This window comes from Alligator mississippiensis, chromosome 1, assembly GCF_030867095.1.
Source record: "Alligator mississippiensis isolate rAllMis1 chromosome 1, rAllMis1, whole genome shotgun sequence".
Lineage (NCBI taxonomy): Eukaryota > Metazoa > Chordata > Crocodylia > Alligatoridae > Alligator > Alligator mississippiensis.
In genome coordinates this window covers 280,958,215-281,030,303 of record NC_081824.1, presented here as the reverse complement: position 1 = coordinate 281,030,303, position 72,089 = coordinate 280,958,215, and positions in this window count along the sequence as shown.

The following is a 72,089-nucleotide window of genomic DNA, read 5'->3' as shown; positions in this document are numbered from 1 at the left end:
GGTTGGCCTTGCTTGCTGCCACCACATGCAGATCTAGCAACTAGCACACTCCAGAGACTCTCAGGAGTTAAGGACAGGACTTCTGGTCCCAAGATGGTGACCAGGGGACAGGGCACCTGTCAAGGGGTGGGGCTACTCTTGTGGCCCTCTACAGGGAGGTTAGTATGATTAGTGAAATAACCATTAAGAAGGGAAGATTATTAACACCTGTGAAGTAAAGAACACTAGGTCATTAACAGGCCACTGACTCCCTTAGCTGCCTAAATAATAATACCAGAGCTGCATTATGCTACCCTGCCTCTGCCTGCAGCACTTCTGACTTAAGGGATGGGGGAGCAGTTTCCTGAATTTTACATGTGACTATATGCTCACCCTAACTTTAGCTACTGTTTCCATTGCTTTTACATGATTTGAGTTTTCAAAATTAGAATTTGCACGAATTGTTTTGTTTCCAGATACAGTATTATAAAGCAACCTGCATACTCAGCAGACCAGAGAGTATGACCTTGTATGCATTGTGGGCCCTAATATGTTCTCAGGGAGGTACATGGGAAAATATTGCCACTTTGCCAATTTGCTGCAAATGAATGGCCTGTAGTAATGGCAAACTGCAAAAGCACTGTGCTTTTCTTACAAATAGTAGCTAGTGCAAACTTTTTTTTTTCTTTTAGGGTGAAGTTACATGTTAAGCTTAGGCCATACTAAGGACAGTTGAACTGCAAGCATCTGCACACTAAAGCTTGTTAACTCATGCTAAGTGCTGGCTGAGTGTCACAGTTGCACTACTTCAGTTGAGGGTTAACTTTGGGCTGTACTACCTAGCTCATGTTAGGGTAACTTTAATCTGCTTCATGAAGGTAAAGTGAGCAATTTGCAATCTTCCAGCATCTATGGCTGCACCAGTCCCAGCCATGCTGCCCCACCCAGACCTGGGATAGAGCCCAGGTATCCTGATCCCTAATCATGTCCCTGCTCACCAGCCCTCAAGTCAGAGCCATGCAGTCAAGAAATGATATTATTCCTTAGCATGCAACTGTTCACAGCATTTTTCTAATTTTAACACTACTTAACACTTCACATACTTAGTACAGTCTAAATTTAATCTGTAATTTCACCCTTGGTGAAATGGATATGTTCACCTTTATCTATACAAGAGACACTTCCACATTTTGCCCAGAGCATGGAACACATTCACAGGCTGACTCTCACCTTTTGGGATGTGTTTTGGGATTGGCCAAAGAGCCTTAATAATTCCATCCAAAGTGTCAGAAATTACAGGAAATGGGAGAGTCACTGTGTTCTCTGCTTTGACATGAAGATATGTGAATTATCTAGGGGGATTTGAAACACCTAGATTAGATGAAGGGAGGAGAGTCGATGGCCATTTTTACATGTGCTCCAGGACACAGCACTGGGCACTTTAATTAGCAAGCTACACTAATTAAAAGCGCACGCACATCATGTGTATCAGTGTCACAGCATGACCCTGTGCTGAAAAAATGGTGGTGGGAAGCTTTGAACTAAAACTTATTGGATGTGTTGTATTTCAAGTTGCCCTGCTGCCATTTTGTCAGAGCGGAGGTGCTGGTACATGTGACATGCAAGCCTGCTGAAGTGCATCAATTTCTGTGCTCCAGCAGACTTGATTAATCGAGTCTGCTCCAACATGCTGGAAGAATTTTGGAGCAGGCTTCCCACATGCATATAGGAGCCCAATGTGCTAATAAAAGTGTCTTGGTACGCGTGCTTAATTCACACACAATTTTCCACATAGCACGATTGGGTCTGCCAAAGTACCTAAGTTGGACTTGAGGGTATAGATTCAATTTCTATAATATGGAAAAGGGTATTTGCTTTCTGTTTTCATGGTTGCTGGTTTGCTGCCTAAACCAGAGTAAATGTTTGGAATCTTTGCAGTGTCTACCACCCAGTTACTAGATGCTGAACGATGTAACCATTGCATCATTCCAATAGGTTTCAGAAAACGGCAGTAAAGCTGGGCTGTGCCTTGCATACAGGAAATCAGATCACACAGTGTCCAGGGATTCATATCTGAATGGCTTAAATTCAACCTGGTGTAGTGTCTTGTGTTTTTCTTGCTTTTTTTAAAATGACCTAGGTACTATTTTATTTCTGTTCTGCCTTTTGGATCAATGCTTAGATCTTCATATGGCAGGTAGTGATGTAAGAATAGATTTTTTTTTTTTTTTTTTGCTGTCCTTAGTCTACAAATCATGACTGGAGCTAGTCAAAATCCTTTTTTTCTCCTTCCTTTTTAGATTAAAAAACAATTTTAATACTACCCAAAATTCCGAATACAAGACTGATACCTAGAAAAGGAAATGTAATGTGCAGTTTATTTTTGACATCATGAGTATCTGAGAGTGTAACCTACTTTGTGTTGTCTTTCTATGTGACTTAACTCTGTTTCATTAGAATAAGAGAAAAATACATAATACAAAAATAAAATTTAAATTTCAAGATTAACTTCAAACAAGACTTTTTACTGCACCATGAGGTGATCCCATCTGTTCTGTACTACATCAAACTTTATTTTTGCTTCTGTTCACAAATTCCAGCAGGAAATATCTTGTTGTCTTTGTGAAAATTCAAATAATTTCCATTTTCAATTACTATTGAGTGCGCAAAACAGTGATGTAAAGGGCATGAGTCATCATTGGATAATCTTTTATAATTTTGTTTGATGTGACATAACATCAGCTTAATAGTCTGGCTTTGAGCATCACATCATGTTCAGTGATAGGCCATTAATGTTACATCAGTCTTTCTTGTTATCTGTGATCAATGCACGGTACCTTTTCTGCTGTAAGTGATCTGCCTTAGCCTTCAATACCAAATAATTATACTGTGCTTCAGAAGTGATGAGTGAAATCGTGTGATAAGGAAAAGCAAAAATGTGATGTAAATGTTAAACATGTTGCTGCAGTAAGAAATGTGGAAAACTCTCACTAAGGCTAGCTACAGACATTCAAAAAGCCCAAGGCAGAATCAATCTAAATTTTATGTGCTTTTCTGTAAGCAGCATAGTTTAGATCAGTAGTAAACAGAACACACACATGCTTTGGTAGGAGGGGGGCACAAATCTTAGACCACCTTCCACCATTTTTAAACAAGTCTGTGCGCTGAACTGTTCTGTTAATGGGTATAGATCAGTTTCCAATAATTTATACTGGTAACAGTGTAATGTCTGTACTTCCATCTAAAACTATATATTATAAAGAAGCCATATCTTTTTTTAATGGTCAATTTGGAGAATGGGGCTTGAGTAGAGACAGGGCTGAAGCCTGAAACAGCTTCCCTGTCAAACTTCTGGGTCTGGGGTATGTCTGTAGAAAGACATAGATGAACAGGGTGTCCATGTTCTCAACCTCAGTAGGACATGCTGCATCTATGAGAGAGATTTCTATTCTTTGTCTATTCTATTCTTTAGATTTCTATTCTGTGAGAGAGAAACTATTTTTTGCCAGCAAAACAAGCATAAGTTAAATGTCCCAGTCTCTTCATCTCAAGTTCTTTCCTTTTATTTCTAGAGGCCCCTGAGACACTGTGACCTTGGAGGTCCTGTCCAGTGTATTTCTATTTTGCTGCAGCAGATCAGACAAACCAGATATCATTGGCTGAGCAAAGAAGTTATCTCATCAAACAAAGATGTATGTTAACCTGGCCTGATTTGTTTGATAAACTGATGGGGAATTTTGTGGTTGTTTTTGTAGGGTGTTTTTTTGTTTTGTTTTTGTTTTTATCCCATTTATCTTTGTCTCTGTCTCTTTCCTGATATCTTACAAGCTTTGAAGGGTAAAACCTAATGATCATCAGACTTTGAGATGAGTTTTCTCTAGAAAGAGGAAGTCTGTAAGGTAATAGTCGGTGAATTCTGTATGGACCCACCCCCCTTCCCCAGTTTCTGAGCTGTAGAAGACATGGGTATGTTAAAGCTCCCAGCTTGAGAGACTGGCTATACTTAAGGCTGTAGATTAGTGATTCTTTTTTTTTCAACCAGGGTGCTCTGGCACTTGGGGTGCCTTGAAATCCTTTTAGGGGTGCCATATGGTACAACACACAAAGAAAGATTACTAAAAATAAATTAATAGATTACATATAGGAATCTACAGTGTTAAAACTATTCTGACCTGTTATGAGCTTCCTAAGCTGTTTACAACAGCAGCATTTTTCTATTATTTTCCTGTAGTCAAAAAGACAAGTGAAAACTAAAAGCTGGCACTTTCTGAGGGGTGGGGTCGAGAACCGCTACTGTAGAAAATGGTTAAAAACCACTACTGTAGAAACTTATGCTTTCAGTTCTTAGGGTTCACTTTGTTTCATCCTAGTAATTAACTAAGAAAGTCACTGTCACACAGGGTGGCCATTGATCCTGTTTTATACCAAACTGTCCTGTTTTTTAAACCCTTTGTCCTCTGTCCATTTCTAAATGAGGAATAGACTGCAAAAAATCCTGTTAGACAAAAAGTTCCAGTGGAAATGCATGTCAATCACTTATCCTCATGAGTCTATTGGCTGTGCCTAGAAGTAGAGTGGTTCATAGCCAGGAGGAGCAGGGTTCTGAGCCAGCCAGGGAAGGAGGGAGGGAAGTGGCCTTGTAGTGGTTCTACCCCTTGCTCCTGATTGGCCAAGGGGCCTGGTGCATTGCTGATTTGGAAAGGAGACAGCAGCAGCCCCAACCCTCACCACTGATTGGCTGAGAGGGCCAGTGGCTCCCCCATCCCCCACCAAGGGGATGTCCTGTATTCTGAGGGTGGGTCAGTGGCCACCCTACTGTCACATAATGGAAGGACCTGTAGGCAAAGATTATAATACCTCTGCTCTGGATTAGCCAGAAGGGAATGTATACATTTGCATATTTTCCCAAGTACCTATTGGGAATCAAACAAAAGGACAGGATCTGTTGATTTAATTTCCAGGAGTGATATGCTCCTCTGTAGGAAGAAACATTCTTGAAATCCTTCTTTTTGTTTACTTGCTTGTATATGTTCCTTTATTTTTTTTAAACAGCAACATACTTTTATAGTAGTTGTCTTTTAATTTTTATGTTTCTAATTTCTTTCCTATAAAAATATTCCAGTTCAAATCAATGCAGGAGGAGAGGATTATCTGAACAGTAGGGTATACCACACTGGAGTCTGTTAAACCATTCTAATATGAATTAACCTGGGATAGATTTTGCATGTGTTATGGGTATGGACACTTGGGTTTAAACTGCATTTAAACTTGTCTAAATGTACAAATGTTTTAATATGATTCAATGCTACCTGGAACAGTTTAAAAGTGTATCTGAAAAACCTAGTATGCTTTTTGAACTGATGCAATGTTACACGTAGATGCCAAGTATACCATGATACAGGCGTGTTTGGTCTTCCAGGCATCCCATACTGCATCATTCCTCCATCCCTCCCCATCCTGGTACATAAATAGGATGTGTCCTATCTATGTGTACATAGATACCAGTGTCCATCCTGGTACATAGATAGAATTCTATTTTTTCTCCCTTCTCCTGGCACTTCTTATCAATAAAATCCTTTGCACTGCTTATTCAATGAAGGGCACTACTCTAATAAGCTATGCCTGTGTCCCCTAGTCAATCTTGCCCCTTCATGATGCTCATACAGTCCAAACACTCCCTCCTCTCACCTCAGTCAGGCAAGCACACTGCAGACTTCCTTCCATTGTAGGCTACTGAAATTTATTGAACCAATGATTAGTAGTGAAGGAAAAATGCACTCCCCGTCTGCAGGTCACAGGTGCCCTAGAGTTCTGAAAGCATGCATGCAAGCCTTTCCTTCCCCTGTGCTTGCTTACTGGAAAGTAGGCTGAATTGGATGATTACTCCTACTCCCTGGTGTCATAGTCCTGCCAGTTTGCAGAATTCATAGGCAAGTATGGGCTGGAAGGGACCTCAAATCCATCTAGTTCAGCCCCCTGCTCCAGGCATAATAATCCCTAACTAACTCATCCCAGCCAAGGATCTGTCCAACTTGCTATTCAAAATTCCCAGGGAAGGCAATTCTGTAGTTTCTCTAGGTACCTTGTTACAATGGCAAAAGAGGGAAAGGGGCCAGGAGGCTTCCATGGCTGACCAGAGAAATCCAGGGCAGCCTAAGGGCCAAAAGGGGAGCACATAAAAAGTGGAAACAGGGTGAGATCACTAAAGATGAATATACCTCCTCTGCTCGTGCTTGTAGGGAGGCAGTTAGGCGGGCCAAAGCTACCATGGAGCTGAGGATGGCAACCCAAGTAAAGGACAACAAGAAATTGTTTTTTAGATACATAGGGAGTAAAAGGAAGGCCCAGGGAGGAATAGGACCCCTGCTAAATGGGCAGAAGCAATTGGTGACAGATAGAGGGGACAAGGCTGAACTCCTCAACGAGTTCTTTGCCTCAGTGTTCCTAAGCGAGGGGCACGACAAGTCTCTCACTGGGGTTGTAGAGAGGCAGCAGCAAGGCGCCAGACTTCCATGCGTAGATCCTGAGGTGGTGCAGAGTCACTTGGAAGAACTGGATGCCTTTAAGTCGGCAGGCCCGGATGGGCTCCATCTGAGGGTGCTGAAGGCACTGGCCGACGTCATTGCAGAGCCACTGGCGGGAATATTCGAATGCTCGTGGCGCACGGGCCAAGTCCCGGAGGACTGGAAAAGGGCTAACGTGGTCCCCATTTTCAAAAAGGGGAGGAAGGAGGACCCGGGCAACTATAGGCCGGTCAGTCTCACCTCCATCCTTGGTAAAGTATTTGAAAAAATTATCAAGGCTCACATTTGTGAGAGCCCGGCAGGACAAATTATGCTGAGGGGAAACCAGCATGGGTTTGTGGCGGGCAGATCGTGCCTGACCAACCTAGTCTCTTTCTATGACCAGGTTACGAAACGCCTGGACACAGGAGGAGGGGTGGATGTCGTATACCTGGACTTCAGGAAGGCCTTCGATACGGTATCCCACCCCATACTGGTGAACAAATTAAGAGGCTGTGATGTGGATGACTGCACAGTCCGGTGGGTGGCAAATTGGCTAGAGGGTCGCACCCAAAAAGTCGTGGTAGATGGGTCGGTCTCGACCTGGAAGGGTGTGGGCAGTGGGGTCCCGCAGGGTTCGGTCCTTGGACCGATACTCTTTAATGTCTTCATCAGCGACTTGGACGTGGGAGTGAAATGTACTCTGTCCAAGTTTGCAGATGACACAAAGCTATGGGGAGAAGTGGACACGCCGGAGGGCAGGGAACAGCTGCAGGCAGACCTGGATAGGCTGGACAAGTGGGCAGAAAACAACAGGATGCAGTTCAACAAGGAGAAATGCAAAGTGCTGCACCTAGGGAGGAAAAATGTCCAGCACACCTACAGCCTAGGGAATGACCTGCTGGGTGGCACGGAGGTGGAAAGGGATCTTGGAGTCCTAGTGGACTCCAAGTTGAACATGAGCCGGCAGTGTGACGAAGCCATCAGAAAAGCCAATGGCACTTTATCGTGCATCAGCAGATGCATGACAAATAGGTCCAGGGAGGTGATACTTCCCCTCTATAGGGCGTTGGTCAGACCGCAGTTGGAGTACTGCGTGCAATTCTGGGCGCCACACTTCAAGAAGGATGCGGATAACCTGGAGAGGGTACAGCGAAGGGCAACTCATATGGTCAAGGGCGTGCAGACCAAGCCCTACGAGGAGAGACTAGAGAAACTGGACCTTTTCAGCCTCCGCAAGAGAAGGTTGAGAGGCGACCTTGTGGCTGCCTATAAGTTCATCACGGGGGCACAGAAGGGAATTGGTGAGGATTTATTCACCAAGGCGCCCCCGGGGGTTACAAGAAACAATGGCCACAAGCTAGCAGAGAGCAGATTTAGACTGGACATTAGGAAGAACTTCTTCACAGTTCGAGTGGCCAAGGTCTGGAACGGGCTCCCAAGGGAGGTGGTGCTCTCCCCTACCCTGGGGGTCTTCAAGAGGAGGTTAGACGAGTATCTAGCTGGGGTCATTTAGACCCAGCACTCTTTCCTGCTTATGCAGGGAGTCGGACTTGATGATCTATTGAGGTCCCTTCCGACCCTAACATCTATGAATCTATGAATCTATGAATGCTCAACTATGATTATAGTGAGAAAGTTCCTCCTAATCTCCAGCCTAAATTTTCTCTGCTGCATCTTGAGATCACAGAGACAAGCTCATCTCCATCCTCTCTTGTAATCATCCTTCAGATATGTGAAGACTGTTAATAAATCCCCTTTTAGGTAGGGTTATTTAGTCTGGGGGAGGGAAGACTTCTTTCAATCTGCCCTCATAAGTACAGACCATTAGAATTTGTAATGGAAATGCACTGCATGGCGGCTTCTTTAATCTTACAGTTTCATCACCTGCTCACGGATCCCCTCGTGACTGATTGGTGGAGGGGCCCACCCCTTGCCGCTGGTCAATGGGTAGGCAAAAACTGTGGTTTTAAATATACTACAGATTTTGCCTCCTGCTGCTGATTGGTGGAGGGGCCCTGGCAACCCCACCACTAGCTGCTGACCAGACAGGAGGCAAAACTGTGGCATATTTAAAACTGTAGTTTTCACCTCCCGGCCATCAGGAGCAAGCAGCAGGACTGATGGAGCCCTTCCACCAATCAGCATGCATCAGAGGGGCATGTGGGGGAAACTGTAAGATGAAAGGAGCTGCTGCACAGTTCAGTTCTGGTGTGAATTTGTGATCTTACTCATAAGTCGTGCTTCCCAGTCCCTTAATCACTTTTATTACCCTGCACTGAACTCCTTTCAGTCTGTTCACATCCTTTTCAACATGTGGGGCCCAAAACTGAGCACAATACTCCAGGTGAGGCCTCACCAGTGTAGAGCAGAAAAATTGCTTCCCTTAATTTAAAAGTGCTGTTCCTGTTAATACAGCCCAGGATGCTGTTGGCTTTTTTGCAACAAGAGCACACTGTTGACTTGTATTCAGTTTACGGTCTACTGAAACCCTCAGGTCCTTCTCTGCAGTTTAGCAGACTAGCCAGACTTTCTGAAATCTGTATTTATGCATGCATTTATACCATGCAAAGTACCCTTTTCACTTGCCCTTGTTGAATCTTATATGACCTATTGTAGATCCTATTCCCCAGTCTTTCCAGGTCATTCTGGATCCTAGCTCTACTCTCCCGAGTGTCTTCCATTCCATCCAACTTAGTGTCATTCGCTAAGTGTACAGTCAGTCCCATCATCCAGTTTATTAATGAAGATGTTGAATAATACCAGACCCTGAACAGACCTACTCAGGAAACCTACTTAATACCTTTTTCCCAACTAAACATTGAGCCATGGATGACTACTCATTGAACACAATGATCCAACCAGTTATTATCCATCTTATAGCATTTTGATCTAGTCTGTATTTCTTTAGCCTGTTAATGGGAATGTTGGGGGAGATGAAATCAAAAGCCTTGCTAAAATCAAGTTATTGTATCTACGTCTACTACTCCCCTTATCCACAGATCCTGTAACCCTATCATAGATGGAAATCAGGTTGATCAGTCATGACTTGTTCTTGATGAATCTCCGCTGTCTGTTCCTCACCATCACCTTGTTCTCCTCTAAGTGCTTCATAATAGATTTCTTGAGAACCTGCTCCATGATCTTGCCAGCTATCAAGATCAGACAGACTGATCTATAGTTACTCCCTGACTCTTCTCCTCCCTTTTTTAAAAGATGGACGCTATATTTATGAACTATATTCCCAATCAGTGACACTTGAGAACACTTTAATTGTTACTTGTGCCTGGACCCTGACTTTTTACAGCACATGTAGTGTTGCTCAGTGTGACTTAGACAACCATGAAGAAGAGAGTACCTTTGTGTTCCTGATAGCCTCAATATAGAAAGGTTTTTTTAACAAAATCTGGGCCTTTAATTTGTTTTTTGGTTAAGGGATGCTGCTGTTATGAGTAAAAATTCAAAAGAAATGTTCAAAAATCTTTTATAAGCAGCATGACAACTCAAGCCAACATCAATGGGAGTGCAACCACAAACATATTGCTGACTGGTAGCTACAGGGAGATCAAAAACAGCGTTTCAGGAGCATGTTTTATCCAAAGTCATCTCAAAGGCCTTCTTTGCCTATGATTCAGTCCTCCTCTGCTCTGTATCCTTTGTGATAAAGGAAAGGGCTCAGGGGAGACATGACCCTTATTTGTACATAGTGAAGAAGACTGTACCTAAGGATAGATCCAATGCTCATTAATGTCCAAAGGAAAGGCTACCATTAACTTCAATAAGATCTCAATGGGTGTGTCTAAGTGTGCCATTAGTGCACAGAAATAAACTGTGGAATTTATTGCTCCACAGTTTATTGCACCCAAGAACCTGCTGGATGTACCATTTACACATGCATCTGGACTGCATCACAATGAACCAGGTCTCAGCAGCGCGAGCTGGCAGGGGGCTTGGCAGGGATCAGCCTGCTAGCCTGGGGCTGCTGTGATAGGGCTCAGTGTGCTGCAGAGGGGGCTGGGTGAGGCATGAGGGTGCTTCAGCGTGAGGCTAGCCAGCAGGCAGCCCTTGCACTGAAGCACCCTCATGCTCTAGCCAGCTCTCTCAGCATCTATACATGCGCTGTTTAGCATGAAAAAACTCCACAGCAGGGTAGTACTTGTATTTACAGTTTGCAGAATGTCATCGTGCTTTCTTTGCCATGTAACAAGAGGAATTGGAGTTCCTTTATTTGTAAGAAGTATATTATTGAAAAGTATACAATGCAAATATTGCTGATCCCCAAATACATATATTCACATGAAACTATTGGAAAAAATCCAGTCTGAATGATTAATACTACATAATGCTGAATGTGTCCAATTATTTGTTTTAATTTATCACAAAAGTACTGCATTTAGTAATAAGCAAAACAAAGAAGAAACAGAGAGAGAAATCCAGGACGCACAAATGAAAAAACTAAACAATCTGTCTCCATAGTTCTTAGGAGTATAAAGAAAGATATAGAACCCTTAAGAAGGAAGACAGGAATAATATATTATTCCTATGACATACAGTCCATTTATATATATAAATGGACTGTAAGTCCAGTGCAGAGGTCATCATAAAGTAACAATCATATCTAGAGTAAGCATTGCCTATGTCATCTTTATTAAAATTGTCAGAAGAAAGCAGAGGCCATCTATAGAGTCAATATATCAGAACTCAAGAATTATCTCACTCTTTTTCTCTTTCAAAACACAAGCTTCTGTACAGTTTGTGTATATAACTTTGACAGTTCTGAGAACAGAGCAGATAAGAAAATCGGATTTCCATCCAGCAGTAAATATCCAACACTTTTTTTATCCTGAGTCATAGCAAAATATTAAGAGAGAAGTAAAGTATGGGAATTACTGGTAAAATAAAGAGTTCCAAAAAATGTATTTACAATAATAATTCCTATGAAATTGTAACATCCTTCAGTGACTCAAGTACATAGACATGTCAATCTAACCTAAAATAAAGCACTTCAGTTTTTTGTATAGATTTTCCTGGTTGAAAATTCCACCAAAATCAATCTCTTTCATACTGAACATACTAGTTTAGACAAAACTTAACTTCTGTTTAACAGTACTACTCTGTAATTCACCTCCTAAACCAGTGGTCTCCAACCTCTTTAATTAGAAGATCACCTTTTGGCATTTAAAAGCAACCCAAGATCTACCGTGCGCCATGCAACCCCGTTCCCCACCACCCAGCAGGTAAGTCTGTGGGGAGGGAGGGGGCAGGGGTAGATAGAGGCAGAGGGAGAAAACATTATTTGGAGGTGCACCTCCCCAGCAGATTAATCCCACCCATCCTGGGCCCCCACTCAATTTACCCCTTCTCCTGCCTCTGCAGCACTGTCCCTCCCCGTGGGGGCCTCGATCTAGCCCTTGCCCCTTCCCTCCTTCCCCCCCCCCATGGACTGACCTGCTGGCCTGGGGCACATGTGTACATGCACGTGGGCACTCAGTCCCCCACCCCAGCCTCAGATCGACTCCAAGAAGCTCTGAGATCTGAGGTTGGTGATAAGTGTCCTAAACCCTCTCTGTCCAAAAGTGACTGAAACAGAAAATGAAGGATACCTAAAAATATTTATCTGACAGAACCTGAAATTTTTGTGAGGTTTGTTTAGTAAAAGTAATTTTTTTTTTTTCATAATCTTAGTTTCATAGTAGCTAGGGTCAGGAGGGACCTGAACAGATCATCTAGCCTGACCCCCTGCCACAGGCAGGAATGAATGCTGGGTTCACAAGACAAGTTTGCTCTTTTTTTTTTTTTATTTCCAATATCAATAGATTTCATTGACTAAATTGAAGGAGGATACCAAATATATGAAGGTTTAGGTCTCAAATGAAGGATGTTTAAGAGGTGCAGTTTGACTCCATTTGGTAGCCACAATGTAATAACAGAAAAGAGAAGCCAGTGTTTCAACTTTACTTCCTAACAGACAATTGGGACTACTAGCAGATCTTAAAGAATTTCTGAAGATACAGCATATGTCTTAGTGCTGTATACAGATATTTGATCTTGCAGGTCTTTCTTATCTTTTCTGGACAAAACTAAGCCAAGAATAAAGTGCTGCTATTTCACTTGATCCATCATTACTACTTCTAGCTTGACCTCAATCAGTAGCCTTTTCACATATCTCCTCTTGTGACAATTTTTCTTTCTTCTCTGTACACCTATATGTTGTTGCTTAGCTCTGCACATAATAGTTTCCAAAAAGCATTTACTTTATGCCAATGCATGAAACGAAGCATAATGCTGCATTTAAAATCAGAATCTAGGATAGATACCAAGACATGTTTTAAACTGTCAAATATTTTGGCAAACTCTATATCTAATTTAGTACTCAATAGCTTTATATTGGCTAAGAAATGCTCTGTTTCCCTCAGTGATTGCTGAGCAGTCATTCTGTGGCAGTTCTGAAGTTAGTTGGACAGCCATGATTATTTGGTTCATGCAAACTGATCTAGCACTTGAATCATATCAGTTTTACTCTGAAATAATAAGTACTGAGGGAGGTAGATAAATAGGTTAGTCTGAAGTTAGGCAGGATGGCATGCACCTTATAACTAATTCAGAGAGTTTTCATTGGCTACAATCTGCTTTGTCAGATGCTGTCAGAACCTCAGATGAGTTCCTGATTTGGAAGTAAGTTGACACTCCCATGACTTTAAGTAAAAATTAACACTTGGGCTATGTCTTTATCACACTGGATGGTATTAGAGAATACTTCCATGTGAAGATGCCGCGCTGACTTGTTCCCCATCTGTACATGTCAAAAAAAAAGTTATGAAGTTGCTCTTGCAGCATACCTCAAATTGAAGCTGAAGAATGACATTAGATAGGCAATTATATGACATTTCTTTGATAGTCATCATGCAGAGTGGATGGACACTACTACAATGGTGATCACTAGTACATGTGATATGATATAGATGTGCCCATAGATCCAGTTTTTAATGGATCAAATTATTTTAAATGTTAAATAGGCCTTTAGGATGCTGTAATGATGAATATGAAGGATGGACATCACCACAAGCAAGGATCCTGGCAGTAATGCAGAATGACAACATGTACAGTTAATCAAAATATTTAAATAAGCTATTAAATTCATTGCCATCGTATCAATAGCAGACCATGTAAGAGGGAGAAGTCACAAAGTGAACTCTTGGTGGATGACAGAGTTTAGAATAGCTTTGTGTTTAAGTCGGGCAATAGTCAGATTCAGGAGACCTACGTAATTTTCTGCAGACTTTTGTTATGACCTCAGATAAATTTTAGTTAATCCATCTCTACCCTGGCTCCATTTTTTTTTTCTTTAATGGAGATAATAGTACCTATTTTCTATCTGTGGCCAATCTTGTATTTTTCTACAGTAAGCTCTTTCAGGTAGAAACTATTTCTTACTTTTCCGCGTAGCACAAGGGGGTCTTCATCCTGGTTTAGAAGCTGATTGGACAGCATTTCCCAAACTTTTTGGCTTTGCACACCATGGCCACTCATTATGCTTCTTTACTCAGCCACCAGCCTCTCTGAGAGGCAGGGGGTAGAGGAGGAACGCACCTCCTGGCCTGGCACTGGTGCCAGGCTGGAGGGTGCAGTCCCCCCACCCTGTGCCCCCTCATCTCTCAGAGAGGCTGGCGGCTGGCAAGGGGGTGGGGCTGAGACTCTCCCAGCCTGAATTGATGGGCTGCAGATTGTGGGAGAAGCCCTCCTCCAGCAGTTGGCAAAGGGGTAGGGCTGGGGCAATTGCTCACCAGGCTGTGAAGAGATGAAAACACTATGTAGCCCCCAGCTTGGGGGGGGGGGGGAGGGTGCTGGTGCCAGTGCTGGTGCCCAGCTGGGGGTGCATTTCCCTTCCCCCCACATCTGGGGTGATCCCAGCCTGGGTTGCTGGGCTGCAGAGAAAACAAAAAAGCCCCACTGTGGGGGCTTTCCTACCCCTCATGCTATGTACACCTGGGCTAGGGGAATCTGGGGTTCATTCCCCTGACAGACCTGGACAGGAACCAGGCCAGGGAGCAGAGGCTTTACTGCCTCAGCTTTGTGACAACTGGGGGTGGGGCAGGTCCTGCTCCACCGGAGCAGACAGCACAGCCCAGGGCTTCAAAGTGTCCTGGGATGCTGGGGACTGTGAGGTAACTTAAGTTGGGAGGGGATCAGGGAAAGAAATTCCATAAAGTAGTTTACCCTAAATCAGTTAAGTCTGACACTACATTCATCCAGGTTTATCTTAAACCAGGTTCAGCCATTTTGAAATCAGTTTATGTGTGCTGAACTTCTGTTATGTTAACTGTTTATGTTCTGTTAGGTTTAAACCAGTTTCCAATCACTTAAACTGGTTTATGTGTAACTTCAGTCCCTAGCCCTAGTGAGTATCTGAATGGGACTTGCCTAGTAGTTTTGGTAGCTTTTTCTTTCTTCTTAATCATTGCCAGTTTGTCTTATTTTATCTTTGCTGGTGCATTACATACTGAATCATCACAGCTGAGAACATTAGAGTGGAGCTGTCTCTCCTTGTAAATATCATCTGCAAATTAATCAAAGTCTCTTCTTTCCTATCTAAAATAGGAAACCGTCTGCTTCTTTTTCCCAGTGGAGTTGGCTGGTAATTAGTCTTCTGACATGTCTGTCAGTGGGATATCATCAGCCATTGGGAAATCTTGCCAAACTCCTCAGCATGCCAGATAGCATGCCACAAACAGCACTTGCTATTATGTATTTGTCTTGAATGTTGAAAAATGGCAATATTTATGGTATTCATATTTGACTATTCAGTGTTTGCACATCTCTAAATAAATTGTCTCTAGTCTGATTATTTGCCTGTCTGCTGTTTTCCCACAATATAAATTGGATGGGATGCACAGGGACAGTGTCTATAAATCATATACCATATCTTTTGTACAGATAAATGCATTTTTCCTAGACCGTCCAGATATAAGCTTATGACATAAGCTTACTCAGGTATCAGCAACAATATAGCCACACTATTGGAGTGCTCAACCTGGCCTAATTGGCCTTGGTGAGAGGGCAGGTATTTCAGCCCAAGTAGAGTACAGGACTACCAAAGCTGTATAATTCCAGAATCCAAACTAGGCCATTCAGAACTAACTCCAGTATCTTTGCATCAAACTGAATTGTGCTCTTTAGACATATTCTTTCCCCTCCTAATTTGTAGCCCTCCAAACTCAGACTGATTTTTCAGATCAGAGATTAAATCAGTAGTTCTCAACCTTTTTGCACTCAGGGCACCCCGCACTGGACTCAAGATACCTTCATAACTTTTGTGAATTGAGGGACTGAATTTCAAAAAATAAATTATATATTGCAATGCTTTCTCCTTGCATAGGGCCAGGAAGGAATGGGGAAGGAGCGGTGGGCAGGGAGTTGTGAGAGGTGGGGGATCTGGCCAGGCAGGGACAAGCTTGAGCCTCTCTTCCTATTTTTATATCTGCTCACCTCGTGGCACCCTTCAAACAAGCTCACAGTTCCCTTCTTGAGAATTACTGATCTAAGTTTTTTCTCATGCCTGTGTATTGTCATGAGTGCTCAAGATCTGTCTGGTCACACTGGGCCCTCAGTTGTACCTGGGGAACATTATTGTCTTCAAATTGCACACTCAATTATATCTCTGTAACCTTTTTCGCCTTTTTCATCTCTTACAGAGTTGCCCAGAAATAACTAATTGTCAGCAGCAGGGTTTGATATAGGTAAAGACCACATTTGGCTGTTAATGTAAGCTTGACTTGATCCCAGGATGACTTGGCAGGGCTGACATCTATAAAAGCAAAACAGACCATCATGAATTTAGTAACTTTCAGATCAAATTTGCTAATACACAATACAAAATCTTGAAGTCAATGGGGCTTGTCATGGGTATGAAGTATCCCTGTTGTAGTTTTTGAGCCTTTCACGCTATAGTGATGAATACTAAAGACAACTCTAAAATAGATGCTGCTGGAATAAATAAATGGAAGTGAATGCATGTCAACATAAATGAATAAATCAGGAGGATGTTTGTTATTGATATAATTTAATGTATAAATGTAGTACCTACTACAAATGAAACAGAATTCCATTGTATAATTATGTTTTGATGGACTCCTTCCTTCCTTCCCATGACAAGGTATTTTCCAGAGTTTCACTTAAGATGAATTTTAATGCCCACAGCTTCCCCATTTGATCCCCAAAGAAAAGACATGTTGGATTGTCTATTTGGCACATTTACCAGGGACTTTCCCTCTGTCTTTGCTTCCTTTTTCTCTTCTATCAGTACCACAAAACAATAATGGATTTCTCAGTGGACTTCCCTATCACCTTCATCTCTCCTGCTTATTCACTGGAGTTGTTAAAATTGAAAGGCTTGGGAGGTAAACTGGGCCTGATAGACTCACCAAATGCAGAATTTCAGAACACCATGGTGAAAAATAAGGAGATGTCTGTGCTATAGTGGTGGTACTGCCAGCCATTTCCCTCGCTGGCTTTTGACTGTGTTGCTGTGATGGCCCTGCCACCACTTTGCCTCTCTGTGATGGCCCATGATGCAGTCACTTCATCATCTGTTTTTTTTCAGAGCTCTCTGAATAGCCTGTAAAAAGACTCTAAGGGTGGAAACAGATATCAACTTTGTGCTGACACACCCTTATGGCACTGGAAAGTGAAAGTGAATGGTAGCAGAAAGTAGCAATAAACTGAGCTGTTTTATTGTGGCAGATATCTATGGGTATGTCCCTATGAGCATGCACGTGCAGGGGTGCGTGTTCCCTGGGAACATACAAATATGTGCCACTGCTATTTGTTTCTGGGCATGCCCCTACATACACTCTCTGGCATGCAGCATATTGCCCTGGGTAGGAGAGGGGAGGCTGAGGCCAGCACCTGGACTGGCCCCAGAAGCCTTACCTGGGATCCTGGGGGCCTCCAGAGGCAACAGCAGCAGCAATCCAGTTATTCGGAGCCTGGCCAGCAGACAGAGCATGGCCCTGGCTGGCCAGGCTCCCATTCTACATCCTATATTTCCGCCCCCTCCCGGTGCAGTCTCCCCTGGGTGCCCTCCACTCTTGTCACGTAATCACTCCTGTGTTCTCTCCCACTGCATACCCACTCCCATGCAGCGTGAGCCACACCAGCCTATGGTAGCCAGTACTCAAATCTAAGACAAGGCTCCCCTCCTTATATTGATGGGGGAGGAGGGAGGGGGCTTCATCTTTGATTCAAGTAAATACGGTACTTTAGCTGGTACAGTGTTCATGCTTGATATATGTACACACACATTATTTTATTGACCGCACTTTAAACTGTGATAGATTTATCCTTTCAAGTTACTCTGTAAGTAATAAATAACAGGATTTCCAATGAAATATCTTTCACTGGTACTGCTGGGAGAGCAAGAAAAAGCAACATATAAAATCTTGGCATCAGGAGCCGAACAGTTGTGAAATGAAGCCAAATTAGCCAGGCAAAATAGCTATAGAAAGGGGCCTCTTCATATTTTTTTGTGGTAGGTAAGGGATTAGCAGACTGCTCCTATCCTGGAGCTTCTAATTTTTCCTATAGTTACAAGCATTAGTGATGTTCATCACTTCAAGAAACTGGATACTTATTCCCATTTCCAAAATACACTACTAAATTTCTCTGGAGGCACTGCTCAAGAGAGATCCATTTCTGGAATAACAGTTCACCATAAGGGACAACTGGTATTTAACAGCAGCCTGAATCTGAATAATTTTTTTAAAATATCTGTTAGTGTTTAATTTACTCCTCCAAATTCCTAACATGCAACTTTTCATTCCATCCAGGAAGAGCACGCAGCAACTGCTGCAGCGTCCTTAGCCTGACAAAGGGTTTTTGAACCCGAAAGCTTGCTTAATAACTATTCTCCAACCATTTGGGTTGGTCTAATAAAAGATATCAAATTCACCCAAGGAACCTTGTCTGCCTAACTTGCAACTTGAAATTTATCAAAATGTGTTTCTGTACTAGATGTTATATGAACTCTAGTTGTACAGGGCCAGTGCTACTGGTCTTGTATTTCAAATATTCTTTTGCAGGCCTATTTAGTGTAAATTATATCTCAAAATACTAAAATGTATTACAAATATAAAATTATTACAAGAGAGGAGGAAATTAAGGGGTGCCATGCTTGCAGAAGAAAAACTTAAATTAATCAATCAATTTACTATATATTAAAGAACAGCTTGTCCAGTCTTGACTAGCATTTAAGGAGGTATAAAGTAAGCTAGCGTACATAATATAATATCCCACTTGAACTTTTTAGTTTAGATATAATAATGGAACTAAACTTAGTACATGTTTCCCTCGCTTTATGCAAGTTCTCTATGTGCAAATTCGCTCTTATGCAATGACCCTTTTTATACCAAGAATTCATTAAATGCAAGGTAAATTTGCTTTTATGTGATCGGTGTGGTGGAAGCCTGCAGTCAGCTGCTTTGTGAGGTGCATTGTGGGAGTGACGCACACCAAAATATAGTCTCTTGTTTGAATCTGTGCTCCTTGCTCGTTATCTGCAACATGTGTTTCTTTAGTTGTCATCCCCATTATGGCTTCTAAGCATCCCACTAGCTTATCTCCCCTACCCCTCTCCCTGGTCCATCAATGAAGTGCAAGAGAACTTCACTAACACTGGGGACAAAACTAGAGACCCTTCACCACCCTCTCTTCACACCAATTAAATATTCACCACCATCCTCTGCTTGTGCGTACTGTCTACTGTTTGTGAGTACCAAAATATTCTTGTAAAAGTGGTAGAAATCAGTCTGGGGGTCAGTGCAGTTGAGGTCTTGGAGCATATCCCTATTTGTTACATTTTAAAGTGGGTTTTCTTTATGCAAATTTGAGTAATGCACCATTTCCAGGAATGCATGTACAGCATAAAGCGAGGGAAACCTATGTAGGGAACTGTTTTGTGAATAAGCTGTATCTCTTGATGTCTCTGTACCTCTCATTTCACTGTTTCTTTTCCTCCTCTGATTTCACTGATCTTTTCCTCCTCTCCTTTTTCAGGCAATCAGGCCATGTTAGAACCTGATCAGATATCCGTTCACAAAAAGGCTATCAAACAGCTCAGTGGTGAATGATGGCATTACAACATCAGAGGCAGCACAACTCCTTTTACCCCTACCTTGTGTATCTACCTTTCTGCCACTAAGTGAACCATTGGTTGGTAAGTGGTGGGACTGTGGCATTTTCTTATTTTCTGACTTTCTCCTCCCTTTCCTTTCTTGTACACAATTCATTTGCCTATTTTCATATGAGAGCCCCTTTGTACAGGTACCTATAGTGTGGTTTCATACAGACAAAAGGCTACTGACACACACATTTATTTGCCAATGCTTAGACAAGCAGATAGTGGGAAAAGATTACTACAAAATATTCCTAGATTGCAACTCCTTGAATTGTTTCATGCTTCACTTTTACTGATCTTAATGAAATTGTATCGTAAATAATGAAGTTGATGATTAAATGTTCAAAAGGTGAAGGCACAGACTGTCTAGTCTATACAAAATATCTTTAGATATCAAGTAGGACTGACATCAAATAAAGGAGGGTCTTGACCCATCTATGGAGTTTATTATTGTTTGTAATGATTTTAGGTATGGACTTCTGTGCTTGTGTGTTTCTGTATATGACAGGTCCCCAAGTTGCACTGTTTTTTTCTGTTTTACAAATAGTATGTAGCAGTAGCACAGGAATGCAGCCGGGAGTCTGGGGCACAGGGCAGCTGTGACTTTCTGGCTGCTGCCGAATTGTACTCATGCAGCTGCCAGCAGGAGCTCCTATTTTTTTATCCCTTCCCCTACCCAAACCAAATCAGCACCTGGGTCAGTTACCCCATTTGTTCCACCCTAGCTATGCCAGTGGTATGTTGTTAGAACCTGATATATAATGTTTAGATCAAGAACCTGATATATAATTTTTAAGCAGCAGAATAAAAGTTTTATTTTGTTTCACTTCTCTGTCAGTAAAGAAATGCTACATCAGTTTAATTCAAAGTACCTAGTAACATTAGCTGATGTCCGTATGCTAACAGTAGTGACAGTATAAAAGTTAATAAATAACATTCTGCAACTGCATAATGTTTTCCATAGGAAAAGATCAAATCTATTTACTAACTTTACATAAATATCTCAACATCTTTGTTGCTTGCCTCTCAGAAGGATAAATTACTGGTAGCCCACACTGAGCTCTACAGCTAGCACTAGACCATTTCTAGTACCCAAGCTAGCTCATTTAAAGCTACCATGGGTATCTCTATTTCATTCTGTAGTACTGACATGCCCTTCAACAGAGCAAGAACACAGAGCCCAGGTGTCTTGGCTAAATAAATTGCCAATATATAGATTAGGCAGTAGGGCTGTGTGAAGCTTCAGTCCCTGATTTGATTCGACCTGGTTCGGTGGTTGAATCTCTGAATCCAAATTGAATCAGAGGACACTTTGAATCAATTCGGAGGGTTCCGATTCAATTCAGAGAGATTAAAGAGATTCGGAAAGATTTGAAGATTTGGACATAGACACAGCTTTAAATGAGTTTTCTACTTACCTCTAGGTAGCAGGGGCTTATGTATGCTGTGATGCTGGGGTGCATATAGCGTCCCACAGAAGCACAGGAGGCTCCCCAGTGTGCTTGGCAGCAGACCTGGAAGTGGACCAGAAGCACTTCCAGTCTACTTCTGGGTCTGCTGGGGAGTGTGCAGGGGGGCCCCCTATGCCCCCTGGCTTGGTGACTGGTGCCTCCTGGGTAGGGGGGGCACCTGGGGTCTCCCTGTAGACAATCACTGAGCCAGGGAGGCAGATGGGGGGAGGGGGGGATAGCCCAGGCACGCTCCCCAACAGTTCCAGAAGTGGACCAGAAGTACTTCCGGTCCACTTCTGGGTTTGCCACCAAGCACGTGGAGGGCCCCCAGTACTCCTGTGGGACTCTCCACCCACCCCAGCATCAAAGCATTCATGAGCCATGCCTGCTACCTCAAGGTATGTAGAAAAAACTTTTAAAGCTGTGTTTATGTCTGAATTGCTGATTCTCCAAATCAGTATCGAATCTTCAGATTCTGATTCAAATCAGGGACAGTGATCAGAATCAACGAATCGAATCACTGTCCCTGATTCAGGCCGAATCCAAATTGAATAGGGCCCACTTCACACATCCTTATTAGGCGGCTCTCTTCTTTCAATTTTCCCAACCACCAGTTAGTAATTCAGTTATTTTGCTGCCTCACCAATTCTCTCAACAATTAACATAGTACAAGAAATATAATAGTCATTCTTGTGATGTATTTAATGTGGTGTACTTATTCCTTCCTGTAGTTTACTGATGTTCCTTATAGTGGTTCATAAGGATCTTCAGATATTTCCTTGGTCCTTACTTTCTATCTTAGAGCTGACATATATGATGCAGTTACATCTGCTTGAAGAAAGAAAGGTCTGTCTCAGTGTCTGGATATTTGTTTTCATCCTAAAGCTGGGTAAAAAGTCAAAATCTTGAAACTTTTTATGAACTCTGGAAAGTTCTGGAAAAGTTTTGATTTGGGAAATATTGAAATGTTTGGATCGGAAATTTCTGGTAAAAAATACAAAAATGAAGGTTTGGCCCCATTCCCAAAGAGACATGTTTCATTTTAGGTTGGTATAAAATTGAGCCACACTTGCCTAAACCACTGCAGTGTCTCACGGGACTTGTAGTGCAGGAGTGTCAGATCCTTATACCATATGGGCCAGGCTTCTTGTCTGGACCACATATCTCTTTTGATGTGCCATCATCATGGGTACTAATGCACTGCAGCAGGTATAGGAAACACAAGTATATCACTGAAAATAGTCTATCCTAGAAACCCAGACTGCAAGGTACAGTGAGTGTATGAACTGCAATGTTTGTGATACATTATGGCATCATGGATTGTGTTAAAGCATTTGACTAAATCATGTATTCATACCAAAAATACAACAAACGTTATTTTGAAATACTTATGGAAAATATATTTAAAGCTTTTTTCAGAATCCTGATAGAACTTACCTGCAGTAAGTCTTGCTCCTGTTCCTTGTATATGCTATAAATATCTCTGAGCATTTATGTATCTCAGTTATATAATGGCAGCTTTCTTCCTATTCCATATGTGTATATCATTAGTGCTGCTATGGAAGGTCTATCCAGAACTTCTCTGACATATCTGTCATGCCTGTAACCTGATTTCCATATAGAGGCGTCACTGGACAGGCATAGCAGGAGTCAGTATTTAACAGATCAGAAAATGAAGACGACAGAAATTTATGTTTATGGAATCAGGATTAAGTTTCACAGGTGCCAAGGCATAGAAATTCATAGAAACTTCATGGCCAGCAGCCATGGAAATTGAATTTCTGCTGAATAGTGTGTTAAGTGATCATTGTTACTGAAGCAGACTCACTGAGAACCACCTTGTCATATTTTAGACTGTCAAAACTGTTCTGTGCATGCTTTTGACAAAAAGATAAATGTCTTATGTCAGGTCCCTTGTCTGGAGAGATGTTGTCTGATTATATTCTTAATATGCGTCTTTTTTTATATAGCTTCCTTTAAAAGGATGCAAAGATAATTTCTTCAAATACAAGTTGACATTTTGTGGCAAAGGTTGATGCACCTGTGATGAGTGAACGAAGGGGATCTAAATATGAATGACTAATTATCATGAAGCGTGAAAACACTGGTTTCCTTTCATGACTGAAATGGCTTCGTTCTTTTCAGAATAATCTGTTGGGAAAATAATTAGCATAAAAGAGAAGGAGTTTTGATAAGTAACTTTGATGTTTATAATTATAGTAATTTTGCACAATTTATGTCTCTCATTTGTACTCATGTTTTATTTCACAGTTTTCTCTTTCAATCATAAAAGCTTATATTAAACTTTAGATTAAAGCTACTTAGCTTTAGACAGCCTCCCTAAGCAAAACTGTCTTTGTATGATAACAGTAGAGTTAACACAAATTTCTTGTTAGAATGATTTCTTTCCATCTCTCTGCATTTGTCTACTCTCTCATAATAAATTGAATAAATTAGTTAGACTCTGCATCAGAAAGTGTCTAAATGTATCAAATTTAACAAAATAAAGTAAAACTGTGTTTTGATCTATTTGTGTACTGCTCAATATTTTTTACATTAATTTCTACCAAAATGCAACTGGGTACAGAAATGATCAGATTGCTATCCTGAGAGATCAACCTGTCAGTTCACAACAGCAAGAAAGAATTTTTCTGTCTAAATTTCCTAAATATGTGAGAATAGAATCTACTTGAATTCGAAATAGCTCTCTGCCCACAGATTCCTGGAGGATAAATCATTGAAAATTGAAGTAAAAAAGGACCTCACGAGGTCATCTAATCCAACTCCCTGCTCAAAGCAGGACCACCCCCAATTATATAATCCCAGACAAGGTTTGTCTAGCCAGGCTTTAAAATCCTTCAAGGCTGGGGATTTGACAACCTCTCTGGGTAGCCTGTTACAGTGCTTTACTATCCTGCTTGTGAGAGAGTTATTTTCCTAATATATAACATTAACTTCCCTTGTTGCAACTTGAGACCATTGCTCCTTGTTCTGTCATCTGCCACCACTGAGAACAGTCTAGCTTCATCCTCTCTGGAATCATCCTTCATCTATTAAATCTCCCCTCAGTCTTCTCTTCCCCAGACTAAATAAGCCCAGTTCCCTCAGCTTTTCCTCACAAGTCATGTTCCCCAGCCCCCTAACCATTTTCATTACCCCCCACTGGACTCTCTCCAATTTCTCCACATCCTTTCTGTAGTGGGGGGAAGAGGAGGCAAAACTGGACACAATACTCCAGATGTGGCCTCACCAGTACAGAATAGAGGGAAAGAATCACTTCCCTCGATCTGCTGGCAATGCTCCTACTAATGAAACCCAGTACGCCATTAGCCTTCTTTGCAAGAAGGGCACACTGTTGGCTCATATTTGCCTTACTCTCCACTGTAACCCCCAGTCCTTTTCTGCAGAGCTGCTGCTTAGCCAGTTGGTCCCCAGCCTGCAACGGTGCATGGGATTTTTCCATTTTAAGTGCAGGACTTTTCACTTGTCCTTGTTGAACCTCATGAGCTTTCTTTTGGTCCAATCCTCCAATTTGTCAAGGTCTCTCTGAATCATAGCCCTGCCTTCCAAAATATCTAGTACTCCCCTCAGCTTGGTGTCAAAGTTGCTGGGGGTGCACTCTATCCCATCTCCCAGATCACTGATGAAGATATTGAAAAAAAACAGCCCCAGAACCAACCCCAGGGGCACTACACTTGATACCAGCTGCCAACTAGACATTGAGCCAATGATTATTGCCCTCTAAGCCTGACAATCCAGTCACTTTTCTATCTATTTTGCAGTCCATTCATCTAACTCAGACTTCCTTAGCTTGCTTGTGAGAATGTTGTGGGAGACCGTATCAAAAGACTTGCTAAAGTCAAGTCTCACCACATCCACAGAGCCAGTCATCATATCCTAGAAGGCAATCCAGTAGGTCAGGCATGACTTACTCTTGGTGAATCCAAGCTGACTGTTCCTAATCACGTTTTTCTCCTCCAGTATTTAGAAATGGATTCCTTGAGGATGTGCTCCATGACTTTTCCAGGGACTGAGGTGAGGCAGACTGGTTTGTAGTTCTCTGGATCCTCCTTCCCTTTTTTAAATATGGGCACTCAATTTAACCTTATCTCCCAAAAGTCATGATACTCACATGCACTGTGATTTTCTTTTTATGTTCATGGGGAGATATTTCATTTTGGAATGGGTCAAGGAGGACTAAATCCAGCAGAAGACACTCAGAAGATGGAGATGACTGTGATATTTTTTTCCATAGATTCCCTAGAGAAGTAGGGCAAAGGTATGACACAATAAGGAAAACAAACAGATCACCTGAAGATTACTTCTAGGAGGAAAGTTTGGAGTTATTCAACTATTAGGAGGTATTCATGGAAGATGGACTCTTCACAATAGATGAACTCCACCTGAGTACATGGGGAAATGTTTTCGGAATCAAGACTGCCAGGACCAATAAGAACAACTTTAAGAAATGAGGGAAGAAAATTGAGAGACTTCTGTAATCTTCATCCTTGGTTAAAATATTAACATTTTGTAAACAAGTATAAAGGAATATCAGGGAGTATCAAGAAGTTTACTGCAAAGCTGCCTAATTAGCTCTACAGTAAAAGTCTTAGTGTCTACATGTGCAGAGCTTTTAGGCAGGAGTAAACTAATAAACTCCACAGCAGGGTTGTACTTTATAAATAAAAGTACTACCCTACTGTGGATTTTTTAACTCTGCAGCAGTACATGTCTAAATGCTGACCTAGCTGGGACACAAGGGTGTTTCAGTGCATGGGCACCATTCATGCCCCAGCCAGCCCGTCCACAGCACATGGAGCCAGGCTGGAACACACCCAGGATGGCAGGCTGACTTCTCCATCCTGACTCAACATGCTGTGGTCACAGGTGCATGTGTAAATGGTGTGCTTGGGAGCAACATACTCTGGTATGATAAGCACCAGAGTTTATTGGTGCACTGTAATTGCATGTGTAGATGCACCCAAGGAGTTGGCAAAAAAAGAGAATAATAACACTGATGAAAACAATAGTCAGGTAGGCAACACAGTTAACAGGAGGAATGCATTTGATCTGGCTACGAAAGTGGACGTGGTCAATGGGAAACAACAAAGATGACTGTACAAGAAGTAGTAAGTACAGTCAAGTAGATTTATACATTAATGATATGTTGGGGTGTAAAAAATATATATAACATTGATTAAGCCAAGTCTTTTGGGCTCCAAGTCACTTTGGGGAAAGATGGTAAAAGATGTTTTACTGGGGTACGGCTGGGAGCTTTGTTTAGAGTATGAAGAGTAGCTTTTCATATAGATAAAGATCTCTGTGTTATTATTAGACAGATAAATACTACCAGGTATTGTGTAATTGTGGAAGATCTTGATTTGGATTAGAAAACAAATGCTACAAATAATGTGGGTCCCCAATTTTTTGGAATAATTGCTAGAAGACTTCTTCCACCACATAATTACTGAACCAATGAGAGGTGGTGCTGTTTTAGACCTGGTTTTGTAGGTGGTGAGGATAATCTAGAATAAATGGTCATAGAAAATAACCTTGCCTCAGGTGGCAATGAGTTCAGTCAGTTTGAATTCAATAAGAGAATAAACAATAGGGGTCTGGAACTAAGGGTTTTGAGTTTTTCCCAACTTTGAGAAACTAGGAGAACTAGTTAGTGAATTGCCTTGTTGAGGAGCTCAAGAACTTAAACGTAAGTATTATTTTTTCACGTTTTGTCTTGAAGGAATTAATTCTGGAACTTTTCTGTTAAAGCAGGGAAGCAACTTGTATGAATGGGTTCCAGACCTGATCTAATGGGCAGTCATATCATTAGTATACTTTAAGCAAGAAGTGTAGGAATAAACATGACAATTGGCAAAAGTCATGTTAGGATGAAACTAGGAAATAAAAGTAGAGGAAACAGCAAAAAATTCTTCAGACATATAAACAAAAAGAATTGGGGTGTGGGGGAAGGAGGGGAAATAAAATCAGCTGCTATGAAATGACCCTGGAGTTAAGATTTTAAAATAATCTAACCATTGCCTAAAACCTAAGGGTTTGTCTACACCAGGGATGTGCAATTATCTGGACTGAAGGGCCACTTACAGAGTTTTGGTGAGCAGTTGCGGCCCAGGGGGAGGGGGTGCTGACCCAGCATGGCAGAGGGTTGTTCTAGCAGTGGGTGTAGGACAGATGAGCCAGACCCAGGGCTTATGGCAGTGGCACTGGCAGCAGCAACTGAAAGGAGCCACTGCTGCTGGGGCCACTGGAAAGCTGAATCTGGCTGCTGTGCTGTCCTAGCCCTGCTGTGCAGCTGGGGATGGTGGGACCAGCCACACATGCCACAGCTAGGGTGACCATCATAAAGAACATTCCAGTTTTCTACTACTCTGTCCTCTGTCCTCTATTGATATGAAACCTAACACCTTTATGTCCTCTGTTTTTCTCTTCAAGAGATATGCCAGTGGTATGTTTTCTCTTCAAGAGAAAAGTAGAAGACATAAAGGCATGAATGCCGTGTGCCTCCAGAGTCTGGGGGGATCATGGCAACCGCCTGCATGTGGAGGTGGTGGTGGCAATGGCAGGGGTGTGGCAGCAGCAAGCAGGGAGCTCCCACAGGTGGCTGTGGTGGTGTCAGCAGTGGGGAGGGGGCCGAGCGCTGACCAACGGTTGGCAAACACCTGTAGATGCTGCAGGCAGCATCAGTAGCGGCCAGCAGCAATCAGAAACCACCCGCAGACGCTGCTGGCAGTGTCAGCAGCGCGGAGAGGGGGCGAGTGATGACTATCTGCAGGCACTGTCAGCAGCATCAGCAGTGCTTTTTGCAGGGGGTGCACCATCAAGCTCAGGGGCTGCACGTGCTCATATTTATACTGTAGTCTGTTATTACCCCTGGTCCCTTTCATTCACGGTGCTGGTCAGTTTGGCATTGCAAAGCCTTTTTGGGGGTGGGGAGTTTGTCCCCAGGTGAAGCACTTTACATTTCTTGACGTTGAACTTCATTTGATTCCGATCTGCCCAACTTGCTAGCTTGTCTAGGCTTACCTGTATCTGCAACCTACCTTCAAGTGACCACACTTCCCCATAACTCAGTGTCATCCATGAACTTGGCCAGTAAGCATTTCACCCCTGCATCCAAATCATTGATAAAGATGTTGAAAAGCACTGGACCAAGCACTGACCCCTAAGGGACACCACTGGCCACCTCTCATGAAGATGACACAGATCCGTTCATTAGAACTGTCTGGGTCCTACCCTGCAACCAGCTCCCTACCCATCTGTCTGTCTCACGGTTAAGCCCACAGTCCTCCAATTTTCTCATGAGAACATCATGGGATACTAGATCAAAAGATTTTTGGAAACCACGATCTCGCACCTATGTTGCTGTAGTGATGTGCTCCCTTGCTATAGTGCATCACTACAGCAATGTAACAGCTAAAAATAACCTAAAGGAAGTACTGAATGATGGTGCAGTAACAATGGTGCCATGGGGGTATGTGTAGACATGCCCACTGTCTACACACTGGAGACCAAGAACTTGAGAGGAGCTACTAACTGTGGTCATTGAAACTATTTACTAGTGTACTTCCAAGTTTGAAACGTGTCTTCAGGCAAGGGTGGGTGGGATGTGCTTGGGATCAGTCTAGCTAGAACATAGGATCATAGGAAAGTGGAGCTGGAAGAGACCTCATGAAATCATCTAGTCCAGTTATCTGTTCAAGGCAGGAACATCCCTGATTAAACCATCCCAGATGAGTGTCTGCTGATCTCCTCTTGAAAATTTCCAGGGATGGAGATTCAACAACTTCTTCTCTAGGTATCCTGTTCCAATACTAAACCACGTGTAGTTAGAAAGTTCCTTCTAATCTCCAACCTAAATTTCTTCTGCTGCAGCTTGAGGCTGTTGCTCCTAGTTCTTTCTGTCCCTTATGCCACAAAGAAAAGCCCATTTCCATATTCTGTACAAAAACATTTGAGATATTTGATGACTGTGATCAATACCTCCATCAGTCTTCTCTTCACCAAACTAAATAATCCTAGTTTTTTTTCAGCCTTTCTATATAAGTCATGATTCCCAGTTCTATAATAATTTTTGTTGCTTTCTACAGGACTTTTTCCAACCTGTCCACATCCTTCTTAAAATATGGGTCCCAAAACTGAACACAGTACTACAGGTGAGGCCTCACTAGTGCTAAATAGAATGGAAGAATCATTTACCTTGATTTGCAAGTGGCACTCCTGCTTATATAACCCAGTATACTGTTGGCGTTTTCTGCATCATGATCATCTTGTTGGCTTATTCAGCTGATGGTCTAATGTAACCCCCAGGTTCTTCTTTGTGATACTGGAGCCTAGCTAATATTTCCCTTGTCTGCATTTGTGCATCCAATTATTTCATTGCAAGCACAGGACTTTGCACTTATTGTTGAGTTTCATCTGGTTGATTTGCAGACCATTTTTCTGGTCTATGTTGGTCATTCTGGATCCTATCCCTACCTTCCAAAGTGTGTGTCAGTCCACCCAACTTGATGTTATCTAAAAATGTGTTAAGCATGCACTTGGTCCCATCATCAGAATCATTAATGAAGAAATTAAGCACTACCGAACCAAGGACAGACCCCCCTGGGAACTGCTTCTGCTGCAGAGATACGTGACAAACTCTGACATGGATTCTGTTAGCTTCACCTTTGACATACACTCTGGGGTACGCTCTCACACTTTCTAAAGTGTTCTTAAGGCCCAAACCCATCTCCCTGCTCTCTGCTGCTTGACCACTGAGAACAGACTGAGATTCACCAAGAGGCCAACTCCTTTGCCAGGGTGTCTCAGCTTTGCCAGTCTCACACAGGCCTTGCCAGCAGTTAGTACAGGAGATTTTGTCAGTTTAAGAACCCATCTCCCTATCTAGCATGCACTCAGAAATCACAGCTCCCCTTCTCCAGAGAAAAGTCCTGCCTATTTGGTTGAATGTTTCAAAATCATTCTTACCACAGGCAGTAAATTAATAAAGATAACAACAGTGTTTTAAAAATCAAGAGAAAACATAAGAATCACTAACCATCTGTTGAGACACAGATGGATATATAAAAATGAACAAACAAAAAACTATAAGATCTATGATTTGTTGCTACCCCTGGATGTTATCCCTAAGAATGCAATTTGCACTTCTGAGCAAGCCAAAGTCTCTGCTAAACTGTCAGCTTGCACTGCTCTTCTAAATCACTGGGAGACTAAAGTAGCCAATGCCCAGGAACCTTTCAATACAGGCCGACTGCCATGGCCCCATTTAAATACTCATTTTTATCTACCCATCTGTACACTTCCATTGCATTCTTGGGAAACGTATGCTATGCATATAACTTTGTGCCTCCAGTGGTCATCTGGTTAACAGATCAGATGTGATTCCTGATCCAATTACAAGTAGAAAAGGCTTACATCCTTTTAGTTTAATTCAATATCCCCAAATATTACATATCAGACAGGGAGTTCCCTGACTGTGAGAAATGTCCTTATTTGAATAGCTTGTTCCAAGTGTTATTCTTGCTATAGACTTTTCCTTTTAAAATGTAAATTCACCATTGTCTGCAAGGGCCTTGCTAATGTACCTAGACTATGTCCAGAAGGATCTGTCTGGCCAGTCATTAACCATAGAAATCTTAGGCGCAAATTCTTAGTGATTACCCTTTCCCAGCAAAATTATAAAAATACAATCATATCAAATGCCAGAACTCAGGAAGAGTTATAAATAGACAAATGACCAAGATAGACACAGCTTATTACTTATGAATAGATGCCAAATACTAAGTACATCTTAACATTAACCATAAACCAAGATCACACCTATCTCGGTGTGATCTAATTCATGAAACGCTGTATTTATAATATTCTATGAACCTCCAAAATATTGTAGGTTTGGAACAGGACAGACATGCCCTAAATGTATTGTTTGCCTCATTTTTCAACAAGGTTGGTGAAACTGAACACAGGAATAAAAAGGTAGCTGGTGTGAATTAAAATATCAAAATGGAAATGTCTATATCTGATGTGGAAGTAAAACAGAATGAGTTTAGTGGCCTCAAATCAGAGGGTCCACATAATCTCTATTCTAGAATTCTGTAGAAATGGACATATGAAAGCTGCAGGTCCAATAGAAAGGATTTTTAATGACTCGGTCAAGGTGAGGCTAATACTGTTAGCTCTTCCCAATCCTATGCTATCTTTATTTAATAAAATGAAAAACAATCCAATCAACCATAGTGTCGTTATTCTGACAGTTTTGGAACAAATTTTGAAAAGGGGCATAATTAAAGAAAATAGGATAGAAAATGGGATAAAGAAAATGGGAAAATTGCAAAATTTCCAAGGATAAATAGCTACAGACTAAACTCATCTTTCCTTGATTTAATTTTTAAAAAAATCTAGGAAAAGATAATATGGTGTAATGTGGGTTTGGGGTGCTTTTTTTGTTTGTTTGGGGGTGGCCGAGGGGGGAGGGGGAGTTGCATATAATTCCCCCAGAAAAAAGATACACACCTTGTTTTTGAAAGGCAGTGTGGCAGAGCACCAGAGCACCACTTTGGGCAAGCCTGCTTGTGGGAGCAGCAGGGAAAAGCCTTTCCTGCTAAACATTGTAAGGTGGAAGGTGGGTGTCAGAGCACTTGAAGTGCTCTGCCACTTTAAGACCCAGATCAGGCAGAAAGGCAGGTGTGGCCCAGCCCTAACAAATGGCCATTTTAAGTCCCAGGCCAGTAGGGCTGGAGACAGCAATTTGTTGCCAGATACCGAGGAAGCAACATCTCCCAGAGGAGTTGCTCCTCCAGGGAAACCTCAGAGGTAAGGGTGAGGCTATGGGGAAGGAATAGGCCTCATTGGTTCTGGGCATGACCTAAAACTGCACACTGCTAGGATAGGGAGGCCTGGTGGTCCTGCCTGTGGTGTGATAGGGCTACTTAAATGCCAGGTTTGAGGACCATCTCGGTGTAAGGTAGGTTGGGGCTCCTAAGCCCCTGCCCCCGCCATCCAGTGGGTTATAGTGATTACCTCGGAGGAAGTAGTGGGGTCAGGGATGTCCATAGGGGATACCTAAGCCCATTGGGGTGCCAGACCCTGCAGAGGCATAGTGGATGTCAGATAAGCTTTGAGAAGTTCCTGATCCTAAAGGGGTGGAAGACCCTGTAAGAGGGGCAGTTGAGGCCCTGAGAGAGGGGGCAAGAAGTTGAGGCCCTGGTGAGTGGGAACGAGTTGTGGGCCAGGCATGCCGGTGAGTGGCACCTGAGTCTGTGGGGGTATTTGACCCCAGACCCCAGAGTATAGGGCAGAGTAGAGAGTGGCAGTTGTGGAGCCCTGTGAGCCAAGGGCATGAGTTAGGGCCCAGTGGGCAGGGGCTTGAGTTGAGACCCTGCTAGTATGGGGACCTGAGTTAGGTCCAGGTAAGTCTTCAGGTGCCTGAGGCCACAGGTGGGCCAGAGGCTGATTGGAGGGTGGAAGAGGAGGAGCCACAAGGAGAACAGGGGGTGAGCCATCAGCCCCTTTATGGAGAGCAGCTGGGGGAGTTACCCAGCTATGAGACCAGGGACAGAATCAGCACAGTATTTTGTGAACCTCCCAGGGCTCACACAGATGATATAGCAGGAGATGCCCAAAAGGCTGTGCAGTTGCTGGCCAGGGAGTGGGGAGTAGCAAGCCTAAAGACCCTTTAAGAGATGGCAGGGTGAATGTGGTCCCCAGGAGAGAAGGGGTGGTACAAGTGAGGTCCAGGAAGGCTTGGATGAAAGAGACTCGGTGGAAGCCGGTAGAGCAAAAAAGGCCTCAGTGAGTGGGAGGCAGTATGAATGTGGCCCTAGCAGGGCAGAAAGAGGGAGGCTCAATATTGTGACGAGTTGGGGCTAGCCTCAGGCCGAAGTGTAGCACAGCACTAGCAACATCTGCAAGGCATGAGACACGTGTAGGGGTGGTCAGTGTGTGTAGGTTTGGCCCTTGTCAACAGGGCAGTCGAAGGGCAGCCTCCCACCTAATTAACAACTAAATTATTTACAATCAAGACATGGCAGGAGAGCAGGCAGACAGCACTGTTGAAAGACAGGTGGGAGGCCAGTACTCTGACTGGTTGGGGAGTTCCCACTTGTCACAGGCAGAATAAAGAAAAAAAGACTTTTCCTTAAAAATGCTTGTAAGTAGCAGTAAGTAAATGAGTAGCAGCAGTGAGGGAGCACCGTGTGCTCTCTGTGCTTCTTCCTGTGGAGCTCATACAAGCTTTTTCCCACCCCCTCACCTGGCAGAGGCAGAAACTGCCATTACCATATTTCCTCACTTAAAATGTGCACCATAATTTCCATCAGCTATGGAGTTTTTGAGCAATGTGATTTTGTATGCAAGAAAATATGGTATTTAATCTCCTTGGGTTTTGCTGCACACAATGCTAGAAGGAACCTATGAGTGAAGCTGGAGGAGATGAAGACCAGTAGAGGAGTCATAAGGTGGGTTAAAAACTGGCTAAAGAGGAGATGACAATGGGCTGTGCTGAAGAGGGAAATAGAAGCTGATGGGAGATTAAGGTGTATTCCTTGAAGTCTGGTTTGGGGAGACAGATCTTTATTTTTTTTTTTATTAATAACCCTGGTACAAAAAAAAATAGTGCTAACAAATTTTGCTGATAACACAGATTTGGGAGGCATATTCAGTATAGGGGGATATGATTGAACTATTATACAGGAAGAATTGAATGATCTGATATTCTGAATAATACAAACGAGATGACATTTAATAATGCAAAGTGCAAGTTCAGGTGTTTAGGGACTAATAACAAGAACTTCTCTATGCTTTGACAGCACTTGGGAAGGACAGAGAAAGAGAGATCTAGGTGTAATCATCCTCTTGTGATCAGCTGTGAGACAATAATATGCAAATTCTTTTGGAATGCAGTAGAACCCACTTTTTTGAATAGGGATGGATTGCAGTCTCTTTAATTTGAAGTGGGTTGCTGAATTAACCCCTTAATTGATCACTGCAGCCTTCACTTCAGAGAGTGCTGCTTCTCCAGCCACCTGGAACATAGCCACAGTCCTGTTCAATAGATCAGAAAAGCAGCACACTTTGAAATTTAAACCTACTACACTTTGTTGGAGCACCTTGGTGACCCACACTGCTGTTTGCTGTAGCCATACATATCCCCAACCCATTCACAAACCCTCATATTTGTAGAGGGGTTACAAACCTGACCATGTTAAGAATCTGGATTCTTGTTATGTTCTACACCATCTTCATTATCGCAACTGAAGAGAGATTAATGTGAACTGGAAAAGGATGAAAGAAGGTTGACCAGAATCAAAAGCTTATCTGATAAGATGAGACTGGTGGAGCTGGTCTTGCTTAGTCTAGCAAAATAGGAGCAAAGAAGAAGACATGATTGCCTGTATTCATCAGGGCATAAACATCACGGAAGGAAGAGAACTATTTTAGCTGAAGGGCAATCTTGGCACAAGAACAAAAAAGGATAGACTGACCATAAATTAAGTGATGCTGTAAATTATAACATTCTTAATCATCAGACCAAAGAAGTTCTACACAAATGTCAAGTAGGAGCAGTGAGGCAAAATCCTAACTATGTTTAAGATAATCAGTTGATCACTGCCATAAGGGATTACATCCTATATAAGATGTGTTCACCTGTATTATCACCTAGTAGGTTAAGCACATGTGGAATCTGTGAATTGGCTCTATTCCCACTCTCTTGCTGGGAGAAGGATACTTTCCTCCTCTTCTTATGTAGATTCTCCCTAGCCAGCACAATTATTCAAGTTAGCCATGGAGAAACAAATCTTGTTTTGCATTAAAGTGTCAAGAAATAGTTGTTTTCAATGAATTTCTGCAATTTTTCACATTTTAAACACAAATCCCTCTGTTCTTATTTGAAAAATCTGTATCATTGTTGCTTACATGAGGCATTTTCAGTCTTTTTTGTCTAGTTTAAATGTCCCAAGACAGGCAAGCAAGCAACCAGTAGAAGTACTATCTGTTCTCAAGCAGCTTTGATAAGAAGTTTAGGCTTTCTTTTTCTATTATTTACTTTATTCTATTCAATTTGTAGTAATAACTACAACTCAGAAAGCTGCCTAGAGAGTGATTTCCGGATGCCTATTAATTCTCAACGCGAGACTGTAATCTTTTAAATAAATAATTGCCCAACAGCTTTTCCAGGGCTGGCCCTTTAAATAAAGTATACCCCAAATTTCTGGGTCAAGTGTGTCTTTAAAAGCTTTTTAGGCATAAATACTCCATAAATTTTTCCACAACATGGTTTCCTAATTGGTAACTTGCTCAAGACTGCACAAGTGTTTTCATAGCACAGAGGTTTCATAGCAGTTCCAGTCACTGAACTCTGGGGACCAGTCAAGAGTCTAGAGATTTTTATGTTTCTGGTGTGGGCTTTTTTCAACTCTTTTTTTTTTTTTTTAAATAGGTGTTAAGGAATTTCCCTGTTTTGTGATATGAGAAAGGGCAATAGAGAACACTTTCCAATTATGCATAAAAAGATGCATTAGAAAAATGAGTAAACTCAAGCTGCTTTGAAATCAAAGAAAAAAGTTGGAAGAAAATACTTACAATTGCACTTGACCTGCACAATAATTAAATGCATTTTGTAAGTTGTTTTCGTTAGAAAATTCAAAATGTTATGGGCTTCATTTTTCTCTACCCTGCAGTTAGAACAATTACTTATATGTGTGCAAAGCAGGTTTATTACAAACATTATGTTTGCCAAGCACCTTGTACAGGTTATCTAATGCTACTACCTGCATGGCAGTGAAAAATTGAACCTCCTGCATTTTCTTGAAAATGTTTTTGTTGTGGGGGGAAAAAAGGGTTGTAATTAACAACTTGAAAATGGGTTGATATTGCAAAAGACCTAATACAAAGTTAAGGCTCTGATTTTATTTTTCTGGCTCTTAGAATCAAGATTTCTATTTAAAAAAAAGTAAAGAAAATGAAATTAAGTATTCAGGGCATCTAATTAGTGAATCAATCAATATTTAGGAAATATAGATAAGAAGAAATCTTCGAAGTTTCAACTAAATGACAGCAATAAAGCAATTGAAAAAATTTTATGGAAACCTGTTTCAAGTCTTCATTAAGCCCTTCTTTGATATAATGAGAAATCTTTCTGGTTGGGATCTCATCACTAATTTATGTGTGTGTGTGTGTGTGTGTGTGTGTGTGTGTGTGTGTGTGTCTAGTCCCTGTTTTGCTAATATACTGAGCTGGTAATCATCGAGAATTTCTCACAGCAGAAACATTTCATAAGATAGCTTACATTTCATTCCAAAAGTTATAATTATTTGCCAATTATATTTAATTTGCCAAATCCATGATGTTAGTGGTAATGACCTTTAAATAAAAAATAAAAAGTAATAAAAATAAAATAGAATGAATAAATAAATAAATAAAAAGTAATAGAAATTAAAAAAAAAGTAGATAACCAAAGAGGTGGCATCAGCTAAGTCTTTCACTGGGCTCCGGTAATTCTTGTTTTAATGGGCTGAAATGTTGAACATGAATGTGGAATCAGGAGACGGTCACACAGAATATGAAGATCTGTGTTCAATTACTTTGGTTGTCAGTGAAAAAAGCATCTATATTCTGTGTTGTCTCTTCTTTTTTTTCTCCTGGACTCCTCTCCTGTTTCCATATCTCTTCCCTAGGGCTCAGGTAAACACATAGTCTGACGTAAATTTAATTTGTAGTAAATAGAATAGTAACCCTTTAAATAGTTTTTGAGGTGTATGGTGGTATTTACAGCATTCTGTATTCATTAGAAGTCATTCAGAACAGCAGCATGTGGGTAGTCTAGGCCAGGGCTGTCCAACTTCAGTTCAACTGGGGGCTGCACATGATGCCAAGGTGTTGGTCCTGGACTGCACATCACACAGGATGCATACTACAGGACCAGTTCCCCCTGAAGAATTCCCCTACTGTGCAGGCTGCACCAATCCCCCTACCCTGGCCCCGCCTGGTGCTGCACAGCCACCCATCACCCACCCACCATAGGAATTGGGCTAATGACACACAGGCCTTCCTACCTCTTACCACACAGGCTGTGGCAGCAACAAGTAGATCCTCATTCCCTACTGCATGATCCATTTAGGTAGCACTTAAGCACTTGCCACCATGCAGTAGCCAGAGAGGCAACTGCCAGGGCCTGCAGCTGCATGTTACATGTTCATGAGCCATGTGCAGCCTGTAGACTGACAGTTGTACATTCCTGATCTAGGCCTTGCATTTTCATTTATATTCAGTCAATGTAGATCCACTCACACCTTTGTGATTTTTATGTATTATTTTTGTTGTATAAAAACATAAATATATAAAACTGAAATCCTAAGGCATGGGAGGAAAAAAGATTTGTTATGGAACATGTCTGCTCAATTAAAGAACAAAAAAAGGACTAGAACACTACACAGAATGTCTCAGCACATGCATGCTTATGCTTTCCAGGAATTCTTTGCTGGTGCGTAAGTCAGAAAATAGTGCTGGTACTGAGATAGGAGATCAGTTGGTTTGAGAGTGAAGCATCCATACGGACAAATATAAATATAGGCAATTAAGATACCACGTCTGTGAATGACTTGGAGGTATTGAGAGAATTACCAGCTGAGTATGTTCAAGCAATTATCCATGCTGAGTTTATGATACATTAAGACATAATGCAATGCAACAAAAGATTTTAGCAGCCATGATTATCTAAATAGATAATGTGTGATAAAAGAACACTGTTTCCTATTGAGAGGATGAATGAAAATAGTTTGTCATCTCAAAGCACTATTGAATACTAAACCCTTTTCTGTTAACTTCTTTTTGTGGGGCATTTTAAATCGATTCTAAATTGTTTTTAAATCATTATACTAAAACTTTCAAGAATACTTTTCTTAAAAGCAGCTATATTTCGCAAGGTGAACATCTGCACAGAAAACACTCCATAGTCTCACATTACATAAAACATTTTGATGTATTGTCTACTGCAAAAATTGCTGTCAGTGCCCCTCTTGGTGCTTGCTGGAAATGGGAGGAAGTGTCACCTGGGATGCTCTGGCCTTGATAAATTGTGGAAGATGAATTTTACCCAAGTATTCTAGGAACACATGGGGATGAGATACTCTGACAGCTTCCTGAATGAAAATACATTGATTTTCAGAGAAAAAATTTTAGTCTGGGGACTTTTAGTTCTCCAATATTGTCAGACTTTTTCATGGAAAGTAATGCTTTTTATAAATAAATATTAATATTTATTTTAAAAAATTAAAAAACCAATTCTGATGGAAAATTTCTGACCATTAACCCTGCATTTCAAGTAAATGAGCTAACCTTTGGCACATCTGCAATGAATGTAGTGCAAATGTGGAAGGGAACAATTAAAGCTTGAGGTACTGTTATAGGTTACCTCTAAAACATTATGAATCTGCAAAATGTTATGCCATCATAAAGTTAGAATAGCTTCTGAGCAGCCACAGTTTAAGGCTTCATAACATCTCAGATTTGCAGAACTTACTTGCCATAAGAGGGCCTGATGAGCAAGGGTATGGCAGGAGCCAAGACTCTAGGTTAGAAGAGTGGGGAGAATACCATGTAGCTTGGAGGTGAAGAAATCAGCATATAGGCTGTGATCTGGGGGAAGAAAAGTCTTTAACATTTTTTTTAAAGATTGTGTGAAATGAAAGGGGGAGGGACAGTAGTAAAGGAAAAGGAGTGAAAAAAATTTTTTTTATTAAAAAAGGACCACAATTTTGCACTTGTTTCACTGAATTGGGATTAGTGCGGGGAGGGAGCTGAGTTAGTACTCATATCGGGACAGAACTGAGGCCCAATAGGCTTGTTGCAGGCCACACCATGGCAGAGTTAAGACCTGGTACTATGGAGGCCATAGGTAGTAGGATTAATAGATTATAGATTTCATAGACATTAGGGCTGAAAGGGACCTCAGAAGATCATTGGGTCAACCCCCCTGCCTCAGGGGCAGGAAGTAATCTAGGTTCAAAGGATCTCAGCAAGATAAATGTCCAAACATTTCTTAAAAGAGTCCAGAGTAGGTGCTTGCACCACCTCTGGAGGAAGTCTATTCCAGGCCTTGGGAGGCTTGGACAGTAAAGAAGTTTTTCCTTATGTCCAGCCCAAAACAGTCTTGGAGGAGTTTGTGACCATTGGACATTGTCATCCCTTGGAGCACTTTGGTGAACAGGAATTCCCCCAGATCCTGATGCACACCCCTTACGTACTTATGGGCAGCCACCAGGTCACCCCTGAGCCTGCGCTTTTCCAAGCTGAAGAGTACCATGGTTTTCAGCATCTCATCATAAGGCCTGTTCTCTTGCCCTCTGATCATGCACATGGCTCGCCGCTGGACTCTCTCAAGCTTCTCCACATCTTTCTTGAATTGTGGAGCCCAAAATTGGATGCAGTATTCCAGCTGTGACCTCACCAAAGCTAAGTACAGCAGGAGGATGACATCCTGAGATTTGCTTGAGAAGCATCTATGGATGCAAGCCAGAGTTTTGTTCGTTTTACCAGCTGTGACTTCACATTGGTGGCTCATGTTCATCTTGTGGTCAGTCATGACCCACAAATCTCTTTCAGCTGTGGTGCTAGTGAGCGTAGCACTGCCAAGCCTATCAGCATGCTGCAGGGTTTTTTTCCCCCGAGGTGGAGTACCTTGCATTTTTCTGTATTGAAGGTCATCAATTGTTTGCATGGAGGTGCTGGAACAAGCAGTGAACTGATGAGTTGAACATGGGTACTCAGAGTGGTCAGGGTCGCACCCATAGGGATAGAAGAGGGTGTTTAAGTGCCTTTATGATCATTTAAAGGAAACCTGTAACACCACATTTATAGTTTATCATTGCATCCCTGACCCTGTGTTTGATAGACTGCGGATCTGGGTTTTGAGTGTAAGTTGGAGCAGCCTAAGACCCACTCTAAGTTATCGTAGCCATCAATAAGATCAAGCAGGCAAAACCCAGAGCCCAAGGATTGCACAGTTCTACCCAAGCCCTTTTCTCTCCAGAAACATTTCTTGCATTGTCAGAGCTGGAGGTTTGTTGTATAAATGGAAGATCTCCTTGGCACTGGGGGAATCCTCCCAGAAATATTTAAGATAACATCTTGGTTACAGACTCATCCAGAGATTTGGCAGAATGCAACTGTACTACTTACATAAGTTTGGCCCAGTGTCTTTAACTAGGTACCATTCAGAGATTGCCTCTAGGCAGAAGCCATATGTATTGTTTGTTAGAATAGTAAATCTCTATTTTTCAAAGTAATTCTAAACTCCATATTGTCAGAATAAACAACCATTTCTAAATGCATGATGTACTGCTCATCTGCCTTATCTGCTGAAAAAAAAAGCAGTCTATTGATTTTTTTTTTGAGGCCAATTATTGTGGTACCAGATGTCGCTATTGCCATTAACCATGATATTGTATGGCCACTGACAATGTCAGTATAATTCGTTTATGTGTAGGCTAGTATCGACCATCCATTTTCAACAATAAATGTAAATATACAAGAGAATCTAACAACTGGAAAAAATTTCAAACTAGAAATCTACCTCACCATTAAAATTTATGCTATGATTTTTATCCATTTATATTTGGCAAAAATAACTTAGAACCAATATTTTAGTGATTTTTATCTTGAGAGAATAATTGATTTTATGCAAGCAGGTATTGAATTCTAATATTGCTCAAGAATTAAATCACCTCCTTAGACTGGGCTGTATTGTCCAACCATCTCAGTAATACTGAACAACAGAAGGAATTGTTTTAATTCAAGGGACAATGACTAGTTGCTTTTTCCCTTGAATCCAGACAGCATTTATTTTTCCAACCTAGATTTTTGTCAGAGTTTGCTGTGCACTTAAAGAAATACTGACAAACTTGAAATACAAAAGTGACCTTTAAGAGTCTTATATGTGACAGAGAGAACACACAAATATTTTTTCACATTTTTTTCAGGTTCCTTTATGCACTTTGCTTATGGTGAGTTTTGGTGACCTCTCTAGGTGGGAAGGCTCTACGAGAAGTTGCTTATGTCTGTGGTGCTGTAATGGGCCCCTACCCCATTACTAAAGGGATTGGAGTGCTTGAGCTTTCCTTTACTACTGCACCCCATGCACCCCCCCACTTCTTTTTCCTAACTCCATCTCCCCACCTCCCCCTTGGGTGACTCTGTGTATCCACTTCCCACCTCTCTTCCCCACATGTTCATACACCCCTCCACCACTGGCTCTTCCATCACACAGGTGCACCTTCCTTTGTTGCCTCTGTGGGGCATGGGCTTTACCGCAGCTCACTGGCAGATTGCCAGGATGAGAGGCAGAAAGACTTTTGGTGCATGTGAGAGCAGCTCTGGAAGACCCAGGGCAGAAGTTCAAGGGTCAGGTGACCAGGTGCTCTCAATAAGGAGCCTGGTCCCAGACCAGAGAGGAGGAGGTGTAAGAGGAAGCTAACTTCTGGGCAAACAAGATGAAGGGGGAATGGGAGGCAGAACCAGAGCAAGTGGGCTTAGATGGTAATCAGATGGAGGTGTCCAACAACACTGCAGCAAGGAGCCAGATAATTTGCAAAGACCATGTTCTTTTTGTGTGCGTGTGTGTGGACTTAATGAGATTGGCCAGGGCAAAGCTAAACCATGATAGGGTATTGCTTTAGGGTTTTGTGTTTGTGGGGTTTTTATGAGCTGAGTTGATGCCATGAATGGATGGTCCTTGACCCAGTAGACCAGGCTGTGGCTAAGGGGAGGAGGAGGCCATGGGAAGGGGCACCTGAGAGATGCCCCAGACTGAGCTCAGCTTGGCAAAGCCAGCTGTAGCAGAGGAGAGGTGACTAACTGTCTGTAAACTCAGTGGAAAAGTGCCAACTGAGATGAGAAGACAAACCAACCTGAGGCTGACAGCCTTGAACTGGGACACATCCCACTGTGGTAGAAGCCTGTAGTTCTGGATAGTGAACAAAGAGCTAACCAGGTGCAGCTAGAGTAAACTTGGGAAGGGCCGTGGTGACCAGACCTATCAGCCAAAACCCCTTTTGCCCTCTAGTAGCAGCCTCCCTGTCAAATAACAATATCAAGAAATGGCAGGCAAGATAACAGGGTAGGACCCTGACAGGGCAAAGAGGTTGCCCATTGGGCCAAAGTGAAGTTCCAGAGAAAGAGTTCAGACTTCTTGGAACCCACCTCTCTACAGGAGCCCAGTAAAGTCAGTGAGGCTCTGTATGGTCACAGAAATCTATCCACAAATATCCAGCTTTCGTTTTACAACTCCAAACCCAATGAGCTCGATGACTGGACGTTCTAGATGCCACCACAATACAAATAATGAATAAAAATACTATGCCACATTACCTACATTGAAGGAAAATGTTTTTCTCGAAATAATTTGAAAGATTTAATTTTAAATTAAAAAGTGTATATAAGCAGTATTTTATCATACAGATTATACTGGTATTTTTAGGAAGGAATAGCTACAATTTTTTATGAGCAACAATTTAATTGTGATGTGCCAAATTTTTACCATATTGTTTAGTAGATAGTTTCATAATTTTTAGCTCCTACCAAATGTGCTGTTGATTTTTAGTTTTATTCTGTTCTGAGGAAGAATAAACTTCCTGAATTACTGCAATTACTTCAAGTTTGCCTAATGGCTTCAAGTTTGCCTTTTAACTTTGCTGCAAAAATATCAAACTGGTTACCCATGGGCTTTTTCATGGTATCATAGCAATAGAGGGATTTTTTTCTTTACTTGTCATTTTAGAAGCTCTGCTTCTAAGTTGAGGCATGTGTTTCAGGTGTCGCATTTGATCTATGAGATGAGAAGATCTTTCTAGTTTGTCTGTCTGTTTACATAACTATTTGATACTACAGTGATGTTGTGGAAATTACACTAGTTTACTCTACTTTCCTGTTCACACAGGATGCATCTACACATGCACTTTACTGTGGAGTTGACTAATTAGCTCTGCAGTAAAGCATCACTGTCTATACAAGTGCTGGTATTGGTATTAGGGTGAAACAAATTAATTTACTCCACCATAGGCAAAGAAATCATATGTGCTGAATCACATGTGTAGACAGTAACAGGGGCTGGCTGGGGCATGGGGTGCCAAAGTGTGGGGGCTGCCTGCCACCTAGCCCCACACTTTAGTACTCTCATGCCCCAGCCAGCCCCTCTGCTGCCCAACGGTGCCACCCAGAACCTGAGGCTGGCCCCCAGGGCCCCCTGCCAGCCTGGGGCTGCTCGGCCTCAGCTCAGACTGCTGCAGTTCTGGGCGTACATGCAGACACTGCACCCAGGAGCAGCTGACTCCAGGACAAACTGCTCCAGAATTTATCATGTTGCCTCTGTGGTGCATGTAGAGGCACCCACAGTGGTCCTGTCTGATACTAGATTTATCTTTTGCCTAAAAACATAGCAATATAGTAGCCTTTGCATATGTAAGGAGACAGAAAACCAAAATCATCCTCCAAGAACAAAAGAGTGAAAAGGTGTCTGGAGGAACCCCTTCTGGATTAATATTCAGGTTTAGCTATGCATATCAAAGAGATCACCTTTGCCATGAACAAGCACAAATTAATTGAAGCCAGCAGAGTTGTATTCATAGTTGGTAGAGACTACGCAATGCCCTCTTTCAGTAGCAGAATTGGGGCTGAGCAACAGGAACATGAGCCTGTGGTGCTGACTGGGTAGCAGGGGGAGGAGGGACAGGGGGGAGGTAGGAGAAGAAATGGAGACAAAAGGGTGCCAGAGTGGCAGCAGGGGGCTGTACTCAGCATGAGCTCACCCAAGGGTTGGAGGTCAGGGCCATGAAGATCAGAGGCAAAAGTCCCCTCATCGGTCTCACCCCACTTAAACGGTTGTGCAGTGAAAAGTTACTGGGTTAACCTTCTCATAGCTGACAAACTGAATCTTTTAAGTGTTGTTCTACATACAATTGAGCGGCAGCCATGAGACGGTTAACCTAGTAGCTCTTGACCACACAGCAGGAAAGGGAGGAGTGAGGTTGATGAGGGAACTTTGTTTCTGCTTTGCACAACTGGAGCTTCCAGCCCTCGGCTGAGCCTCCACCCATCCCTGTTTTCCAGCCTTCAGCACAACTGCATTCCCATCCCCATGGTTGTGCCAAGGGTGCTAAAATTCCTATCTATGTATACCTCTGACTTACCTGCCAAAAGCCCCTGTTGCATGTGCTTACAACTATCGCTATTCAAAAAATCATTGCTTGACTTTAAACCTACAGAATAGAGGTGATTTCTTGAACTGGGGTCTGAATTACAATAAAAATTGACACTAGCTAAAAACCTACAACCAGATTTTCAGCCTGGATTAATTGTTTAGCTAAGTAACTTTAACATTGATATATTTGTTTCAGAGAGGACACTCTATAAACTTATCGTTTCAGTTTTCAAACCTAATTATTGGCACTAGATGATGAAGCTGCAGGAGGTCAATAGATAAATGAAGAATATTTACAACCTATTTTGTGTTGAACAGGATATTGTCACATAAAGCAGGAGCAATACAGCTGACCTCTCTTTATTGAAAACTAAATTATTTTTCTGTTAGTATTAGCCTATCACACTAAAAAAGTAGAAGACTTATTTTTAAATCACTAGGAAACATGCAGAATTCAATTAAGATTTGAATCCATGGTCAGACATTTTCATTCTTCATCACACAGATCTTTCATGAATCAATTTTACTTGTAATTTATGGAATATATTATGAGGATATGCCTAATGTTACCTTTCCTCAGAAAAGTTATTAGAAGGAAGTCAATTATTTTGACAGAATGTATATTACTAAAAAAAAAAAAAAAAAAAATTCCCATCACTTCTTACAAATCTGCTCTGTGCGAAATAAAATGTGTGACAGTTATATTCAACATTTTATTTTTTTTCTTTTTCCTTTTTTGTAACTAACTGGAAAACCCAGTGTTATATCTGGAAGAGAAATTGACATTACTAATGGCAACAGTTCAAGTGCTCAGCATTACTGCATGAGTGATTACAATATGACATTTCAAGAAGTTGTGTAAGTATTTCTTTTCTTGTGCAACTAGGACTATAATTAAAGGGGCTTTTTTCTGTAGAAGTATTCAGATATCAAAAAACCCATAGTAAGACTTCCCTGCACACATTCATGTGATACACAGATAAATAATGTGTACCTACATGGCTCTCCATTATTGAAGTACCTACCTTCTCCATAATCCTTAATGTGTGAATCTTTATACAGAACCTGAGAGCTAGGAAAGTATTATTTATAATTAAGAATATGAATCTGAGAAATTAGTGGCTTCCCCAAGTTCACAAAGGAAATAGAAACTGAATCAGGGTATCTCAGCATGGACTCCACAAGGGCAAGTCATGCCTGACCAACCTGATTATCTTCTATGATAAGGTAACTAGCTCTGTGGATGCAGGGAGACCAGTGGATGTGGTATACCTTGATTTTAGCAAGGCTTTTAATACTGTCTTCCACAAGATTCTCACAGGCAAGCTAAGGAAGTGTTGCCCTGTGGGGTCAGGCCAACTCTCAGGATCTCAATATTGCTCTGTTAGACAGGAGGGTGTGACACAATTGCACATATACAAACACACAAATCAATTGGACGCATACACACACACACTACCAGCTCTGGCACATACACATCCAAACCAGCCTAGGCACATGCATACCTATCACCAATTCAAACACATACACTATACACCCCAAAAGTTAAACACAGATCACTAATTTGTATATCATGCACACAATGACATACACACAGGTAAGTTCCTAACTTGGATGGTACACTGTGTGTGTGTGTGCTTGGGGTACCTGGGATACTTGGGGGAAGGTTCAGGTGAGAGAGAGAGAGTTAAAGTGTAGGGAGTAAAAGTTGCCAGAACCGGGATTAGAACCAGTAGACTACAGAGAAGCTGGCTGAGGTACTAAGGCTTAGGGTTACTTAAGGTAGACCGGGGCTAGAAACTGAGGTAGACAGCTGAGATATTGGGGGGAGGCAGGTAAGTGGTGGCAAGAAGGAGATAGCCAGGAAAGAAACTGAGGCAGAAACCTGGTTGCTCAGGGGAAAAGGAAAAGGCAGAGGGGATAAGACAGTGGCAAAGAAACAGGGGGTTTGGAGGCAGAGAGGAGCTCAGGACAGGTGTTGGAGGTGGCAGTGAGCCAGAAGCAGAAGGAGAAATGAGACAGAAGTTAGAGGGGTGAGGAACAGAGATTGGAGCAGGGCCAAACCACAGTAAAGCAAAACCCAACTCAGGGGTCCAAATAACAGTTTTATTACACAGGCAACACACTACACAGCTCCATTAAGTTATTGGTACACACACACACACACACACACACACACACACACACACACACAATGGCAGCAGGAGAAAGAGACTCAGTGGAAGGGCTGGAGTCCAGGTAGGGAAGAGAAGCAGAGTGCAAGTCCTTGGTTGAAGAGGGGGTCAGGGGTGATAGCTACCTATCCAGGCTGGAAAGGGGTTCTTGTCCAGTAGGTTTTGTCCAGCAGGGGGTCGCCAGCAGGGCCTCTGGGTAGATAGGTGGTGTGCATGGTGCTGGTCCAGATGGAGAGGGCGTCCCACTGGGTCTGTCTTCACTGCCCCTTTTTATAGGGGTAGACCTTGTGTGACCCTAGTGACAGGAGGCATGCCCGGGCAAGGGTCAGCCCCTGGTGTACTGAGCATGTGTGCTCTATGCAGGGATGTGCAGTTTCGGGTGTCTGTAATGGTGGGGTACAATGGTAGAGTTGCTGGTTCTGCAGGGTCTTTTGTCTTTCAAATGCTGGTCTTGTCTCTGTTCCTGTGTGAGGTCTGTGGTTCCTGGATGAATCAATGCGAGGTGATGGCCTGGTTGTTACAGGCCATTCAGTAGAGGCCTGCTACTATTGTATTTCAATCATTCCCAATCACTTCATTCATCCAGGAACCAATTTACATGGGAGGGGTACATGACTCATACAGTTGCGACACAGAGGATGCCCAGGCAGAGGACACAAGATGGAGACTTGACATACAAAATGGAAATTTGACATTACTTTGGTTCACTTACAAACACAGGCCTAAACCATACGATAGCCATATGAAACAATAAAAATCAATACGAAAATGATAATAATACAATATACAACAGTAAGAATCAATACAAACCTAATAACAATACAATATAAAACAGTGGATATCCAAAACCAAAATCTTGCTACCAAAATAAAAATGTTAAAGCTTATCCTAAGTCTGAGCTCACTTATGCTTGTCTATAGGGAATAGAGAGGGAGAGAAAGAAAAGCCAGAAATAATTGGGGAAGGGAATGCATATCTATCATATATATGTATTAAAAAAGAAAAACTGGGGGTTTTGCTACAGAAGCCCAGACTGGATGAACAGACTGTAAGATGGATAGAAAACTGGCTGGAACATTGGGCTCAGACGGTAGCAATTAATGGTTCAATATCTAGTTGGCAGCCGGAATCAAGTGGAGTGCCCCAGGGGTCGGTCCTGGGGCTGATTTAGTTCAATGTCTTCATCAACAACCTGGAAGATGGCATAGAGTGCACCCTCAGCAAGTCTGCAGATGATACCAAGCTAAGGGGAGTAGTAGATGCACTGGAGGGTAGGGCTAGGATCCAGAGTAACCTACACAAATTGGAGGATTGGGCCAAAAGAAATCTCATGAAGTTCAACAAGGACAAGTGCAAAGTCCTGCACTTAGGACAGAACAACCCCATGCACTGGTACAGACTGGGGGCTGACTGCCTGGGCAGCAGCTCTGGAGAAAAGGACCTGGGGGTTACAGTGGAAAGTAAGCTGAATATGAGCCAACAGTGCACCCTTGTTGCAAAGAAGGCTAATGACATACTGGGCTTCACTGGTAGATGTGTTCCCTGTAGGTCAAGGGAAGTGATTATACCCCTCTATTCAGTGCTGATGAGGCCACATCTGGAGTACTCTGTTCACTTTGGGCACCCCCACTACAGAAAGGATGTGGACAAATTGGAGAGAGTCTGGTGGAGGGCAACAAAAATGATGAGAGAGCTGGGGCACATGCCTTATGAGGAAATACTGAGGGAACTGAGCTTATTTAGTCTAGAGAAGAGGAGACTAAGAGGATTTAATAGCAGCTTTCAACTACTTGAAGGTGTTCGAAAAAGGATGGAGCTAAACTGTTCTCAGGGGTGGCAGATGACAGGACAAGGAGCAATGGTCTCAAGTTGCAGGAAGGCAGGTTTAGGTTAGATATTAGAAAGAATTTTCTCACTAGGAGGGTAGTGAAACACTGAAACAGGTTACCCAGAGAGGTGGTAGCACTGAAACAGGTTACCCAGAGAGGTGGTAGCATCTTCATTCTTGGAGGTTTTTAAGACGTGACAAAACTTTGGCTGGGATGATCTAGTTGGTCCTGCTTCGAGCAGGGGGTTGGACTAGATGACCTCCTGAGGTCCAACCCTAATTTTCTATGATTCTATTATCTCAAGTACCATACTTTGGGAACAGTCCATTACAGTTACCACTGAGTGATTAGACTTCATGGGAATGTTAAAGTTTCATAATACTAAACCTGAGGCCCAGCTGCACAATTCAGCTATAGATTTTCAGTACTGTGTTTGTCAGTGTGTACTCAGAGGCAAAGTTTGATATGGTCCAGTTCACCAAATCGTGCCTGTGAATGGGTCCCTTTTCAAAATGTGGCTATTGGGCTGTAGCTTGCAAAAGTTTACCTGGCCCACAAGATAGTTGTACAGATCTGGAATGTTTGGTGTGATCTCCATTCTCAATACAATATGGATTTTTTTCTCAAGTAAATACAACGGTGAGCTTCAACCTTGGGGAGCAGAAAATACACTTCAAATAGACACTCAGAGAGCAGTTCAGTCATTGTAGACTTATTCGAGCCTGGACACAAACTGTTGACACATTGCCAAGATTTTAGGTTGACTCATTATGACTCTATATACAATTTCTTTTATTCCTCTGCTCTATAACTTCTCTCCTAGCTGCTGGAAGGGAATGAGGTGTTTTTTCTTCTGGAGTAAGAGAGCCTTTGGTCAAGCCAACAGACTCTTTAAGATCCATGTACAATGTTCCAAAAGATTAGATGGAGGATCATCCATGTAGTGAGTTACAAAGGTGATTTTTTTCCCCCAGGACTACAGAATATGAGCCCACAAGTGTGCTGTAGTGGAACCTGTTTGACACCAGATTATTTCCCCTTCTTCAATCTGAAAGATTTTATATGTAACAGCTGGAAATGCTATCAGCCTATGGTAAGATGATATGGGAGGGACAATGACTTGATTGTTAATACTTACGGTCTACTAGACATTTCTAAAAAATGAACTTGTTTCCCTTAATCATCCAGGGGTTACTCCCAAAGAGGAATCATTGTAGACTGAAAGTCAGCTGGAAACTATTCAAATGTCACAAGGATCGAATTTAAATGACTGGTCTTATTCTCAGTGAGCTATATTTCAAGCCTTAAACTCACTGCACAGTTGGATCTGCTTTGAGTCTTTACTCAAAGAGGGATTAATGATTCATGAAAAATTAACAAAACAGTTCCTGAAACTCTAGTAGAGGTAAACTGAAATGCCACTGCTGCCTTTTGCTGTATAATACACCTTGTAGTTAAACAACAGAGGACTGAAAGTATCATATTGATACATGACTGGATTCATGTGCTTGTCTTTCCTATTCTTTTTATAGTCTTTATCACACAAGTAATTCCAAATAAGTTTCAGGAATAAAAACTCCAGGATTTCCATTCTCACATAAATATTAACTTGTTGTCAACACAATTACTACTATGAAGTTACTAGATTCGTTGCACAGAACCAAAACAAAACAAAAATCTGCAAAATCCCAAACAAGTAGGTTCAGTACCAATTTCATACAAACAAGACCAGAAAGACTCAGACCTCAGGCATCATCCAAAGCCCAGTTTAGCTAAACCACAGCTCACCCCTGGTTAATAGACCTTCAATGACTTCTTGAACTCAGAACAATACAGTCTAGATAGCAGTTATTGGGATTTGTTTCCCTTGTATTAACTATCATATGCACCATGATTAAAGTAGTACTGTAATATCTTTAAATTCTGGCAAATCAAATGTCTTTGATACAGAACTCAATCTAGGAATGTAAACTGATTAGCATTTTAGGATTTCTTTCCAGAGGAAATTACTTAATCTATTTATTTTAATTCCCTTGCCTGTAGGCCATCTCTCTGTGTCTTGGAAATAGCATTTGACAAGGACTTCAGGATTACAATGTTAAGATTATAATAATAATTAGATCCTTTTGTAGCATTTCCTAGTTGTATTATGATGTAGTGGTTCATCCCTACGACTATAGAATCTGATATTAAAGAGGACAAACTCAAGTTCTTTCTTGCAAAGTTAGTACCGGGCACTCAGTTGATCAGAAATTACCTCTAAGTTTGCACCCACAAAATTGAAAGTTCAAAGTGGGTGAAAAATGTAATGGCCTTCTGGTTTCATGGCATCTCCTCTCAATTTCTTGAATTCTGCATAACTGTTGCTGACATAATTATCTTCTTCTCCAACCATAATACTTTTATTTTCTGTTCTCTTACTGGTCCTCCAGCCTTCCTCATCAAGTTCAAGCTTCTCATCCTCAAATTCTCTGCTGAACTCTTCTCCTGAGTACTTCTCTACTGTTGCCTTTTCTCTTTGTCTTTTGTTTGCTCTTTATGTTCTTGCCTCCTGAAGATCTTTTCTGTACTACCTGCTCAGTATAATCTGTGCATCCGGATTTCTGATTATAACTGCATTTTAGCAAACAGCTCCTTAAGCTACCAAAGGGTAAAAAGCAGCCTCAGGGTTGCAGTAAATTACTTCTGTTTGTAATAGTATATGTATTGCATAGCTGGGCATCAGCAAAGCAGTGTGCTCCTGCCACACATACCTTATCTCCTGCTAACATATTTACATGAATATAAGATGATCCCCCCAAAATTGGATTCTAATATACACCTTGAAGGAGCAGCCCAGTCCAGGGCTGCTCTTGCCCTGCCCTGGCCTCCTGCAGCCTCGGTGAGCTCCAGGCTCCCCCAGGTGCCAGCTCCAGTGCTGGCAGGGGGCATGGGGGCCAGTCCCAATCCACACATGGCCAAGAGAGCTGTCTCTGCTCAACAGAGATATTACCTCCATGCAATCACCACACTGAGCAGGGACAATTCTCCCAGCCATGTGGGGACTGAGATCCTCCTTGTCACCACATGGCTGGCAGGCAGCATCCCCACCAAGTAGGGATGGCTCTCCCAACCATGTGTGGATCAGGACCCTCCAATCCCAATCTGTCTCTGCTTGCAGTAGGGGGACGAGGGAGAGCTCTTCTAGCCACATGGGGATCAGGTTGGGATCTGATTCCCACATGGCTGGGATGCAGCAGTCCCGGCTACTAGGACAGCTCTCCTAGCCACTTGGGGATGAGGGTGGGTCCTGATCCCAATGTGGAAGGGAAACAGCTGCCCCTGGAGCCAGCACAGCTCCCCCCTGCATTTGGGCTTACTCAGGCAGCAGCCTGGGCTGACCAGGAGCAAAATGTTCTCAGTCAGTGTCTATAAATGTGCTACTGTGCAGTAGCTAACACACCATTAGTCTAACACCTATATTTCCTCATACTAGCAAATGGTGCATTAGCCTAATTTACTGCACAGTAAGTTCTCCGCATGTGTAGATGGTGAGTCTAATGTGCAGTAAAGCAGCTCATGTAGATGAGCCCACTATGCATGATATTAGGCCAAAGCTAAAAGGTTCATGATTTACTCATTGGAGTGTGCTTCAGAAGAGCCAACAGCGTTTTGAGCCGTGATGACCCTACTGCTCAGTACCACTCAGTATATATGTGTATTTCAGATAGCCTCCCCCCACCCCCCGAAGGATTCACGTGCTAATTAGCCCCTCACTTATGACTGGAACTTGATGTTCTTCTCATGAGGCCTCCAGAAATTTATATGCAGATGAGGTGCAGGGCAACCTAGTCTGGGTATATCTTGTGGAGGGGCCACACTAATCATACGTGACAGGTTGAGAGAAGAAGGCAATAGAGGGATTCTGGGTGAATTGTTTGATGTTTGTTGGAAATTTAAGCCTGGTAAAGTAACAGGAATTACTGGAAATGGGAAAGAAAGGCATAGCTCAGTTGTGGGAGTGAAAAGGAAATTGAAATGTATTCAGTGTAGTGGTTCACCATGACTTGAAAAACAGTTGGCACTGAGAGGGTCTGAACACAATGGCCACTACCATATATTTTATTCAGATAGACTGCACTAATCTATCCTTGTGGTAGGGTCCCATTAGCATCTCTGCCTTTTGGCTAAGATCAGGCATTTTTGGCAAAAAGGGGAGGATGTCAGGGCTGGCTCTCCCGGTGCTAGACTAGTATTGTAGTATGTCTAGGCTGGTGCCAATTCCCTGTAGAGGGAACACCTGCCCACTTCTTTTAAGGCCCCGCCTCCCCCGCCCCCCCACACACACAATGTTTGCTCAGCATAAGCCATGTGTTTGATAGTTGTGTTTAGTGTTGCCTGCATTCAATCATCTTCATAGTTGGTTTCCATTAGGAGCACATGCTGCTTTTGGCAGCATTTTAATTGTCTACAATTTATTTAATGTGGTTTCCTTGTATGTGAATGTAAGCTGAGGAGTGTTTTTCCCCATGCTGATTGGGAAGGAAAAACCTTGACTTATATTTGAATATGTGCTTAATAAGTTCCTTACATGAAATGAAAATGCCATAAAAGTGGTCCAACACAAGCTGAGTATTTTTCACTTCTGCTGAGGGAATCTCTAGTAATAGCTAACCTCTGTTGTAGCCCAACACGTGCTTCTGTCTGACAAATGGAGATGCAGACACCTTTGTCCTCTGTTCCATTCTGGTGAAAGCAATAGAGAGAACAAAATGGAGTTTTGCATAATAGGGTAATTGCAGCCCAGCTTTGACTACATAATCACATACTACTTTTTCTACAAAATCCCTGTCTCGGTGCACAAGAAACACAATGCTCAGAAAAATAAATCAAAGATGTGTAGAAAAAGAAGGCAATGTATGCGGGACACTTTCGTCTGATTCTAGAAACTAGATGCAGAGAGAATGAGGTGGCATTAGGAAATCTTAATTCTGCATTTCTTAGATTTTTATGACTTGACTTTTAAAGGATGCTATTAAGGCAGAGGTGGGCAATTATTTTGGGCAGAGGGCCGCTTACTGAGTTTTGGCAAGCCATTGAGGGCCGCATGACAGGCAGCCCAGGGCAGATTCATTTTCTAAATTTTTTAGGGGTCCTGTGGGCCAGATAGAATGGCCTGGTAGGCTGCATCTGGACCCCGGGCTGCATTTTGCCCACCCCTGTTAATTAAGGGTAAAAAGTAGTATCTATGTGTAATCTCATTTTTAAAAAGAAAGAGAAAAACAAACTACTTGTAATTATTTTTCTCTCATTATCCATGTGAATTTGCTCTTTCCTAGCAGGGAGGTCTCAAAGGGTGGTGACCAGCGAATGGGTCAGACGTTTAGGATCCCCCCCATCCTAATGTTTTTATTTTGTCCCTCTCTGGTTCAATATGTCTATGAGACCACTGGGTAAGATTGTGCAGAAATTTGCACTGAGGTTTCATCAGTACACTGATGACACCCAGCTCTACTTCTTTTTCTCATCTGATCCAGACCTCACAGTCTCAGTCCTTTCCTGGTGCCTGGATGAAGTTGAGGATTGGATATGGGTGAACCAAATGAAACTGAATCTGGACAAGACATAGGTGATGGTGGTGGGCAGACCACTTGATTTGATGTGTCAGGGAGGGGATTGGGACATTATTAATCATTAATATGGTTCAGCCTCTACTTGTCACTCAGGTTTGCATCCTTGGAGTGCTTCTGGATCTTCTGATGCATCTGGATCTTCAGGTAGTCGTGGTGGTGGCTAAAAGTGTCTTTCAACAGTTGTGTGTGTTGACCTGTTTTGCAGATTCAGATCTGACCACCATCATCTATGTCTTTGTATCCCCAAGGCTAGATTACTGCAACATGGATTCCTTTGAAGCCCAGAAGCTGCAGTTTGTGAAGCATGTGGCTGCCTGCCTTCTAACAGTAGTGGATCACAAATAGCACATAACTTCAGTGCTCCAGAGTCTGCACTGCCTCCCAATTACTTTCTGGGCACAACTCAAAGTGCTGGTTTTGACCTATATAGCCTTAAATGCTCTGGGGCCTCTGTTCCTAAGGGACTGCCTTTTCCCTTATGCCCCATCAAGATCCCGAAGGTCAGCCATAGCAGTCTCCTGCAAGTACCATCAATACACCAAGTCAGCTTGGTGAAAATGCATAGGAGGTCATTCTTAGCAGTCACTCCTCAGCTCTGGAGGCTGCTCTTGGCTGACCTTGAGGCTCTGTCTTGAGGCTCACTAGAGCCTCAGTCTGGACATTTTTCAGAAGCACTATAAAATTTTCCTATTTGGGCAGCCATTTATCAAACAAAGCTCAGCTGAGATATTGTTTAGGGCAGGGGTGGGCCAGATGTACCACTCCAGGCCATTCTATCCAGCCCACAGGGCCCCTAAAATATTTAGAAAATGAATATTCATCTGTTCCTGGCTGCCTGTCATGTGGACCTTGATGACTTGCCAAAACTCAGTAAGTGGCCCTCTGCCCGAAATAATTGCCCGCCCCTGTCTTTTGACATTCTAGTCCCTATTTCATTTGTTGTTTCATTTTCATGTTCTTTTTTCTCTTACTGTAAGCTGGCCTGAACCTGATTGGGAAGGGTGGCAGATAAGTTAAACATATTTTTGAAATATGTGTTCAAAAAAATCATAGCTCAATCCTTAGTCAAAAATTGGAGATTGGTTTCAAAAGTAATGGCATATCAAACACCAGCACCTCATTAACAGAAGACAGAGATTATAGAATTGTTAGATCAAATAAGGGGAAGAAATGAGTTAAACTCCTGGTTTTCTGGCATACAATACACTGCGCAACAGATGGTTTTATGCTATACCCCCTGGCTGGAGCTCTTCAAAACTGTGGCTAAATGCAGTGGCATGCTCTTCAGCTAGGGGCACAACTGGGGGCCACTGCATCCTATGGATCTTCTCTCCACTAACCTCTGCTACTTGGAGAATAGGAAAGTAGCAGAGGGCTGCAATCAGACAGGCAGCTGAGCAAGGACCAGCTACAAATAAGCAAGTAGCTGGTGTAGCTACAGACAGGAGCTCAAGTGCAGTGGAAGTGCAAGCTGCATGGACACAGGCAGAAAGGGTGCCAGGCAGGTAAGAGGGAAAACACTGCTGCTCCATTGCTTAAGCTGCAGCACCTGAGAACAGACTGCAACACACCACAACACATTGAGTACTGAGCTTATTAGAAACCCTGGTGCAGGGTGGAGGCCATGTGACTGGAAGGGGTGGTGCCCCAGAACACTAAAAGCCTGGTTTTCTTAGACAGAGAGCTGTTTGGCCCTGACACTTAAAGAGGGCAGACTTGCTGCTGTTCTGGGCTGCTAGAGAAGGGAAACCAGGTATATCTACATGTACAATTAATTTGAAGCAATAGGGCATTTGTAGACATGTTCCAGGAGGTGGGGGAGGAGGGGCGCTTTAATTAGCACAGCTCTTGGAGCTCTCCAAGAGCTGCGCTATTAATGTGCCTGAAGCATAACATGTATTACGTCTTCAAGCTGAAAAATGGTGGTGGGGCGCTTTGAACTAAAGCTAGTCAAATGAGCTTTAGTTCAAAGTGCCCCACTGTGATTTTTCAGCTCAGGGATACTGACACATGTGATGCTGGAGTCTGTTGGAGTATGGTAATTACTAGGGCTGTGCAAAGCTTCGCCTGCTGTTTTGTTTTGATGCTGTTTTGAGTCGTTCTGGGCTTGAAACAGCGAAACCTAAATGAAACGAAGGGCCTCAAAACAAAACGAGGTCAGTTGAAACATTTCAAAGTTTTGAAATGTTTTAGATTTCAAAGCAGCCCGGTAGTAGGAGGCAAGGGAGAGCCAGGGCTGCACTCTGAGCAGCTCTGCAGCTCCATGTGGCTCAGCGCTGCAGGGAGCACAGCCCTGGTTCTCCCTGTCTCTTCCGATTGGCTCTGGTGAGGGCCTGGGGCAAATCAGCTTATGTGAGGACCCTCCCCCACCCCAGGATAAGGGCGGTGGCGGGTCCCCACACAAGCTGATATGCCCTGGACACCATACCAGAGCTGGCCCAAAGAGGGTGTGGGGCCCAGGGCAAATTGGCTTGTGTGGGGACCCTCCCCTGCCCTGGGATCAGGGTAGTGCATAACCCGATATGTCCCAAGCCCCATACAGGAGCCAGCCCAGGGAGAGTGTGGGGCCCAGTGCAAATCAGCTCATCCGGGGACATGCCCCTGCCTCAAACCCGGGGGGGGCAGGTCCCCGCATGAGCTGATTTGCCCTGGGCCCGCCTGCCACTGGCCCCAGGTAGCAGCACCATCCTCCTGTGATCTGGGAGGCAGATCAGGGGCCTGCACCCCTGAGAGCAGCCCGGCACAGTCCCCAAGGCCCTCCTGAGGGTGTAGGCGGGCCCTGATCTGCCTGCTGGATCACAGGAGGCTGGTGTTGCCAGCTGGGGCCAGTGATGGCATCGATCTCCCCCGCATTGGGTACAGGCTATGCCCAGCACCATCCCAGGCAGCAGGAGCAGCCTCCTGTTATCAAGCAGGCTGATCAGAGGGGGCCCTCCTGCACCCCTGGGGAGGGCTGTGGGGCTCTGCTAACTCCTCCTGGGTGTGTGTGTGTGGGGGGGGGCTGATCTGCCTGCTGAATGGCAGGAGCCTGGTGCTGCTGGCTGGGCACAGCCCATGCCGGGAAAATCGGTGCTGCTGCTGGCCCCAGCCAGCAGCACCAGCCTCTTGTCATCTGGCAGGCAGATCGGGAGTTCACCCATATCCCCAAGAGGGTTGCAGGGCCTCTGCTGGACTCCTCCCAGGGGTGTGGGCCCCCAATCTGCCTGCTGGATGACAGGAGGATGGTGCTGCCAGCTGGGGCCAACAGCAGCATCGATCTTCCTGGCACTGGGAGGGTGAAATGTCAAAACAGCAAAACAGTTTCAACGAAACATAATGGAACAGTGCTTTTGAAACAAAACAACTCGAAATGAAACGCTGTTCTGTAGAAATGTTGAAATGGAAGTTGAAACAGAATGATGCTGTTTCACACAGCCCTACTAATTGCCATGTTCCAGCAGACTTGGTTAATCCAGCCTCCCTGCATGTGTATAAGAGCCCATAGAGTCCAGATCAGCTTGAGGTAAAGTAAACTACTCCCAGGCACAGCATCTGCACATGAACATGGGACAGCAGCAATTTGAGCTGGCATAGAGCAGACATGGGCTGGCAGAGGGCCCAGGGGATCAGCCCCAGGCTCTGGGTGGCAGGGGCTGGCTGGGGCACAAAGGTGCTGAAAGTGCAGAGCCATATGACTAGGTGGCAGGCAGGAGCCTTGACCCCAGCCAGCTGGGCTGACTGGATACAATTTACGTCCATGGTCAGCATCTACATGTGTGTTTACAGTAAATTACTCTAGCGTCTCTGACAGTACTATCTGACTGCAGCGTTAGTTAGTTTACTGCAGTATAATACCATTGCATATGTAGATGATGATGCTTTACCCCCCCAGTTAATTAGTCTACTTCGCAGTAAAATGCATTTGTAGATGTGGCCACAGGTACCTAAGGAAGCTACAAGGAGCCAGCAAATAAAGGAAGGGGTTTGTTGAGACCCAGGAGGGTTTTGCATTGGCATAGTCCTGGAGGTTAGGGTAGTGGATATTGGGGAGCTCTGGAGGCCAGAAGTGGTACCTAGGAGGCACTCTGCAGTGGAAGAGGCTAAGGCCCAGAAAGAGAGCCTTGTAAGAGTTTGGGACTTGGTGGGCTGTGTAGACCTGAAACCAAGCAGTTAGAGGCTGGAGATACCAGCCCTGCAGTCAGGGGCTTAGGGGGCTGTATCCAGTGTTGGGCCTGGGGCCCAGTGTGAATATCAGGCTATAGACTTAAGCCTGAGGCCTTAGCCTGCCTGGCACAGCTGCTCATCCTAGCTTGCTATCTCCTCAGCAGAGCATTGTGATGGACACAGGTGGTCAGAACCCTCCAGCTGGGCCTAGCTATATGTCCACTCCCTGCCACTGGAGTGTCCAGCCAAGGTCAACTGACCCCTAACCCCTTCCAATATAAAGTCCTGACTTGGAAGAAGAATCTGGCAACAACCCTGTACCCAGGTGGCTGAACCCTTGGCTTGTGCTGCTACTGACTTCTTGACAGACTCTCCAGATACCCGACTCAGCTTGCTTGCAGACCCTTTGTTTGGCCTGACACTGGATACCTGACCCAAATCTGGTTTGATGTCCTGGACACCTGATCTGACTAGCCTCCTAATCCCACACTCTGCCTGACCCTCTGGATCTCTGACTTGGTTCCCCAGATTGATCTTCTGGCTTTCTGGCTTCCTTGCATTCCAACTCAGTATGCTCCCTTTAGACCTCAGCAGCTTCTCCTGACCCTGAGATTACCCCTAGACCTGGCCACCTATGACCCAGAATGAAAGTGAGAAACAGACAGAAGAGAGAGGTCCATCCAGGAATGGGGACTTGTTGGCCAAGGCATTGGACCAGGGGGCTCAGTGTACATGAGGACAGGGCCAGAGGGTCTGATACACAAGAAGACAGAGTAATATCAGTAAGACATGGGTGTGGCTATGGGAATGGCTGAAGGCTACGATTATAGCCCTTAAGGCAATTAGAACTGCAGGGTCACAATTGGGGCTGATGGACCCAGGGTCAGAGGTCAGTGTCCAGTAGTGTCGAAGCCCATGGAAGAGAGACTGAATATAGTGGGATTGGAGCCCCAAGTCAGGTAGGCTATATTGGGTCAAGACTGAAAAGAGGAGGAGTACTGCTCAGGGCAAAGAGCAAAGCCTGAGGAGGAGCAGGACCAAGTGAGACACCCAAAGCTCTTTGGCCTGAGGACAGTCCCTTCAATTGTACTTTACCATCAAGGGATGGCAGGTGAGGCAGCAGTCTTATATCCTGAGAGGGCAAGTAGGGCAGGATTAAAACAGTCACTGGGAAGCGTCTCTGCCATGCTTGGGGCCAGTCCTGTCACATGCCCCCACACCCCAACACACACACACACACACACACACACGGGAAGGAGAGCAGACTTGCAATGAGCTCTGTTATGATCCTGCTGCCTCTTCTCTCCTGGAGTGCTTCTCCCCCCGCCCCCTCCAAAATGAGGGTAGAGGCCCCATGTACCCAGTACCTCTCCTGGTTCTCATATGGGGAGTACTTTCTGGGCACGTCCCTATGTATGGAGTTGTGCATTTCCAGGAGCACAAAAAGCAGCAGCACACACAGTGCTGTAGCAAGGTCAGGTCAAGTGGGGCTACCGTCCTGCGCACCAAAGTGAAGGGGTGCCAACAGGCACTGCCCAGCCAGGGCAGGGCACGGGATGGAGCTGCGAGCGGTTCATCTGGGGGGGGGCCTGGGAATGAGGGAAGGGCAGCTCCCGCCACTGCACTCTCAGGCAAGCATGGAGTGGGGTGTCACCCTAAAATCTGTGCACAGGGCAAGGGTGGGCTGCCACTGCAGGCTTTGCCCCGGGCAACAAACTTCATTACTATGGCACTGAGCACACATTACTGCACGTGTGCTCCAGAGCATGCCAAATTGTCCTGAGTGGGGTAGGGGAGGCTGGGGCCAGCACCTGTGCTTGGCCCAGCAGCCTTACCTGGGGTTCTGGGGGCCTCCTGGAGCAGCAGTGGTGCCCATTCAGCCATATAGATCCTGACTGACAGCCAGAGCATAGTTCTGGATGGCTAGGCTCCATTTCTGGAGGTGCATGCTACTGCTGCATGCACTGCACTGCTTTGTGCGTTGTGGTTTTTTGGGTGGTTTTTTTGTTGAGTGTTTTGGGGGGGGGTTGTTTTGGGGGGGGGTTTGTTGGGGGTTTCTTGATCCTGGGACATTCCAGTATCAAATTTTGGCTCTGTGTTGCCACTTTGCATCACAGCACACAGTTGCACATTGTGGCACCAGACAAGTTTGAGGCACTGCAAACCTAACATGCACACTTTTTTGGATGTGCCCTGTGGGAGTATGCTATCAGTGAGCACACTGTACCCCCCATTCTCCCTGCGGTTGCTGCAATGTCTCTTGGGGAGCAGAGCTGACTGTCTGTGAGTGGAATGAAGGAGTCACAGCAACAAAAGGCTAATATTTGCCTGTTTCTGTCCCAAGCTTTCAATGTGTGAAGAATGCCAAAGCTAATAGGGCAGTGCATGCTACAGAATGAGGATAGAATCCTGGTTTGTTGCCAGCAACATGCTGTGCCATGTAACATATGGGTGGGAAACAATAGGTTTTGACTATGGATAACCAACTAGCAAAAGGTCTCTCCTTAGTCCCAGGACTACCTACCTTTCAAGCTCCAAAGCCCTGCTGAAAACCATTGAGATATGGTTTCACTCCAAATAAAAGTTGCAGGAATATTTTTATAATGGGAAATATTAAATATATTTAATATGGGATTCTCTATCCACTTCCTAAAGCTGGAATGACTTTGTCCAGCTTGACTTAAAAAGGAATGACTTAAAAAGGCACCAGTTGGGTGAACGATAGCAGTCAGCCAGACCACCAGCAGAGAGCTACTTTTGTAAAAAACACTGTGGTATTTTCAAGTCCGTGCATAATAGACAGAAATTAGGTCTATGATGTAGAATATATTAAACTTTATCTTGCTGAAAGGGGCACTGTCACACTTTCCAGATATTGGAGAATGTTGAATGCTTTGATCTGCCAAAGTAAGCAGCACCTAAAGCAAAAACATAATTATCTACAACTAGTCTGAAAGAATCTTTACATGCTTCTAATTGTTTAGCTAGATGTTACCATTTGCTGAGTTCTGAAAAACGTTCAGCTTACTATTGTCAAATAAGGGGTGACCTCAGTTAATGATAAACACTTTTCATTAACTAAATGTGATTACAATTTCCTTGAGATCATCAACTCAGTTCTGTGACCTCTTCCCTTCAAGACAACCTCTGACACTGAAGTAAATTAATAGGCCATAAAATATGCATTTTGTTGTGCCTGAACAAATGTATTACTCCAAGTGTTTGCAGGATTTCAGTTAGTTACAGAATTGAAAAATGTTCCAAGTTTAAAATAGTAATCTTGTGCTGATACTTTTTTTTTTAGACTTGTTTGATTCATAAAACCTTTCAAATACTTGCTGTTTAAATATATATGTTTGCCAAGCTATTCCACTGCTCAGTCTCCTCCCAGTCCTGCTGTTCCTCTGGGCCAAGTATACAAACCAGATCTGCAAACAACTGACTGGAGCAGAATCCAAACCAGCCTTCTTAGTTAAGATATTTTGCAGGGCATCTGCTGCAGTGCTGGTGGGTGTACACACTGCCCAACTCAAGTCCATGGATGATGGAGCCAACATGGTTCTAAGGTAGGTCCTGAAACACTTCCAGAGTAAATATGATCTACACGACAAGACCCCAGGAACCCTGACAACCCAGAAGGTGGTAAGGGCAAGAGACAGTTTGTCAACCATGGACCTATTATCTGGTGACAGCTGCCAGGCTGTGCAGGAGTGAGTCTTCCAAAAGGACCTGCAGAATGAGCACAGGGATTTGAACTGGCACACAGCCCACCAGGCATTCCCCATGAGGGCATGGAAAAAACACAGAGGGGCAGAGAGGCCCACCAAACTGCCCCAGGCAAGCCTGCTGGTGGAAAATGGAAATCAACCACCTCCTCTGGTTCTACCCATATGTCAGGGAGGTATGGAGGAGAGTAATTATATTCCTCCTGATGGTGACAGGAGTCAAGACCCTGCCCTGAGAGGCAGTGCTGTTTGGTCATTTGACCAAACATCAAGGGACCTTACAGCCTGCTTTAACCAGTTCATCTCCTGCTTCAGGAATGCCTTGTGGAAGACAAAGGATCTCCTCATGAACAGATATGTGAACCTCTCACATTGAAGCATGGCATCAAAATGGGACTGAGTGAGATGTAGGGGTACTGCAGAAAGATGGTTGAAGATGTTGGGAAGGAGATGACAGAGATCATATGGAAGAGAAAGGACTGGCAAGACTGTTTAGAGGTGGAGCCACCCCAGGAGAGAACGACGATGACAGTGACAATGACAGTGACAATGACAACTACAAAAACTAATGAAAAGAGTGGGGAAACAGGCAGGGAATTGGGAGGGGTGTGTGAGGAGGGAAGGGGAGCTCTGAGGCAGTCGTTTGCATGGTTGTGATGGTTAAGGGTCATAGTGATAGGCACATGGACACATGAGTGTGTGGGAACATGGTGTGGTTATTGTAATGGGAATGAGAATAGTATAACTGTAAAGGACTGTCAGGTGAACCATAAAAGGTGTGGTTTAGACCATCAAGTGAACCATACTGGTCACAAGACAGATTGGTAGAGGGGTGTGTGCGTGTGTATAATAATATATTAATAATAGAGCCTTTAAGGCAATGTGTGTATAATTGTATATAAAACCAAGGTTCCAAGGTGCATGTGCATATTTACTGTAAAAGTAGAAATAAGGCCACTTGGTAATTACTGGGGATGAATGAACTCAGAACAGCTCCTAGTTTTGCAAGATTAGAAAAAAGCTTTGCAACTCTGCAGAACTTTTTAAAGCATTTACCTGTATTCATAGGGATATTTTTCAGCCCCTAGACCATGGTTTCCATGCCCCTATAAACTGTGTCTTGTAAAAAAGAACCAGAATAGAATGGTAGAGTCTAAAGTAGATGACTACTGCTAACATTCTACTTTTGGTTAAATTTAAAATATGACATGAATACAATGGTTGCAAAGGTGGATGAAGGCTTCAGTGGAACAGAGACCTCTGCTCATCTAGGTTTTCCATGCCATCAGATTAAGATTTCCTTCCCGCAAAGTTTTGTGTGGTACTTGATGTGCAACAGCATCCTCACACTAAACAAAGACGCAGGCATCTTCCATCAACAGCAAGTCCTACAGTCATGGGTGAGTGACAATGGGAGCAGGTACTAGTGATTACCAGAGGCCCCTAGTCATAGACCTACATGGAGGGAATGGTTGTATGATGATTATTTTGTACCTGGAACTGAGACAGGTATGCAATTTGGCACCTGTAATCATGATCAAGCAGGCCTATTTAGAATTTACTCTGCTTACCTTGTATTTAAAAGGTTCCCTAAGCCTACTCTCCCTCATTTCACCTGACTGGAAAACCACATCCAGAGGGATCACTCTGTCTTGCAATCTAAATCAAGTAATTTGCAACTTGGAATGTTTGAACCCTGATGACTAACCCTGATGATGGCTGACTGCAGTGAAGGACAGTACTAATGGCCAGAGAACTTGCACAATTTGATATTGATATTGCTACATGTAGTGAGACTGGATGTTGAGGAGAGAGACAGCTCACAGAATATGTTGGTGGCTACACCTTCTTTTGGAAAGGAAAAAATTAAAAAGACACATCTACATCATTTGTTTTGCTATCAAGACCAAGATTGTTATTGTTATTCAGCTGGCAATATTTGGATTTCACGTGCCATTTGAAAAAAGTCACAGTTACAGTCATTTACACTAACTGTTAAATATGCGTGCCTCAGATATATCTTCATTGTGGGTAGTATTTTATTCTTCATTTTTATAGGTGGAGGGGGATTGCAATGAAAATGTTGTCCCTTTTATATATGCACCTAAAGGCATTGAAAGGTACAATCTTTTAAAAAGAGAATAAAAATACAGCCAGCCCAAAGGACCACAGACTAGGAAACATGCACTGCTTTACCATGTGTGTATGCTGTCCAACACCTAACATTTATCGCAGTCTAAAACGATATCCAAGTTCTTACCCTGGCTCACTATATTTGTACATAATCTTCTACAACTGGAGCTATGAAAGGAAAGACAGCCTGCCTGTGACTACCTTCAGCCTCCAGCTTGGTTTCTGCCTCCCTTTTTGTGGACAGCAAGGTTGCTTTCAGCTGAAAATGTTGACCAGGTGTCTCTATGGATGAAAAAGAGCACTACCTGGTTATACAAAGCAAATGGATATGGTGCATTCTCAGCCTACTGAGATCTGTAGTTTAGAAACACTCTTACACAAATGCCTCACATATTGAAAATTGTAGGAAACAGGCTAAAACCTTTGAACTTTAAATATGACTTTTGTAAGTAAATCACCATTATTCTCCTAACCCCCACCTGATTGTCCTGTACTCTCTAGGTGCCACACTGCTAATGGTAGGTCAATAATGACAACTAATATCCTATTTCTTGCAGCAACATAGCATTTTTTTCACTACTCCTTACAGACCCCTAAACAGCTTTATGGACCTGCTCTAATGAGAGACCAATAAACTATTAAACTTAAGTTTTACTAGCATTTTGTCTAAGCAATTGTATAGAGCTAGCAAAGAGCCATTTAGAGTGACCAAAAATGAATGATTAGTCATAGACTAGAGAGAGGGAATCTAGTATTACCTTCACCATCCAGGAGGAAGGCCTAAGTACATTGTTGGAAGATTCTTCAGAAGTCTAATGCATTTAAAAATATGGTTTTGATTCTTCACTGCCCATCACTTTGTTCAGTCCTCTTGTTAGATTTTTAAGGGTATTTAGGGAACTAACACCTATTGCTTTCAATGGAAATTAGACACTTAAAAAATATGGCTCTTACGCATTTGCAAAGTGGATATGAAATGCTACCAGTGTAGGAATGAGAGACTACAGTAGAGTTGTTTTGAATGAGTAAATGGGTGGAGAGTGGGGTTTGAGTTGAAACGCCCTGGGGGCTAGAAACACAGGCAAGAGGAACCCTATTCCAACTAGTCAGTGAATTTAGGATATAAAGTGTGTACATAAGTAGATTTCTATACTGTACCTATCTTTGTATCATTATAGTAACTATGTGCTTATACGCTAGCATTCTTGCAGTATTTGCACTTTTTCATTAAATGATTGGGGTTTGGCAGGGGGCAATCAAATGCATCTAGGTAATGTAAAAACCTGGTGTCCCGTTTACTAAGTAGTGTTATCCTGAATAAGGCACACTGCAAACATTTTTGATGCTGTTTTTTATGTATCAGAAGTGGAAAATGACATCAGCAAAGCATGGGAAAGAACAGTGTAAATAATAACAAGGAACTTAATTCTGTAACAGTCCTCATGTCTAAAGCTGCTTTTTTGCAAGAGGCTTCTTGATGTTCTGCAAAAAAACATCAAGTGTGTCCACTTTGAGGTACTTGTCTTCTGTACAGAAGCATAATGCTGGGGAAGGTCCAGAAAAAGGTGGCTTAATTAATGGATTGAGATACTATTTGTCTGATTTTTGCAGTTGGAGGACAGTCTAGGGATCTTGAATACAATGCAGGAGAATGAGAAGCTGGATGGTGTTCTGTACGTTTAACCTTTAGTGAAAAGGCTAAAAGAATTGGGAGAAATAAACTGCCTTACTCTCTTATAAGATGAGCAACTGAACACAGGAGAGCTTAGCTGAGAACCTATAATCTTGACAATTCCACTTCTTTAATAAAATCAGTGCATGAAATAACAGCACCAGAGAGTCCCAGCCCCTTGCATGGGAGTTCAAAATGGGGAGGTTGTAAGATAATTTTTCTCTTCTGCATCACTGATCAAAGCCAAAACAATTGCACTTTCCATGCTTCCTTGAGTATAGGACCTACGCATCAGTGGTAGTTAAAAATGTTAACTTCAAATTTTCAAACTTGGGTTTAATAAAGATTTTAAAAAACTGTTCCCATGGTTGATGTGGGTGGACTAACAAGGCTGCAGTATACAGTGCTCTAAAGGAATGAGAGAACTAGGAGAGCTACGGCACCGTCCCTTAACTAGCAAAGTTTACTAATAAATAGCTGTGATGAGGACTGCATGCTGCACCTCCTCTGTACTGAAAAGTTCCTAGAAGACCATGCATCTTTGAAGTACAACACTTTGTGGAGATTTCCTGTAGTTATTTGGCTTGACAGCAATTCCAGATTAGGTCGGTACCTTAACAGTACATTTTGTCCATAAAGCTTCACAAGTCAAAGATAAAAACTCTTTAACTACCATTAGGTAGCTGACTCTTTAAGACCCTGTATAGGAATTCAGGAGTCTTCCAGGACATGTCCAAGAACAGGTGCTATAATTCTGCATTATGATTTGGGTAATTACTTACCAATTGGCAAAGTAGTTCACATTAACTCCAGTCAAGAACCGAGAGTGTTCTGTAGGCTAGAGGGAAGTGAAGGGTTATGACAGAGCTCGTCTCAGAAGGAAGTTCTGGAAATATTCAGATTGGTGTGGTGTTGAGATTTCTGGGCTGATAAATCAGGATGAGGTGAGTTATGAGATTGATTTATGACTGTGTATTCTGTTGAGGGTGGAGTGGGGACTTGACCCATTTGTAGTGCAAAGTATGCCCTTATGAATCTGTAGTGAAGCCTTTCTGAGTACTGATGCTGATCTGTATTTCTGAGTGGCAGGTGTGGTTTTGACAAAGTTGATGGGCATGAAAAAATGCTACACCCAATCTATCTAAGTTGCTGTCTTGATAAATTTCAGGATGGGCTTTGAAAGTCAAATATCCTCCAACAAAATACTGAAGCTGGAGTTGTGATTTAAGTCAAAGAACTTTAATACGTCAAAGGGTTTATGACAGAATTCCGCTTAAGTTACTTTTGCTTAAACTGCTTGAAAGTCGGCCTGGCATAAAGGAAGGAAGTTATTGAACACAGGGAAAACATTTGTTTGATAATAACCACACAATCAAGCTTTTGTTTGACAGGCTATTAAATGCAGGTGTTTAGCTGTACATTCACTTTTCAATTTCTGTTTCACACTGTGTTTTCAGTAAATGGACAGAACTGAAATGCAGATAGTGGCTATTTCTCTAAATTACTCCACTTTCCCAAATGGATTCATATTGATTTTTGTGAAAGCATCTTCCAAACAATTGATCTGTTTCTGCCAGTTAGACCTGTCAATCTTTGCTTCCATTTAATTGCTGCACAGACAATATTGGTGGAGATTGAAATAAAACGTTGTTTGTAGAGTTAAGAAAGAAATTCAAAATAGATATCTGTTCCAATAAAGGAAGTGGCTCAAAGAACAACAGCCAACTGATTATTTTCATAATTTTTTTTCTTCTTGAATTTAAATCCCATTATTGAAGTTTTATGTTGTTGTAGCTGATAGTCAACCTTTGCAAAATTGCATTAGAGATGTGTATTTAGAGACCATCTTATTATTTCCCCAACATACTTACATGCTACCCATTCAAACTTCTTTGGTCAAACTTCTTAAAACCAGAATCCTTTAGCATAACTTTGCAAAATTCATAGGCTGTCTAAAAATACCTATTTTAGGAATAGCTGTGCCTCTACCTCACAATTTGGTGAAAAATATGCGATGGCTGAAGCTTCTGGCTAAGTCTCCTCTCAGGAGTTGTTTGGCAGTAGTCTGGGTGATTGAATATTTATTAATTTACAGCTGAAAGAATAAATCCTCTGTGAAAAGGAATATGGGAGTGGGAGGGGCACTATATATTGAAAATGCATAAACCTCTCAATTGATTTACTCTAGTGCAACCTTAAAAGAATAGCACATCCCATTTCAGGAATGTAGGAAATTCTATACTAATGATATGTCTTATCTCTGACAGCAGCCAGGATCAAAAGTCTTAAAAGAAGTTTTTAAAAGATCCACAATGGGTAGATGTACAGAAATCTGTCCTCCCACAAAAGTTCTTATTCCTGTTTTCTAAGATTTGGCTAAAAATAGCTAGGAATGAAAATGAACCCTGGCAGAGATGGCTCAGCAGTATTCAGTGAACCAGACAAAAAGAGGCAAGGAAACATCTTCGACATAGACGCAAAGCTTTGAACTGTAGGAGCATTGGCAATGCATAGCGGGTGCATGAGCACCCACTGTGAAAAGTGCTGCCGACACTGCCAGCAGTGCTTGCAGGCAGTCACCACCCGCTACCTCCCTTGCTGCTGACGCCGCCGGCAGCATCTGTGAGCAGTCCCCAATCACTGCTGGCCACTGCCAATGCTGCTGGTGGTTGTTGACCGCTGGTCAGCGCTTGCCACCCTCCCCACACCCTGCTGCCAACACCGCTGCGGCTGCCTGCAGAAGCTCCCCACTTGGCCCGCCGCCGACACCACTGTGGCTGCCTGTGGGAGCTCCCTACATGCCCCCACCACCAACACCGCTGCATGCAGACAGTCTCTGTGCCCCCCAGCCTCCGGGTGCACATGTTGCTCATGTGTAGGAACATAGAGATGGGTTGCCCTGCCAAGGTTGAAATCTGTATTTTTGGTCACCTATGCTATACGTTTAATATTGGCAATGTTGTCAACACACTTCAGATAATGTGCATTAAATCTAGTACCTCCAAGCACATTTACATGGCTCTGGGTAGAGGAGGAGTGGGGGGCGTGCTCTGAGAGTTGCTCTAATTAAAGTGCTGCTGCATCTCAGCTCGCTTTAATTCAGGCACCCCACCACCATGTTTAAGCGTGGGGATGCAGATACACAACACGCAGGAGGTCTGCTGAAGCACAGTAAATTGCCACAATCCAGCAGACTCAATTAATCAAGTCTGTTCTGATGCACTCGAATTCCAGCACATCAGAGCAGCCTCTACCCTTGTGTATTGGCCCCTTCCAGTATGAGGTAATAGGAAAATGCACATTAGCCTGTCTTAAAACACATTAACTAAAAAGCATGGGGCACCTACACACAAGTGCAGAGGCTGCTCTAACACACTGGAACTCCTGTGCATCAGAGCAGATTAATCAAGTGGAGTCTGGCAATTACTGTGCTCCAGCAGCCTCCTGTGTCTTGTATATCAGCATCCTCATTATTAAAAATGGTGGTGGAGGCACTTGATCTAAGGCTCATCAAACAAGCTTTAGTTCAAACATCCCCACTACCATTTTTAAGTGTGGGATTGCTAATACACCACATGCAGTGGTGCTTTAATTAGAGAGGTTCTCAGAGCCACTCTAATTAAAGTGCTGTCCTCCTCACCCTGGAGCATATATAAAAATGCCCATGGTTTGGTGCTGCTTTAATGTGCATTAAAATAGGCTAATGCGCATTAAAGCACATGTGCAAATGCGCCCTGGTTTTATAATATGAGGTGGTTTGCTTAATGCCCCCATTCTTGAAATTGGATGGTTATGACAAAATTTCTACTTCGTTCTTTCAAGTACATTGTTAAACTACAAAGTGGAGCTTAAAAATGTATTCATAAAGGCTCAGAAACTAGAAAGAAAAAATGACTGGTTGAAAAATGATAACTCCTCTCCCCCTCCCTCCCCCCCCCACAAAAAAGAAAAAAACAACTAATCTAAAACTCAGGTTCAGCGATACTGCATATTTTACTTTCAGATGGTCGCTTATAGGTCATTCAAGAAAGCATCAGCATTTTGTAGTTGTAGGCTATAGATATACTTGCATAGAATTGATGAGACAAAACTTGTTAATTTTAACAATCTATGCTTATGTACATCTAAAGCAAATAAGAGTTGCCGTACCACTTCACTGTACACAAGTAGTGATAAGTGACCTCTAATTATTTTTAATTTTATCTCCCATTATTTTTTTAACCTGCAGATAAACCCAGAAGTTCCACTGTCCTAGACACAGTACATATGCATAGTGAAAAGAACATCTCTTCCTCAATGGCCATAATATAAATAGCCTAATATCTACATGTAATTTATTTCTCTTCCAACTGAACATATATGCATGTTCATAGTGTTAGCCAGGTAAATATGATACACAGGAAGAAGATGCTTCTATTTATCTGCTATAGCTAGTTATTTCATTTTAATATTTTTTTTGTAAAAAAGTTGTTTTCGTATGGCAAGGTTTTAAATTGAACTATCTCTACCTTTTTTCATTGGCCTATATTTTTTTTCAGAATAAGATAGAATGTAAACCATTCACAACTACCAAACCCAAGATTCACTGTTGCCCTTAGCAATGTGTAGGTACATTGTGAGCGCAAGGTGAAAATAAAATATTGTTATTTGGATGTGGCAGCACTTTGCATTAATCTGAATAACTATGCATCATGCCTTGAGCCTGGGGTTGGACTAGATGATCTCCTGAGGTCCCTTCCAATCCTAATTTTCTATGATTTCTGTGCAAGACAATGGTGTATGAGGGTTTTATCAAGAGGCAGAAAGGATCCATTTTCTTTTATCTACATGGATGAAAATAATTTATATTGGTACCCACTGGGTGTATCTACATATGAAATGAATGTGAAGCAGTAAACCCTGGTGCATTTTGCACTGAAGTTTATTGCTTTTGAGTGCAGCACATTCACATGTGCCTGGGACTGTAGCATGTTGTGCCAGGGCAGTGCAGCCCCAGATGGCAGGGGAGGAGGGATAATAAGCCTGTCAGCCCAGCATTGCATCACCTGGATGAACATACTGTGGAGGCGCTGGCTAGGGCATGTGGGTGCTACAGTGAAGGGCTAGCCAGCAGGCAGCCCCTCACTGTAGCACCCTCATGCCCCAGCCAGCTGGGTCATTGTCTACACATGCATTGTGGCGGAGTAAATAACTCTGCTGTAGAATAGTACTTGTGTTTGGCAGTACTATCTTATGGCAGAGTTAACTAGTTTAGAGTTAACAAGTTTATTCTGGCCTAATAGTGTCGCTCATGTAGATGGCAATGCTTTAATGCTGGGCTAATTAGTCATCTCCATAATAAAGTGCACATGTAGATGCACCCACTGGGTATAAATCAAGGCATTCAGGATCAAGATTAAATCAAGATCTACATTCAATATACAAAGCTGGATGGTTGTCTATTGTAAATCACTATAGCTTTATTTTTTCTCTTCTCATTTTGCTGTATTTTTCCCTCTCAAATGCACACACAGGGCTCAATTTAGAATTAGACAAATAGGTACAATTGTATTAAAATAATGCATTAAAAGCCATAATATCAAATATGCAAGTGAAATATTTTCCTAGCTGTGTGACAATGAGTTGGTTATTGGTGCTTTATAGGAGTCAAGACTTTTTTTTTTTGGAAGATACATCTGCTTGTTGTATATTTGCATTTCTTACAGATGCATCAAGGAGCTGGCATTGTTAAAGAATGTGATCATTATGATGCAATTTACCATTTGATGAACAATTGAATATTCTTATATGTTTTGCATTCATTTAATGGGAGTTTTAACATGAAGGTTGCATGATTTCTGCACAGGTCCATTGAAAGAGATTGTTTAGAAAATATTTTTGGTTTGTAGCTAGATAGAAAAGAAATGCCATTTCATCTTGTTTTTATTTTAGGAACTAATACTAACTGTGGATTCATATCCTTTCAGGCAGGCCCACATGTCTTTATTGCAGAGTTAACCTGAGAGATCTGCGCAGAACTTGAACTCATCAAGCTAGCCTAGGCTGAGTGGGACAGTTCAGTCTGTATAATCATCAGGGATTCAGGTTTTCCTTTTACCACGGAAAAATGTGGATTTTCTCTTTTAAAGGAGAAACATCTGGGAAACTACGGGTTTCCCCTTGCAGGCTGGCAGAGTTCCAGCCTCCAAGGGGCCAACTGGGGCTGTGGGAAGTGGGATGCAGGGATGCAGGGGGATGTCACATGCATGCGCGTGCACATATGCACGTGGCAGCCAAGCAGGGCAGGGTGGTGGAGAGCAGCCCTGTAGCTCCCTCCAGGTAAGTCTATGGGGGCAGAGGAACACAGGCAACAGGGCAGAGGGGCACAAGCAGTGTGTGGTGGGGAGGGAGCAGAGGCAACATGTTGGAGGGGAGGGGGGAACACTTGCCCCTCGCCAGATGTCTGTGCCCAGAGCAGAGCACAGGGCTGCAGCAGAGCTGAAACAACT